The sequence below is a fragment of the Felis catus genome, chromosome F2, assembly GCF_018350175.1.
Source record: "Felis catus isolate Fca126 chromosome F2, F.catus_Fca126_mat1.0, whole genome shotgun sequence".
Lineage (NCBI taxonomy): Eukaryota > Metazoa > Chordata > Mammalia > Carnivora > Felidae > Felis > Felis catus.
This window is the reverse complement of record NC_058385.1, coordinates 8,505,827-8,562,702: the sequence shown is the minus strand read 5'-3', so window position 1 is coordinate 8,562,702 and position 56,876 is coordinate 8,505,827. Positions and strand designations below refer to the sequence as shown.

General features: G+C 43.0%; 1 protein-coding gene and 1 long non-coding RNA gene across 2 annotated transcripts; one reads left to right on the top strand and one right to left on the bottom strand.

Annotated features, from left to right (window-relative positions):
- Positions 1-32,094: 32,094 nt before the first annotated feature.
- Positions 32,095-49,123, bottom strand: LOC109495982. The gene is made up of 2 exons (XR_002739430.2): positions 48,792-49,123; positions 32,095-33,885 (listed from the first exon to the last, which is right to left on the bottom strand). It is a non-coding gene; the product is annotated as an uncharacterized LOC109495982 (long non-coding RNA).
- Positions 35,252-45,300, top strand: PLAG1 (PLAG1 zinc finger). Its single transcript, XM_006943223.5, is given in 4 exon segments — positions 35,252-35,558; positions 38,181-38,539; positions 39,060-40,186; positions 40,189-45,300. Coding segments are annotated over 3 exon segments (1,497 nt in total). The 5' UTR covers positions 35,252-35,558; positions 38,181-38,297; the 3' UTR covers positions 40,317-45,300.
- Positions 49,124-56,876: the final 7,753 nt, after the last annotated feature.

Below are 56,876 nucleotides of genomic sequence, written 5' to 3'. Positions count from 1 at the left end.
TTTATGTCAGTGCCCAAATTTTGTGAAATGCCTGAACCTGACATCTACTGTATTACCACTTTTCGTTTGTAGCAGGACAGCTTTTCTATTTCATTAGCAGCTTTCACTTCCAAGCATAATTTGAGAAATTAAATGAAAATGTTTAGATCATAATATTTTATGAAAGCATTGGTGTGTAGTTGTTCACGTTCGATGTTACAAGAACTATATGAAGTACAAAAGCCTCCTAGAAGTTATGACACAGACATAATTTGATTTTTGCTTTTAACTCGCTTGGCCTGCTGTCCAGGGGTGTGCATTCTCCTCAGTAGGTACACCTGCCCCTGCCTCCCCTCTCCACAGTGGTATGGGCAAGGACAGGACTGTGGGGCACCACCGAGGGCGCTTTGGCATTGTTGTTTTCTGTACGTTTGGTATTTTTGTTTTGTGTGTGTATTGTTGTTTGTGGTCATTAGGGTGTCAAGGCTTTTGCTTTTTTTTTTTAAATTTGTAATGCTTATCAGAAACCAGAAATCCATTTTTGTAAAACAAATAATTTCTCATCTTCAAAAAGGGAGGTGGTGTGCATTAAAATTGTTAGTGTTTAAAAGTCCCTGGATGTCTTGTAAACAGAGTTACTGCAGGATCATGGCGTTAAAACTAACCACAGTGTGCGTTGGGAATTGGAGATGACTACCTAAGAAATGTGTGTGCCTATGTAAAATGAGTGAATTTAGGCAATTATGTCCTAGGTTAATAGGATAAGCAATTTGCTTGAAATGTTTCCTTGCAGTTTTTTTTTTTTTAAGTGAAATTTTTTTCCTAATCTAAAAACCCAGAAAACCTAGAACTGTAAAGGTGCTAGAAAGTCTTTTAGGTGCCTTTTAAAAATAGGAGTTTAAGTAGTGAAAGTATATAACAGGAACATAAGAATGGACTAAAATGCCCAAAATTGTTGGGAAAGAAGTAAGTAGATGAGAATTTCAGAATAAAATAAAAATCATGGTAAATTTAAAAATTGACTTATGTGAATAAAGAATAACTAATTACAGAGCAAAAATAATAAATTTACCCCCCCAAAAGAGAGAGGTAATTGGGGGAATCTATAAGAGTGTTTTTAAAACAAATTGATGACTTTATGATCACCTTTTAAAAATAGGTTCCTCCAAAGCCTTTCCTCTGTGTCTTCTTAGATTTGAATCAAACTAAATTAAATTCTAAGAATAGTTTGTAGTGGTTTTTTTCAATTCTTTAAATTCAAGTAAGGAAAAATGATTTTCTTGCTATTTTTAAAAAATGTTAAAAGATTGTTTTAAGTGTGTACCTAAGTGAAGTGTTCTAAAAAACCTTAGAAAATATTGAAAATTATTTTCTCCATTCTTCATCAGAAATTTTAAAGCTTTCTGTTAGGTTAATGAAATAGATTTTTAAAACGTAGGCTAAGAACCAGGTACTTTGTAGACTTTTTTTTAGGGCAATTTAAATCATTTCCTACAGACTTAATAACATTTAAAAAGCTTTTCACAAGGTAAAGATAAGAACATTCAACAAAGTTCTTAATTTCTGGAATGTTTTTGAGTGTCTGCTGACAGTTAAAGGAAAATTTTCTTTCCTATTTATGAAGTAGCAATTGATTTTCTGAAGGAGAATCTAGACTTACTATAGTGTTATGTTCCCATGTCCAAGTTTCCTTTAGCGTGAGAAGGTATTTTGAGGGTAGAGGAGGCATCTTCTCCTAAAGGGCGACCGAATCCTCTGCAGATTGTGAACGTTGATCTGTCCTTGCACAGTCTTGAACTCTACCTTTTTTGAGAATGAGAGACTCGTGTTAGACTTTCAGTTAACAAATACTTGAATTATTGTCTCAAGCCAATATCGAAACTGTACATGTGCCTGTTGATTCCTTATGATATCCTAGCTTCTAAAAAGTTTCTGAATATGGGACTATGAATTCTCAGATGAAATGCTACAGTTAAAGGACTGCCATCAGTTTTTTTGTTGTTTTTTAATTTCTGTCTTTTTGATCAATATTTAGGCAATAGAGCCTTTCATTTTGAGATATATTTTTGGAGACTGTTAAACTAGAAATCAGTCGGAGAATGAGGGACTTAGCTCCTTTGGCTAAAAGGCAAGCTGAGAAAATGTTTTCATCAGTTTTGTTCACTAAAATATATTAGTAAAAAGTTGACTGAATCGTTCTTGATCAGAAGAATTTTAAGAAACGGAACCTGGAAACTTAAGGTAGTTCAGACACTCAGGTTAAAAATAACACCAGTTGAATTTTAGTCTGCTACATTTTCTCAGTAATTTGATTTTATTTTCTTGAATTGTCTCAAAGCTGGAATTACATAGTGCCCATATCCCTATCCACCATACCCTAAAAGGATGAGAATAATAGGGTTTTTTTTTTATCAACTTTAGCCAATAAAATGAAAATACAGTTTTATTTAAGGGTAATGTTATCTTTCTTAAGCTTTTTGTATTTCCTAAGTATAATTTCTGTAACTGTTCCATTCCAAAGAAGAGAAATTAGCTCCTTTACTTTGAAATTGAATTTGTTCTAAATTTGCAGCTTATGAGAGTTGGTTCTTTATATAGCTGAATAAGATCTATTATAACCTTAAAAAGAAATATTCATGTGACCAGTATATGTTATTATAAACTACACCTCAAATATGAATTCACTTTCTTTGTATTTCTAACCTTATTTTCTGAGTAAATCTGAGAAAATATTTTTTATGTGTTTTTCTAATTTGTTATTGTCTGAGGTCATTTCATCGGGTAAAATTTCAACCTTGGTTATGTTACGCTTCTAATAGTGGTATTTTATTTGCAGATCACTATTCAGATGCTTAGGGTTTCAGCTCTAAACAGAATTAGCCATCTAAGAAAATAGGTAGGTTTATTATACCAAGCGGCGTAGAAGATCCCTGCTAGGTCTTATTTGGAAGAATTTAAGACGTTTCTGAGAAGGAAAATGCCTCAAAGATAGGGTGCTCTTCCAACAACAGTGGGTGATATTTTATGCCTTTCTTGTTCTGCTTCATAAACCTTGAGCATCCTTGGAGCTACTGTCATCCAAACAAATAACTGAGTTAACTATGCCCTGGGCAAAGCACATGTACCAGGCTCAGCTTTTAAGGTAATTTGCTTTACTTTACTTTTAAGAGAAATGTGTAAGGCAAATGAATATTCCTTAGCAATAATTTTTCACACATTACCTTTTAAGAGGTTATACATGCACAGTATATTATCCTAAATCCAAATGAATCTGATTATCAAGGAATCGATGTAATTCGACACAAAACGAGGGTTTTAAATATTGGGATAACTTGATGCACTGCTGAAATTTGGGAATTTTCATTGAAAGTTGTTTCTGTACCTGAATTTATTTTTATATGCCTAGGATTTTGTAAACAAAGTGAAGACCTATAAATCTGACGCTTTGTAGAAGTTCATAAACGTCTGTTTTTTTACACAATGTGTATATATTTTTCAAATACAGGCACGCAGTTACTTAGAAAATTATAATATTTGATTATTGCAGTTATTTTTGAAGGAAAAATGGTGACAAATGGGTTAGAAGTAACTTTATGCCAGTTGAATATCACTGCATTTGAAATTTTTAATCATTAAGCATTTAAGACTCTTGGGGATATTTCAGTTCTTTTTAAGTAGTGTTACAGATGTTTTCCTGAAAAGTCTCCCTTTTTGGACATTATAACATAATTAAGGCAAGTGTTTTAAAACTTTAACTGCCTTTACCTAATCACAGCATTTTTGCTCCCAAGATCCTATCATTCTTAAAAGAAGTTTCTATCTTGAAGCACTTTTAATCATAGCTCGGGTCATCTTTTTTAAATATGCACTAGGCTTCTCTTGTTTCTTCAGGTAGGCTTTTATCGCTATGAACTTCCCTCTTAGAACTGCTTTTGCTGCATCCCATACATTTGGTAGGTTACGTTTCCATTTTCATTTGTCTCTTTTATTTCTCTTTTGATTTCACCTTTGACCAGCAAGTTGCTGGTCGTTCAGTAGCATGTTGCTTATTAATCTTGTGTGAATTTTCCAGTTTTCCTCATGTAATTAATTTCTAATTTCATACCATTGTGGTTAGAAAAGATGATGCCTGATACGATTTTAATCTTCTTAAGACTTTTTGGGGGTCTAATATATGATCTCTCTTGGAAAATGTTCCGTGTGCACTTAAGAATGTTGCTTTTGATGGAATGTTCTGTGAATATCTGTTAAATCTGTCTAGTCTAATGTGTCATTTAAGGCCAGTGTTTCCTTATTGATTTTCTGTCTGGATGATCTATCCATTGATGTAAGTTAGGTAGTAAAGCCCCTTACTATTGTATTGTAGTTTATTTCTTCCTTTATGTCTGTTACCATTTGCTTTATTTTTTTAGGTACTTCTATTTGGGGTACATAAATGTTTACAAATGTTACATCTTCTTGTTCAAATGAACAATCTAACTTCACACCTCAGGGAACTAGAAAAGGAACAAATGAAACCCAGTAGAAGAAAGGAAATAACATCTATTAGAGGAGAAGTAAATGAAAGAGACTAAAAGGACCATAGGAAAGATCAGTGAAACTAAGCTGATTCCTTGAAAAGATAAAATTGACAAACCATTAGCTAGACTCACCAAGACAAAAAGAGAAGACTCAAATCAGAAGTGGAAAAAGGAGATACAGAAATACACAGAAATACAAAAGATTATGAGTACCATGAACAATTATATGGCAACAAATTGGATGACTGAGAAAAACAGATAAATTCCTAGAGGCATACAACCTACCCAAACTGATTCATGGTGAAATAGAAAATCTGAACAGACCAATCAGTAGTAAGGGGATTGAGTCACTAAACAAAAATTTTTCAAGAAACAAAAGTCCAGAACCAGATGGTTTCACTAGTGAATTCTACCAAACATTCAAAGAAGAATTAATACTAATCTTTCTCAAACTGTGCCCAAAAATAGAAGAGGAGGGTACTCTTCCAAACTCATTTTATGCAGCCAGCATTACCTTGATACCCAAAGTAAACAGAATGCCACAAGAAAAAAATTACAGATTAATATCCTTGTTGAACATAATATAAAAATCCCCAACAAAATGGTAGCAAACTGAATTTAACAATACGTTAAAAGAATCCTATTACCATGATCAAGTGGGATTTATTCCAGGGATACAAGGATGGCTCAACAGTCACAGATCAGTCAGAATGATAACCACGTTAATAAGAATGAAGGATAAAAGTCATGTGACCATCTCAGTAGATGCAAAAAAAAAAAAACATTTGAAAAAATGCAGCATCTATTTATGATAAAAACTGTCAACAAAGTGGGTGTAGAGTAATGTGTCTCAACATAATAAAAGCCATATAGGACGAGCCCACAGCTAGCATCATATTCAGTGGTGAAAAGCTGAAAACTTTTCCTCTAAGATCAGGAACAAGGCAAGGATGCCTAGTCTTGCCTCTTGTATGCAACATGGTATTAGAAGTTTTAGCCAGAGAAATTAGGCAAGAAAAAGAAATAAAAGACAGGCATTTAAATTGGAAAGAAAGAAATAAAACTGTCCACTATTTGCAGATGGTGTGATATTATATATATGGAAACTCCATCAAAAAGCTATTAAATTTAATAATCAAATTCAGTGAAGTTTCAGGATACAAACTCAATATATAAAAATCTATAATGTATCTATACGCTAATAATGAACTATCAAAAAGAAATTGAGAAAACATCACCTTTTGCAATTGCATCAAAAAGAAAACCTAGGCATAAATTTAACCAAGGAACTGAGAGACCTATATATTGAAAACTAGAAAACACGAGAGAAATTGAGGAAGATACAAATAAATGGAAAGCTATTCCATGCTCATGGATGAGAAAATATTGGTCAGACGTCCATACTGCCCAAAGCAATCTACACATTCAGTGCAATCCCTGTTAAAATTCCAAGGGCATTTCTCACAGAAACAGAACAGATAATCCCAAAATTTGTATGGAACCACAAGATACCAGATAGCTGTGAAATAATCTTGAGAACAACAAAGCTGGAGGCATCAAATTTCCTGATTTCAAACTATATTACAAATCTGTAGTAAAGCAGTATGAAAAAAAAAAACAGTATGGTATTGGCATAAAACACACGCATGTATCAATGGAACAGAATCGAGGGCCCAGAAATAAACCCACACACATATAGCCAATTAATTTATGACAGAGGAGCCAAAAATACGAGGAAAGATCACTCTCTTCAATAAACGGTACTGGGAAAACTGGGCAGCCACATACAATAGAATGAAACTGGACCACTACCTTATACCGTACACGAAGATTAACTAAAAATAGATTAAAGACTTGAATGTGAGACCTGAAACCGGGACATCTGGGTGGCTCAGTTGGTTAAGTGTCCAGCTCTTGATTTTAGCTCAGGTCACAATCTCATGGTTCCTGAGTTCGAGCCCCGCATTGGGCTCTGCGCTAGCAGCGGGGGGAGCCTGCTTGGGATTCTCTCTCTCTCCCTCTCTTATTGTTCTTCCCCCCACTGGTGCTCTCTTTCTCTCAAAATAAATAAATAAACTTTAATTTTTTTTTAAAAAAAGAAGACCTGAGACCTTAAAACTTCTAGAAAAAAAAAAGGCAATAAGCTCCTTGGCATAGGTCTTTGGTGATGATTTTTAAAAATCTGACACCAAAAGCAAGAGCAACAAGAGAAAAAAATAAACAAGTGGAACTACATCAAACTGAAAAGCTTGTAGGCACCAAGAAAACCAACAAAATGAAAAAACAACCTACTAAATGGGAGAAAATATTTGCAAATCATTTATCTGATAAAATCATTTATCTGCTGATGCCCAAAATATATATGAACTTACACAGCCCAGTTGCAAAATAAACCAAACAATTTAGTTAAAAAATGGACAGAGGATCTGAATGGACATTTTTCCAGTGAAGACGTGCACATCACCAACAGGTACATGAAAAGATACTCAACATCACTAATTATCACAGAAATGCAGATCGAAACTACGATGAAATATCACTTCATACCTGTTAGGGTGGCTGTTTCAGAAAGACTAGAAATTACAAGTGTTGGCAAGGATGTGGAGAAAAGGGAACCCTGTTCGCTGTTGGTGCGAATGTAAATTGGTACAACCTCTATGGAAAATAGTGTGGAGGCTCCTCAAAAAAGTAAAAATAGAACTACCACATGATCCTGCAATTCCACTTCTGGGTATTTATCCAAAGAAAATGAAAGCACTAACTTGAAAGGATATGTACATCCCCATTTACAATGGTCAGGGTACAGGAACAACACACACACACACACACACACACACACACACACACACACTGGAATATTATTCAACCATTAAAAAAAATGAAACCTCACCACTTGTGACAGTATGGATGAACCTTGAGGGTATTAAGCTAAGTGAAGACAGAAGAAGACACGTTCTTCATAATCTTTCTTATATGTGAGAAATTAAAATAAATAAAACCAACCTCATACATACGGGGAACAGATTCGTAGTTGCCAGAGGCAGAGGGTGGGGCAGGGGTGGGAGAAATAGATGAACTAACTTTTTGTTTTTAATTTAAATAAATTGGAAAGAAACACACACAACAACAGAAGAGTGTGTGTGTGTGTGTGTGTGTGTGTGTGTGTGTGTGTGTACACACACACTTGAGATACAGCTGCTCTACTTAAGCACTGGGTATAATGGGTACAATGTCTTAAATGTAATGGTACTCAGTTTACCTTTTATCAGTGCAGGAAGAGGAAGAGAAGGTTTGTTGTGAGAAAAGTGCAATTGATCCCATTCAGAGCCTGACTCATAAGAGCTTTTCTAAAATGCATGGTACCTCTGCCAGAATTAAAAGGAATTTCTTAATTAAAACCGAAATCGCCGTGAGTCTCAGAAGTGTTTTCATAATCAGGTTGCGGGCACACTTGTGTGTGGCCGCCTGGGCCATTCGGGTGTTCTGCCGTTTGCCTGTGTTTTGTTCTCAGTGCTGCCACCCTGTGTATGGCAGTGCCTGTGTACCGCATGCACTAATTTTCTGTGCTTTTTATCAAGCGATAACGTCCAAAACCACTTCTGAAAAAGAAGCAGACGTATTATAGTAAATTTTAAAGGCATTTTAGGACACTGTGCTTCTGTATCTAAGGCTGTACTAAATCTAGAGTTTTGAAGTTACACAGTTCAGAAGTATGGTATTCAGCTGCCAAAAAAGGAACTTTGGGAATTTTTAAAGGTAAACGCCTTTATCTGTTTCATCGATCACTTCACTAACATAAGGTGGAGTTGTACAGGTGTTTTTAAGATAGCTTGAAATTGATCAAATAAGAAAGCAGAGGGTTTGATCCTTTAAAGATGAGAGCTATTATCAGATGTTTTATTTTAGCCAAGTTTTAGTTAAAAGTTCTTCCTAGTAAAAAGCAAAACCAAAATGAGCACAAAAAAGAGACTGTTTCTGTTTAAAAGAAAAAGAAACTTAACTTGATTGGTTAAATTATTCCCCGAATCATTAGCCAACATGACTTTTAAATTATATCGCCCAAAATATTTTGAGTATTAATGCCATGCGTCCGTTATAAAGGACTTTGGCTGGAGAGCAATATTTTCCTTTACCTATATTCTCTCATTGTATTTCCACCTCGGTCTTGTGGGATAGGAAGTGCAGGCATTATGTAAATGCAAGGGGCAGTCGTGATTTCCGAAACTGGCATTCTGTTACTTTGTGTAAGTAAGTCCTTAGAATGCACTGGCCGTGTAAGCTAGTTATGGTACATTAATTTGCTCATGTAAACCTAAATTATATCCAGATTGGAATTTATATATTTATTTTTTAAAAGCTGTAAAAATGAAATTTTCAGTCATAAGGTTGATGCTAACGCAAGTTAGAAAGTGCTACATGTCTACTTATTTTTAAGCCATCCACTGGGAATTGGGAGGAAATTCTAAGTTTGCTGAGTTAAAGGAGATTTTTAAAAATATAAACCTAAACTTTGTTTTATAGGATTTCATGATCTCACAAGGTGTAGTCTTGATCAGTTTTTGCTTTAAAACACATTTATAACAATGCCATCCAGCTTCAGGATAATGAGGGTCTGTTTTTGAATTTTTGAATTGAGCTCCATAAACAATGTAATTCTTTATTACGACCATTGAAAATAGTGTTTAGTTAATTTCAGGTATTAGGCTTCCGAGATAGAAGGTGTCACTGATGATCTTACCACTCAGGAGAATTGAAAGAATTTAATGCTGTGTGCAGCAGCATCCCAAGTCCTCCAAGATTCCAAGTTAAGTTCCAGATCCCTATTTTGTTATTCATGTACTTACCTCTGCAGATTTAGGGAATTCAGAGACACACCCCACATTTCAGTGTGCCCAAGTTTTGTTTTGTTTTGTTTTGTTTTTTTACTTTGGCCAGTCCCTGCAATGTTTTCCTCACACACCTGTCCACATCTTCCCTGTCCCATGAGTCCCATCTCAAACCATCTTCTTTTTGAAGTTTCTTTATTCTCCAAATGGGAGCCAGAAGTAGGAAGAGTACTTCCTGCCCCTCTTAGGGAACTTGTATTTGCCTTCTGCCTTTCCTTTGTTTTTCTTTTATGCCTGTGGATGATAGGTTGATGGATGAAAGGGAAACAGGCAGTATATCTTAAAGTGCAAAACGAGGGGTGCCTGGGTGACTCAGTTAAGCATCCAACTCTTGATTTCAGCTCAGGTCATGATTTCATGGTTTGTGAGTTCGAGCCCCACAGCAGGCTCTTCACTGGCAGCACAGAGCCTACTTGGGGTTCTTTCTCCCTCTCTGCCTCTCTCTTTCTCTCTCTCAAAAATAAATAAATAAACTTTTTTTAAAAATGTAAAACAAGGGGTGCCTGGGTGGCGCAGTCGGTTAAGCGTCCGACTTCAGCCAGGTCACGATCTCGCGGTCCGGGAGTTCGAGCCCCGCGTCGGGCTCTGGGCTGATGGCTCGGAGCCTGGAGCCTGTTTCCTATTCTGTGCCTCCCTCTCTCTCTGCTCCTCCCCCGTTCATGCTCTGTCTCTCTCTGTCCCAAAAATAAATAAACATTGAAAAAAAATTTTTAAAAAAAATGCAAAATGAATGGTATAAGCGGTAAAAATTATAGGTATTCCGAGGAGGGAGAGGTGTACTCGAGGTGGGCTTTCAACAGGCGTGAGTTAAGAATGGGCAGAAAGAATGGAGGGCCTTCAGGTTGAAAGGAATGATTTCAGCAGAAGTGAGGAGGCAGAAATGTGCTTATTGTCCGTGGCCTCCAGGAATACCAGTCTGACTGGAAAGGATGGTTTGTTGGGGGGCAGCACCAGGTGAGACTGGAAAGGTGTGCTGATGCCTGAATGTGAACAACCTTGATTCCCAGCCCAACGAGTTTGCACTCTGTGCTGTGGAAGGCGCTGTAGCTTTTTGAGGAGGGGAGGATATGAGTTAGGAAAGTAAAGTCGGCTCAGAATCCAAAAGCAATTGAGCCCATGGGTGTGAGAAGGGAGATACAGAAATGTTACTATAATCCAGATTGGAAGCAGTCGTCCGCTGCTGTGCACATGACTCAGATCCTTATCACTAGTCCCTTCCTCACTGGCAAGTTCTAGATCCACATTTTCAAAGGCCTTTTTGACATAGTTGCCTGGATGGAAGGCTGGCTTCTCAACTCTCAACATCCTAAAGCCAGCAGTTCAGACTTGAGTAGTTTTATTTGTGGCCCGACCATTCCTTCCGACCCCTGGTCACAAAGCCATCTTTTCTACCCTTCAGTTGGAACTTGTGATGTGGGTCTAGTACTTCCTTTGTAGAAACATAAAACATACACGGGCATACAGAGGAAGAAGTGGTTCAATGGCAGGAGATGATTCGATCCACAGAGGAGGTGGTCCTAGAGCAGCCAATGGGAGGGGAAAACTAAGAACAAGGGAGGGGTGACCGTTCTGGGCCCATGGCACACGCCGGGCGCTCCCCCGTAACTGGAGTACAGATGGCAGAGGTGAACAGAATGCGGGTTGATGAGGCTGGAAAGGGAGACGGGGGCCAGGATGTACCAGACCTTGAATGCCACACTGAGGGATCTTTATGCTTTGAGAAGCAGACCCCCTGAGATTCACGGTTGCGTCTTTAGTGATCCAGAGAGCCAGTCTTCTAGCTGTGTCTCTGTTCTCGGCCCCTTGGCTGCATCTTCTCCTCACGGATCCTCAGCCCTCACACCCTCGTTCCCCCACCCTCGCGCCTGATACCCTGCCCGGTCCACAGGGAAGACTGGGCCAGCCACGCGGCTCCCCGCCTACCTCCTCCTTACCTCTCGCTCTTCCAGAATACTCCTGTGGGTGGGACGTGCTTTAGCAGAGCCTCAGGGAGTCTGTCTAGGGGGGGGCTGGGCCTCATGACCTGGGGAGGCACGTATCAGTTGGCCGGAGCCAACCGGGTTACCACACACCCCTCCCGTCCTGGTATTTCCCATCTGCCCCCGTTCACCTGCGAAGTCTGCTTCCACCTTCCCCCGTCAGAAACAAAGTGTCGTGGAAGACCTTTGCCTCTGCCCCCCGCCCCGCCCCCAACTGTGTATCTCTTCTCCCTTCCCATTAGTGCCACACTCCCTGACAGCATGGTCTCAGCCCGGTCTCTGTTTCCTTCGTCTTCTCTACCTGACCCTGCCCCCCTATTTTGAGTCTGTGTTCCAGGAGAACATCCATCAATAGCCCAACCAACAGTAGCATCTTTCCATTTTATGGCCACTTGGCTTTTCTGCAGGACTTGACGTGCTCCTGAAAACCCCCTCCTCTCCTGCTCTTCTGGCCCCGCTCTTCCTGCTCAGACACCTCCTGTGCGTTCCCCTCTGGCGGTGCCCATTCTCCCAACATCTGGGCGTCTCCTCGGGCTCCTGGGACCCCGTGTCTCTGCTCGCCCCCTTCCTGAGCACAGGCTCGCACTCCTGCCGTACCTGTGCCTGGCAGCTTCATGCTGAGAAAGCTTCAGTCGCTACCCCCTCGGGGGCCTCCATGGCTGTTAATCTGTGTACGCAAACATCTCCACGTCTGCGTACAGGACGCTGTCCTCACATCTCAGCGGACTCTACAGAGGGCCTGCCACGGGCTAGGTACCTTGCCAGACACGAAGCCAGACTGCACGGAGACAGACGGTAGAGAGTTCGCTCGGCTCGTGGCAGGTGTCTGGAAGGCAGTAAGGAACACAAGGATGAAGAGTTGGGGGGCTGGGAGAGAGGGACCCTTACAGACCGTGTGTAGTGGCCTAAAGGAGAAGGAGCAAACCAGGAACACCCTGCGAGGGGCGCTTCCCGAGAAGACCCTGACAGAGGAGGAGCCCAGCCCGGCACAGGGAGCCCGGTAGGGGGTGAGGCCAGAGAGCCACCCCGCGGGACTGTCTCGTGCCCCTTTGGGGACAGCCGGTCCAGACTGTGGTTCGAACTCCTTAGCGCCACATCGGTTGCCCTCCGCCAGCTGGCCCGCACCTCGGGCCTCGTCCTCATTCACGACTGCCCCTTCCGTGGGGCCAGAGGGCCCGGGGTGCAGTGGAGTCATCCCCTCCCTGGTGTCCTTGAGAGTGTAGCTGCCTGGGACTCGTGACCTCGCAGCCTGCACCTTCCTCACAGCTCCCTCCCCTGCTCCTCTGAGCTTGGTCGCCTGCCCATGTCTCGCCCATGTCTCGTCCGGGTGACACCTGTGCCTGCCCAGCCAGCTCCCTTCCCTGCTCTCATCCTGTGCATGCCCAGCCTCCTCACTAGACGGAGCCCCTACCTCCTCCCTCTTTCTGTCTCTGGAACCGGGCTCACCCACAGCGGCAATATCTGGGGAGGGGCGCTCTGCCCTCGGGGCCATACCAGAGGGTCAGCTGCTGTGGAGGGGAGCTGGAGGAGGCTTGGAGCGGCGGCTAGGGTGTGTTGTCAGAGTCCTGCAAGAGGGTGTCCCGGGACAGCGTCCCTGAGAGGAATGGCAGCGGCACTGGGCCCGTAGAAAGGCCGGCGAGAAGACGCCTGGGTTTGCCCGCAGGCGTGGCAGCCGGTCGCTTGTTGACCATGAAGTGCAGGGTGGCAAGGATGGGAGACAGGGAGGTGGCTTGTTCCATCTCTTCTGTCCCCCACCCTACCCAATGGGCTCCTCCCTTCGCAGCCTGAGCCATCCCTGAGACACACAGAAGCCCCTCCTCGCCCTCGCCTTGCGGTGAGGCTGTGGAGACAAGTACACCCCAAAAAAGACAGCCTGCCACGCATACGGGGGAGAGGATGTACACATGCCCAGAGTCCTGGAGAAACTCACACACACACACACACACACAGACTAAACACACAGTGGGGACGGGAGACCTGTGCACCTGGGGATACTAGGTCTTTCCATAGATGTATGCGTGAATTAATGTCTGTGCTTCAGGGGAGGGAGAGAGAAAGCAGCATGCCCAGCTCGTGCCCAGAGAGGGGAGAGATACAGAAACTCCGTCTCACCCCTGCCTGGGGGACACCGACGTCTGGATGAGGGGGGAGAGAGTGGCACTCATCCGGGAGGTGGAAGGAGGTGGAAGGACGGGGAGATCCATTCCAGGATGGGGAGGAGGAGACGTACATCATGCAGAAAGGTGGGGGGCAGTAGACATACTTACAGCAGGCTGGTGGAGAGACACTCACCTTGGGGGCACCCCAAGAAGGGAGGAGAGAGAGAGTCCCACTTATGCCACGACGTGAGAGGAGACCCCGCACACACACACACACACACACACACACACACGCGCGCGCACACACACACACAAACCCAGAAGGTCGTGAGAGGCACGATCGCACTCAGCATACTAGATGGGAGGGAGAGTCACCCTCGTGCCCAGAAGGAGCTAGACACAAACACAGGTTCCAGAGGGTGGGAGAGACACCCCCCCCCCCCCAGAGCTAGAGGTAAGACACCAGGTACACACGCCTTCGGTAGGAGAGACAGACTCCCAGAGGGAAGGGAAGGACACGCACACCCCTAGGGGTGCACAAACACACAAACCAGGAGAGGGGAGAGAGAAGTATACCTCCACCTGGGAAAGCAGGACCACAGAGAAACGCAGAGAGCTTTGGCACGCTTGTGCACCCACACGCAGGTGTGCTCACACACAGAGGAAGCTACACACACATCACACAGCCCAGGAGGGCCAGGAGGCAGACGGTGCGGGAGGGAGGGGGGGTCCACACACAGGAGATGGCACCCAGGGCAGTGAGAGGAGATGTGACGGGGGAGCGTCCCCCGCGCCTGAGCTTCCCCCCACCGTTGGTGTTTGCACTACCACAGCCGCCTCTCGGTCCAGGGGAGTGATGCGTTCTGACGCCCGCACTGGCTTTTCCCAGAGGGACAATCGGCACATGGACATTATCACTTGACCGCTGAGGGTACCCTGAGCTCCAGTGTATCCCCTTGAGGTCACACATCTCCGGAAAGGTCACACCTTGTGCCTTTTACCCCCAAATAAAATACTAGAATTGCTGGACATTTGCACAGTTCTGACTGTAACATACATGTTCATCGCAGCCATCCTGAGAGCGTTTCGGTCAAGTTCAGCCATCTTCAGTAGACTTCGGAAGCCTTTGGCTCGGCCCGCACCGTCGGCCGTTACCTGAAGCACTCACCCCGACCCGCCCTGCCCTTGGCGCCCTCGAGTCCTTCAGCTTGGGATTCCCTTTTCCTGCTTCTGGCCTGACTCCGTGGTTCTTCTGTGCCCCCAGAGTCCTGTGCCCCTGGCCTACAGCTTGCTCTGACTTGCACTCGGGGATGTCCCCCTGCCCTGCTCAGGGACCTGAGTCTTCCCTATCCTCATAGCTTCGCACAGCAAGCACGCGGCACGCTTCGCGAGGCTTGAGCTCTAAGAGTTGGAAGTGGAGTCTCGGGTGGGTCCCGTGGCCTCACTTACCCAGAGTTCCTTGGGGGTTTTCTCCCCCCTCTCCAGTCCCAGCTTGCGCCGCCCCCTGTCCTCCCCACAGGAAGCCAGGCCCTCCAGGCTTCAGGACTCCTTGCCTCCTTGGAGCTGCAGGCAGGGGGCCTGTACAGGCTCTGCCCGGCTTCCTCGTGGCTGTCACCCCCTTCAGCCATCCCTAGAGGCCGAAGCCGGACTTCCTCGTGGCTCCGCCACCACCCCACTGCCAGCCCCATCCCTCCCCCCGCCGCTCCCCGCACCTCTCTCCCTGCCCATGCTCACTCCTGTGCTGCCCTGGCCTCGTGGCAGGCGGCCTGGGGGGGGGGGGGCTGGTTAGCTGCGGCGGAGTGACGTGGTAGCTACAGAAGTGGTGGATGGGGAAGTTGGCTCACTTCTTGAGCAACGGCGCCCCGACGCTACGAAGTGCTTACCGTGTGCTCACTGTCCAGCACACTTACACACAGGGACCCTTTTAATGCTCGCGACGACTCCGTAAAGAGAGGTACTGTGCTTATCCCCCCGTCACAGAGGAAGACACTGAGGCTCAGAGAAGTTAAGTAAGTGCTAAATGAGATGATGCGTGAATACAGTCCTCAGCAAAATACCTGGTTCGTGTAAGTGCTTACATGGCTTTTGTTTTCTAAGCAGCCCTGTCCACTCTGTTCTATGAAATTCTAGCTAATATAACGACACTGATAATAGTTGTCATAGAACTAGGATCTCTAATAATCGAATAGTAGATATATATTATAATTATAATATATAAGATAATTATATATAATATAGTAGACTAGTATTAATCTATTACATAACTAATATTTCCCTTTTATTTGCATTCTAGTATTTAATAAAATAGAAATACCTAATATTTTATGATCTGGTGATTAATACTAGTCTATTAATAGTTAATAGGGATTCTAATTAGAATTTGTAATAGACATTACATAAGTGCCCCAAGTTCACTGAGGAAATTGAGTCTATCAGATATGCCCTATCTGCAGTCCGTCCTCTGACCACAAACCTTATTTGCACCCTAACCCCTTCTTCTCTTGCCTGCTGGGAAGCTCTGCTCTCCTGCCCGGGGCTCACCATCTCTTTTCCTGTCCCATCGAATATGGAAATGCGTACCCCACACTGGCTGTGTTTCTTCAGCCGGTGGACAGACCAGACCAGAACAGCTTGAAGCCCTCACTGGACTCTGCCACGTCCGTCCGGCCTTCCTCTTTTTTGCCGCAGACCTTGCACGCGCACATACCCCTACCCCCGTTGCCAAGTCCAGCAGATGCTTTCCCCCAGTGTCTGGTCGTCTGCTCCGTGACACAGGGCCCTTCTACCGCCGTTGCCTCCACAAGCCACCGAATTCATCCCAGCCTGACACAGTTCTCTGATCCCGCTGGACCAATTTATTTTCCACCCTTAGTAGAGTTAAAAAAAATTACCCCGTCACAGTCCACTAAGTGATTATTTGAAAGCCTAAATGTTAAAAACCCTCTCCCACACGATTTGTTTCTAAAAAACAATCTATAGAATCGAAAGGCCACGAGTCCTAAAGCTGTTTGTCATGGTGTCACTTTTACGCACAAGTACAAAGGACTACTGGGCTTCAGTTGGGTAGTATACATCGGTTGATTGGCCTGTGACCTTTGTGGCAGGGCCAGGCTTTCAGAAATGATCATGCGCATTCCTTAGCTCACAGAAGTTGTGAGTGTCATAAACTACACGCAATTTCTTTGTCACCGTCCACCGGTTCGTATTAAGCACTCATACGGTTTGTGATACATCACATATGGTTTTTACCACGTAGATTATGTGTGGTGCTGCCTTTAGAGAATTTCTTAAACTTTTGATTATAGAATATTTCAGATACACAAAAGCATAGAGGACAGTAGAATGATCCTCATATTCCCAAAACCTGATTCAACAGTTCCGTTTCAACCTCAGTAGGCAGTCATGTGTTGTCTGTCCCCTACCCATGCGTATCTCTTCTGGGGAGTCTTCTGATGCAAAATTATTTCATATCATTGCATTTTTCTGGTGTATTTCCAAAACGTACAAACTCTTTCTAGATATATCACAATACGATGATCACAACTCAAAAGAACAATGTCTTAACGTCGTCAATTATTTAGAAATGTTCAAATCTTTACCATCGTCTCAATATTTTTTAAGTTTGCGTAACCCATAGGGTCTGTATCTACACGTAGTTGATAACATCTCTAAATCTTTTCTGACCTACTGGTTACCCCTTCCCTATGTTCACCCTTAAAATCTGCTTGTTGAAGGAGTGGGGTCTTTTTGGTTTGCTTTGGTTTAGTCCTGTAGAGTTTCCTGCACGTCTGTTTCTTGGTAACCGCATCCCTGTAGGACTGTCCGACATGCTTCTGTGGCCCCTCACTTTATGTAAGATTCAGGTTCTCCTCTTACCTCCAAACATGTTAGAGTCACCTAGAAAGAAAAATGGGAAGGATTGAATTTGTGGAAGAAGTAAATACTAAGCTAAGTGCCAGAAACAAGAATAACATCGATATACATCAAATAAATACAGGCACATGGTACTGTGTTTCCAACGTAATATCAAAGTTCACATCATTGAAACGTTAAATACAAACAGGTAATTTTTTTTCATTAAACCACATACCTTTGTAAACCAAAGTCAGATCTTCTTTGCTCTATATCCTACTTTGTGAAAGTGTGACATCACGTAAAGGTTATCTCCTGTGCGCTTGGATGTTACTTCTGCGTGTTCCTCACAAGCTAGCTACGTGTGAGTCAGCGCCACGATTTATCTCACCTTCTCCTGGTGTTGGCTGTGCACCTTATTTCCAGCCTTTAAAGAAGCATTGATGAATGGCCTTGCACATAAACCTTTGTGTGCACCTCAGGTTATTTTCTTCAGCTAAGTTCTTAGGTGGGAAATGGGTGGGGGAAATGATAAATGCTTTCCTTGGCTTGGCAACTGCACGGCCATTTTGACCTCCGGGAGGACATCTTCAGTCATCGTTAGCACAGGGGAGTGCCCGCTTCCTTAACTCGCCCCCACGTGGGCCTTGACCACTTAAGGAAATCTTGCTGCCATCTATGCTTTTTGATTTTTCTTGTGCATATTTGTCTTTCGTATGTTTTCCCCTCCGAGCTGCCACCGCTTGCTGCCATCGTTACAGTTGCCTTTGACAGCTGAGGCCACTCATATTCCCTGTGCCAGAAATCCCAGGAACCCGACTTGTTATCATTTTGCCTGAGAGATTGGCACCTGGTGAGGGAGGGCGCACGGCACTACCTCCATCGTCAAGTGCATGGAGCGTGTGGCTTTGTAACATCTACTTTGGCCATTCACGGCCTGTTCCTCCTCTCTGTTTTTTTCTTCCTGTTCTAGATCATTGACATTGCATTATAAGTGAGAAGGAGATTCCTACTACAACTGCAGTTACAGTGAGGGGGAAAAACTCACCTGCCAAATTCTGAATTAATCCGAATTCTCAACGCAAATTAAGGAAGTGATTATTCACATTACCTAATTCCTTTCTTAAAAAAAAAAAGGATTCAAATTGGCACTTCTTTTGGTAGCTTTAAGTATTAACTGGGGGGATATCAGCTAAGAAATCTAGATACTAAGAAGGTGCAAACCTCGTAATCAAGATTCTCTGACGCTATCATACGTACTAAAACTACGTCACATTTGCATTCCTCCTTCCAGAGTGCTGTCGTCACTTCGTGCTGCTCACCTCTGTGAATGAGCCCTAGCGTGAGCCTTGTGGGGACAGCTTGTGTCCCCTCCCCTCCACTTACTGCCTTCCCTGCGGGACCTGGGCTTCTTGCTCTGTGGACGCTCTCCGCCTCTCCTCTCCTCTTGGTCCGTGTTCACTTGCTCTCTGCCGCCCCGGCTTGCTCTCGCTAGTGCTCCAGAACATTGCACTGCATCGCCTGCCCGCTTCCCACCTTGGTACTCCCAGCCCTGGAAGGATCCTCCCCCCTGGCTGCTGCTTTTCCTGGGCTTCCAGATGGACGGTCATATCACCGGGTGATTTAGAACGAGCATGTGTAAAGTGGTCCTGAAATGACGGCTCGAGTCCAAGGCCCGTCAGGATGGGGTCCCAGGTTCCTCTCTGGCTCTCGTTCCCTCTCCTCCCCCCACAGCACCAAACCGCAGGTCCTCCCTCGGGCTCGTCAGTGCCGTCTCATATGCCCGCCCTCATGCCATTTGCACTGCTGGGATGTTCTCACCTCCCTGCGTCCACTTGGCCAGCGCCTGTTCATCGCCGAAAATCGTGCCCAGCCGTCCCCTCCTCTGTGAGGCAGTGCTCGCTTGTCTTCTCTGCCCTCCGCCCGTGTGTTGTGGGGTCTCAGATCGGCGTCTGCACACAGCCTCTCCTCCTGGACCTGCTCCTCTGCTCTGGGTCCCATCCCGCTAACCCTTCATCCTTTCTCTCCCTGGTCCTATCAGTACGTAAACGTGCCAAGCCTCTGCCAGCTTCGGAGCAAACGCGGTGACACAAAGCTCACTCCTTTCTGTACCTTCCCCTTCAGCCGACACCATTCCTCTGAAGAGCTTCGAGCCTCAGATTGCTCGCTTTGCACCCCTTCCTCAGCCTCAGCGTTCCATGCGGCCTCCTCCGTCCCCCTGAATCTTTCCAAGATTACTAAAAACCTACCCATCTCCACAGCAAAAGGGAGTAGGATTTAGTTCTTATCTCGACTACTGTCTCTCTTATCTTGACTACTTCCTTCCTTTTGCTGTTCGGACTGTCCGGCTCCCTGGTCTGTCCTCCCGTTCGGTGGCATTCCCCCACCCCTGCGCTGGCCAGCCTCTTCTGTCCATTGCGTAAGCAGAAGGTTCCTCCTTCGGCCCCTCTCCACGCCCCTTCCCCTGAACACCTGCGTGTCGTGAGCGGACTCGCCCCTGTGTCTCTGTCACAAGCCGTCTTCAGCCCTCATCCTTCCCCTGCTCTTCGAAGCCTGTGTTGGTTCTCCCTTGTCTGTTAAACACACCGCCAGGGTGCTTTGCGTGTGATGCCCGCTCCCATCTATCCCTCGTAGCAACCTACCGGGTTTAAGTATCTCACCTTCCAGCTGCAAAAGGTAGGTCCCTTTTTACCCACGGCATCACAGCTGGTGCACTTGACGCCTGTCACCACCAGTCAGGATTGCTTCCGCAGACGCCACGGAGGCTGACCTCGCCCGCAGAAGTGCCCTTTGCCCTCCGTGCTCGGCTTCCTCCAGCCCTTTCACAGCCTCCTGGTCCCTTTCAGCCCGCCTTTCTACAGCCTCATTCCCCACTCCCTCGCTTAGGCCACCATCAGCTCCAGTCAAGGAAGAAGTAACTGCCCCTGCCATAGTCCACGCGCTCTGCAGGCCCCGCCGTTGTCCCTGCCCTGTCCCTACGCCTCCTGTGGGAGCCGCACCCCACCGCCAAGCCCCCCTTGACAAGTCGACGTCTTCTCTCCGCTCACTTGGCTCTTCCTCCCCACATTTTCCCCTCCAAGCTCGAATGAGTCTTTTATCTTTGTGAATTCCCATTATTCTTAATCTATACTTACTTCGGGGCATTTTCTACCTTCTGTTTTGTGTTATCGGTAACTATAAATACTCTTTCTGAGACATCTCCCCTTCTAGATTACACGCTTCTTGATAATAGAACTGGTGACTAATTACATTTTTTGTTTTCCGTGACAGTTGAATTAAATGATGGCGATTTATTTATCCAAAACTTTACTCTTACAGCTCATTCCCAGAGACTCTGTGCAGGTAGGGAGACTCTAATGGTATATTGAGGAAGACGAACTTGCGAGACATGACCACAAGATGGCACAGTGACTGCAGTGTCCTGGTATCTGTTGAGGGTGGGCCAAGAGAGGAGAGAGAACAAGGTTTTCTCGATTGCCGGATACTCCAGGGAAATCCGAGAGAATTTCCAAGTTTAAAGTATCCAGTCAATTCTTAATCCTTCACAAAGGTCATCAAGTAGGTTGGGCAGCTGTCTTCTTCCACACTGGCCAGTAGAAGGGAAGCCTTCCCTCCCCCCCCTCTTTTCTCTTCCTCCTGCTACTCATTCAGTAAATATTGCAGTACCTCCTCGGGCATCCACTGTTCTAGATATTAGGGACCCGGAAAGGGTCGGTAAAAAGCAAGCTCTCTGCTGTGGTGGAACTTGTTCCGTGGCCCTCGCCGGTACCCAGCGGAAGCTGTTGGAGACAGACCCAAGAGTTTCTTTGCTATTTTTTTGTTACTCCTGAAGTCGCTTCTTCCCCCTCTGGCCCAGCACGGATTGATCTGTAGCTTTAAATTACCCAAATGAAATTTAGTTTAAAAAGCAAAAGGACAACAAGTCAGCGTATCGTTGTGATCAATTTTGTCTTAGCCATGATTGTCTGTGACCTTCTACCTTACTTTCCGGCTATTCTGCTTAATCAAGAATCGACCATGTTCACTTTGCAGTTAAAGGTATTGAGGTTCAGAAAGGCCAAAACGTGCATACTGCATAGGCAAATACATGGAAAAATACATACACAGGTCTGTATATCATTCATTACCTTATGGTCAAGATCATTGCCAGTAAAACTCTTAAAAATGGGGGCACCTGGGTGGCTCAGTGGGTTAAGTGTTTGACTCTTGATTTCGGCTCAGGTCATGATCTCATGGTCGTGAGATGGAGCCCTTCGTCAGGCTCTGCTCGGAGTGTGGAGCCTGCTTGGGATTCTCTGTCTCTCCCCCTCTCTCTGCCCCTCTCCCGCTCATGTGCACTCTCTCTCAAAATAAATAAACATTTTTTTAAAATTCTAAAAAAAACAAGCAAGTCCAGTATTGTGGCAGGTACCTACAGATCTATTTGACATTAACTGCGTTGTTGCCAAAGGTACTGTTTGCCAAGGTGGACCTCAATAAATTTATTTCGTTCAAACTGCATCTTGTGTTTAGAAACATTTCTTCTGCCAAGGGATGAGCAAGAGTGTAAAAGTAATACGGGTACGACCGTTCGGAAATCTCAAAAAACACACACGGCTTGTTTTAAAACTGGGAGAAGTTACCTTCCGCTGGAGCAACCTCCTTTGTGGTGTGTCACAGTTGAGCACTCATTTTTTGCCCCAGGATTGGATCCCTGTCTCCTCCCTGTGCCTCCCCTCCATACCTGATCCCTCCACCGGCCTGGCTCTGCAAGATGGGATTCATTTTCACACTCCTCTTGCCAACCCTTGCTTCAGATTCGGGAGGATGATTGCAGGGGATTAATCTGAGATGCTATGCGAAAGAGACATTCCCACGTTCGAGAAGTCACAGTGTGGAATTTCGGTTTACTGCGGGCGTACTTCGACGCAGTACCTTTTTCCCCCTAACATGTAGCTATTTTCTCTGATTTGGGGTGATCTTTATATTTTCGGGGGCGCGATGCAATCTTTCACCACAGTTAAGCCGCAGGCAAGGGTCAGTCTATCCCTGGATGGTCACGATCACGTATCACCAAATCGACGTTCAGTTCAACGTGCAGAATGGCCCTTGGCTCCCCGTGGATTGGTTTTGTCGTAGCTGTGATTTGGGGTTATCTGTGACTGTGACCGCCATCAAAGTTAAGGTACACACCACCTGTGTCGCAGAGATGAGACGATTAAGAGTATACCACTTACCAAATGTCACTTTAGTACTCATCTCGGTCACATCTGTGTGCGTGGTCGTCTTTTCACGGAGCGCCGCCACTGTTTGTCCATCAGGGATAGTGTGGGCTGTGATTCTGTGGGAGCCGGGGCCAGAACAAGAACAAACCAGAACAAAACCCCCTATTTTTAAGTGCACTTCAGGCCATCTGGGGGCGGCACTTACTTCTGAACAACACACTGAGTATAACGGCTTTGCGTTTTGAGCCCTCAGAACTAAGCCAGAACTTTCCAACTGTGACCCCGCTGACCTTGCGCCGCAAGGTAAGTATTTATTCCCACCTTGCAGAGGACAATGCCGAAGAGCCATCCAGTCGTCCGAAGTTACAGTAGGGCCGAGGCGGGATTCGGACACCGCTGTGGTTCCCGGAGGGCGAGTCCCTTGCGTCCAGGCACCGTCCCCTGTGCTGCCCTGGGCTCTGTGACCGGGTGGAGGCGCTCAGGTTGCGAGGCCCTCTCCGCAGCAGAGGAGCCGAGGAGCAGTGAGACGGAGATTGCCAGAAGCGTGCCGTTCGGGTCACGGGTCACGGGTCACGGGAGGGCGGCTTTCTGTAACCCAGGGGCCCTTCGGAGTGGGGCACAGGGAGCAAGGCGGGCGTGTCCTGCAGGGGAGAAGGGGCGGCCGGGTCCCGGGTGGGGGCCTCCCTTTGAAGGCTTTCCACCCCTTTTTGTTAATTACATGTTGACAAACGCTGCAGAGGCCTAAGAAATGAGTTTATAACTCGGGAAGGTCAGATTTCTCTGGAAAAAGGTTAAGCTAAATAAAACCCGAAAGGAGAGCCCATACTCCATTCCGTTTCGGAAAGCAACAAAAGCACACGAAGGCTGGTCGTCTTCTGAATTACCTAGAAACGTGGCCGGGGATGGGAGTGGGGGGCAGCAAATCGTACAGGTGCCCACATTTAGGGTAATTTGTAAATCATCAGAATAATTTAAAAATGCTCAGCCTTCGGTAACATGACTCGCAAGGCCCCTCTACCCGCTGCCGGTCTCTTAGCTCCAGCGCCTGCCTCTGGCTGTGGCTCCAAAAATAACAAATTGCCTCAAGTTACCCAGACGCACCGCGCAGTTTCTGACTCCCTCTACCTGCAGTACCTGCCCAAGCATGGCTGATACCTGTTCTTTTGTATCTTGGCCCCAGGGTTACTTACTTTTAATTAATCAAAGGCAAGCCCGCCAGTTAGCCTGGCACTTCTTTCTTTCAAGGCTTCCACGAATTAACATATTTAAAAGGTACGTACAGAGGCTGCAGGGAATCGCTTCAGTGGGTAGTTCCTTTGGTATTTGATAAAGGGAACTTATCCCAGAACTATTTATTATTTGTAGGTCTCAGTTCCAACCAGAGTGTATTCCTGGAGCCTCTAAATCACATAGCACGATGTGCCAGTCTCTAAAGCAACAGGTGAAATGCACTGGCTTCCTCCACGGGCAACAGCTGAGAATGTGGCTCTCAAGCCGCCTAGACATACCCTTTCTAGTAAGGACTGAATGTGGCTCTTCCATTTAAGCCAATATTCCTCTTTTTCTTTTTTCCCCCTCTGAATGGGAAGGGAAGATTCTAGTCATTTTGAGTCATTGCCCTTACAAAGGATTTTAGTTTATCAGTTCACAGAAAGTGGTGTGCTTTGGGTTTTTTGGTTTTTGGTTTTTGGTTTTTGCTGTTGTTTTTTGTTTGTTTGTTTGTTTGTTTGTTTGTTTGTTTTTGCAAACTTCAGTGAATTCACATGAAGATTTGTTGGTCATCCTCAGTAATTTGTTTTTTCTCAACATGAAAACTTGGGCTTTTTTTCTGGCTCGTTGAGGTATGACTGATATCTTCATAAACTGCACACATTTAAAGTGTATAATTTGCCAAGTTGTGACCTACGTCCACATCCCTGATACCCTCACCACAACCAACATAGCGAACATAACCATCATTCCGAGAAGTTTACTCGTGTCCTTTGGTGAGCTGTCCCTCCCAAGCCCCCCTCCTGTCCCCGGATAACCACCGAACTGCTTCCTGTCACTACAGATTAGCTTGCATTTCCTAGACTTTTATATAAATGGAATCATTTCATATATACTCTTTTTTCTGTCTGACTTCTTTCATTCGGCATAATTATTTCCAGGTTCCTCCTTGTTACTGTGTGTATTAATAGTTCCTTCCCGTCTATTGCTGATTAGTAGTCCATTGCAGGAATCTGCTACAGCTTGCTTATCCACTCACCATATTGATGGCCATTTGGGTCGTATCTGGTTTTTTTCTTTTTTTTACTATTACAAATAAAGCTGGTACGAATATCCATGTACGAGTCTTTGTATAGATACAGGTGTTCGTATCTCCTGGGTAAATACATAGGTGGTGACATGGCTGTGTCATATGGTAGACACGTGCGTAACATTTTAAGAAACTGCCAGACTTTGAAAAAGATTTCATTATTTTTTCCTTCTTGCTAGTGGCACGAGTTCCGTTTGCTTTACATCCTCACCAGTACCCGATGCGGTCAGACGGTCAGTGTTTTTCATCGCAGTCCTCCTAGTGGGGTAGATGGCGCTGTCTCACTGTGATATTAACTTGCGTTTCTGTAAGGACCAATGATGTGGAGCATCTCTTCATGTGCTTACCGGCCATCTTCATTGGTGAAATGTCTATTCGGATATTTTCCCATCTTTCAATTTGTTTGTTTTCTTATTGTTGAGTTTTGGAAGTTCTTAGTGTATTCCAGGTACAAGGTCTTTATCAGATCCAGGCTTTGCAAGGATTTTCTTCTAGTGGCTCGTCCTCTCATTTTTTGAACGTTCTCTTTTGAATAGCAGTTTTAAATTTTGATGAAATCCAGTTTATCAATGTTATTTTATAGGTTGAGGTTTCAATGTTGTAGCCAGGGAATTTCTGAGTAACTGAATGTCACAAGATTTTTGTCTGTTTTGCTCCAAAATTTTTATAGTTTTAGGTTTTACATTGGTGTCTATGATCCACTTGGAGTTAAGATTACGTATAGTGTGAGGTATGGATTCAAGTTGTTGTTGTTGTTGTTGTTGTTGTTGTTGTTGTTGTTAATGGACAACAAACTTTTCCAGCACCGTTATTTGGAAAACCATTCTTTTTGGTAAAATATTTTTTTAATATAAAAGTAGGACATTTGTAAAATACAGAAGAATATAAAGTGTATATCTTGATCATTTTTAAAAATAACCTAGATACATTTAAGGGTATTACGGGGGAATAGTTCTAAGTGTTTAAGTGTAGACTTCACAAAATTGCAATCATAGTATATTCTCTGTCTTACTTTTTAAATGCATCATATCAGTGTTTTCCCCATGTGATTTAATACTCTTCAGATGCACGGTTTTTAATGGCTACATTGTTATTCTGTCACACAGACATATACCTTGCCCCTTTTATTACACATTATCAATTTTTATTCTTAAAATATACTTCGAACATGCTTACACTTAAATCTTTGTCACCTTTCTCGTTGTTGTTGTTGTTGTTGTTGTTGTTGTTTGCTTACATTTTTAGAAATGATTCATGAGGTCAGCATATATGAACATTTAAAAGGCTTTGATGACATATTTCCACAACGTAGTCCAGAAAATTTTAACAGTCTACACTCCCACCAGCAGCTACTAAGAAACTTAGTTCTTACGTCAAACTTTAAAAAAAAAAAACAAAACTTTTTTTATACGTTTTTTTTAAAAGCATCAGGGATGCGGGGCGCCTGGGTGGCTCAGTCAGTTAAGCGTCCGACTTGGGCTCAGGTCATGATCTCGTGGTTCATGAGTTCGAGCCCCGCATCAGGCTCTGTGCTGACAGCTCAGAGCCTGGAGCCTGCTTTGGGTTCTGTGTCTCCCTCCCTCTCTGCCCCTCCCTTGCTCACACTCTGTCTCTCTCTCAAAAATAAACATTAAAAAAAAGCAGCAGCAGCAGCAGCTCCTCTTGTCATCTCAGATGAAAACCTCTCCCTTTTCTCAGGCTCCCATCTGCTCCATGTTCTTCCCTGCCTCTTCATGCTCACTCAGCACAGAAGCTGTCCCAGGTCTGTCCCACCTGGCATCCTGAGTCCCCCCTTAGGTACCAGCCCTTTTCTTCTCCTCCAGTGCAAAGCTCTCTGGAAGAGAGCCTCCCTTTGCTGGAAGTCATTTCCTTGCCCAACTGGCAATCCACCTGGGGGTGCTTCTGCCTCCTCCTCCTGCCCCACTTGTCCCCTCCCTCCCACTCCACCCCCACGGTCTTTCTTGCTGTGGGGTGGTGTCTTAATGCGGGAGCGGCACTCTACATTCTGAGTAGCTTTGTCTTTTCGTGGGGGTTGCCAGCTTGTCCTTCCTTCTATCTGAAGCTCTGCCTCTGCCCATCACGTCTTTAAATTACCTAGTTTTGTCTTAAAAGCGGTGGCCTCTGGGCACCAACACGAGTTAATCAGTAACTCGGTTTGAATCCGTCTCTACAAGAGTCAGCTACACAACTAGGTCTGCCTTCTTCTTACCTCCTTTGTTACTGTGGTCAGGCACTCAAGGGCTTGTCTGCGTTCTTCTAGGAGATGCCTGTTTTTGCTGGTTTTCAGCTCTCTGCTTTAGACTATTCCAGCACCCAGCTGCTGTGTCTCATTTGCACAAGCACGCCCTATACTTTCTTCTCTCCCTTCTTTTTCCTCTCCTCTCCCCCCACCCCACCTCCCCAAGTACTTGTTCTCAGCATCTCATCACCACCCCACTTGCCGTCCTTGGTACGTGAGCGTACGATGTCCCAGCCATTTGGGTTTAGTGCTCTTCTGTCATTAGAATCTGTAAACCAGTGTCTGTAAACCATACTACACTCCGGCCGGAGCACCGCCTCAGAATATGTAATAAGCCAGGCTTCCAGTCTCGGAATTCTCCTGGCTAACTGACATGCCCCCCCTCCCCCCCCCCCGCACACCCTTCCCTCCCCCCTCCCTCTCCTGATTGTGCCTTCTGGAAGGTCACAGTCACCAAAACTCAGTTGTATTCTTTCCCTTTTCTGACCCTCTGGTACTTGTTTATACCATATACACTGCTGATTCGTCCCTGTGATACTGCCTTATGGCAGCTTTTGTTTTAATGAACAGTCCTGTCGCCTCACTTGACATCAGGCATCTGTCCCGTGGCCGCAGCTCTCTTGCGAACAGGGGCCGCGCCTGTTTGCATCCCCAGGAATTTCAGATCGATGCCGCATGTAATAGTTGTTGGCAATATTTATTGCATCAGTGTCAGCTGTTTGTCTTAATCAGCGGCAGCCACGTGTGACTGAGCGCCGACTCTCTGGTCTGGAGAAACGAAGCCGAGGATTTCTGCAAGAGACTCCTGGCATCCCTTTCCTGCCTCGGTTAGCGCCTTTGGGGGTAGGCCTTCGTCACCTGTACCCACAGAACGAAGCTGTGGCTCATCCAGATCCCCGAGTACTTCGGAATGCGTCTTGCTGCCTCTTCGTGTGTTCTTGAAGACACACTTGCCAGCTGCGAATTCGCTTTCAGACAAATAATAGTCTCATCATAAGGACACAGGCAGGAGCTGAGCAGTTCTCTGTCTCCTTACTCTGTCTCTATTGGGGGCGTTTCTGGTTTGCACCCTGGCCTGTGAGCACATGGCCTCAGGGAAACACTCCTGGGCAGCGTTTCTCCATTAGCTGGTGTTTAGAAAAACCCCAAACAGTTTTTCTGAAAATTTTATAGAGAAAATAGTGGATGTGTTTGAAATACAAATGAGGGAAATCAGTGGCAATTTTGAGAAATGGCAGTGAACTGGGAATATTTGAGTAAAAATATGAACAATCTAGAGAACTTGGGATTTGGGGGGAAATCTATAAATCCAGGCATTTTGAGTTACTTACTTTTCGCTTTTCAATGTACTATAAATTGTTTCGTATTTGTTTCTAACAGGAATTGAGCTAGCTTTTCCGATAAAGTATAAAAATATGATAATGCATAAAAGCCAGTTTGGTTCATATGCCATTAACCAGATTGGTTCTGACTTTTGGAATTTCAAACTAACTCTTCTTTTCTTTTTAGGTTGCCTCTTGGTGCTGCCTTGGCCGTATTTGGCACCCAGAATGCTCCATTCTGTGATGATCTATTAATAAGGTTACCTTGTAGAGTTTGGAGCAGGGCCTCAGGTAGGTGGCTTTTATCATTATATGGCATGGCTTTCAAAGTGATCCATTATTTCAGTTTTTAAATAATTTAAGACGTCACATTAAAAGCTTTGAAAAGCATGCCACATAATAAGCATGCCACTTACTATTTTAAGGTCTATCAATACGTATTGTGTTCAGCAGGACTTTATTAATAGTTATAGTCTGATGGAAGGATTGGAATCCTGGCAGTGAGCAGTCTCCCTTTGTGCACAAATTGCATCGCTGCTGTAAAAGCTTACTTGTTCATCTTCCCCAAATAGCCTGCAGATGAACTCTTAAGCTCCTCTTTCTCTGAATCTTGCTCGGAGTGATAGACTGTCCCATGTTACCAGTCTATCTCCTTTCTGTCTACGGGGAGGGATCTGATTAACTACGGGCAGGTGGGGAGGGCTGCTGTCTCTGCTTGCCGGGATGGGGCAGATGCTAGGATAAGGGACCCAGGGGGACAAGAGCAGTTTGCTAGCCTTGCTGGAAAGGGGACACACCCAGGCATCTAGATCTCCCGGCCCCTAGGTGCAGCTCAGTGGCACAGCGTCGAGGTGTAGAGATACTTGGACATCCAGGCACCCGTGGATGTGGTACCAGGTAAGTCTGTCAGCAGGACTTCTGATGCAGGATTGAGGTTTAGAGGCCAGGACCCTCGGCCCTAGGAGAGGTAGAATGATAAGAACAAAGAGGGCCGTGCCAAGTGCCAGACGATGGGCCCAATGGGGTCATGAGCTCCACCGAGGGCAGGCAGGGACCCGGCTCTGGGGGGAAGAAGGATGCAGGCTGGGAGCCGGCGAGGTCCCACAGTATACGTGAACAGAGCTTTGTCGTCAAGTAAAAGGTACATAAATTAATCTGGCTGAAATTCCTAATCACAGTATCTGTGAAGAGTAAGCATTAAAAATCTAGTTAGCATACTGTTTTGAGTCATTTGTATATTTGTACAGTCCATTTTTAAGATCTATGAGAAGATGTTCCTAGTTTTTTAGTGTTACAGGTTGTGGATTTTTTTGTCCACTAGGTTTTGTTGCAACTGTTTTAGCGGCTAGAAAAAAAGAAAACTGTTTCCCATTACTTTTCCTTAGCCAACGACATTTATGTAGATTTTCCCGTTTTGATTTCTCTTGTGTCGGTAATCCCGCAGACGTTTTCTCTGACATTTTCAACGTCATTTCAACGTCACATTTTAATTTCACGTGAAGAACATCCTCTTTAAAGAATTTGAGTTCCACTCTGTTCCTTTTTCTTTCCTATAAAACTTCATGGGCTGTTGGCACACGGTAAATCGTAATCGACACGGTTGCACGCGCTCAAGGAGGTATGGAACAGAACATTTGAAAGCAGAGATGTTCTGAAAATGCAGGCCGACTGAGCACCACCCAGGCATGTCTCTGCAGTGCCTGACGGGTCACCCGCAGGCCTCTGAGTAGCACATGCCCACGTGTCCCTGACTTTCAGCGCCCCCTGACCGAAACAGGAGGGACCCCCAGGGGGTTGTGATGGTCCCCTGGGTTCCCTTCCACTCCTCTGCCAGAACAAACTAACAGCTTCGTTCTACAAGCCGCCTTCTGAGCTTGCTTTACGCTGATCTGAAATTTCAGAAACATCAAAACACGTTTGTTTACCTGCTGGTTTTGATTCCTGAAATTCCTTATCAGGACTACGGTTATGGTCAACAGATACTTATCGAACATCTACTACATGCCAGAACACTGACCAGGTGCTGGGGGTGTAAGGATAAGTAACAGTCTCCCTGCAGATGAATTTAGGATCCCCGGGGGAGAGGCAAGTAATTCCAAGAAGGAATTACTGGGCACAGGCTTAAACTCCGAGAGGTAAAGTTGTGAAGTTCGTTCTCGCTCAAGTAAAATCGGCCAAGGAATGTAATTATCAAGTCTCTTCTCATTGCCATGGCCGGGGCGGTGCACCTGCCCTCTGGAGGTGGAGGAGGGAGTGGCCACCCTGACCTGACCATTCTGCCTAGACCTGATACTATTTACTCAACTATACAGGAATACATAGAAGCGGCTGTTTCCAGACTGGTTGTGTCCTGTCTGGACGGCCACGTGGGCATAACTTAGGACGTCATGACACACATAGAGCCTTACCTGGATGTGGGCTATCTTCCTGAGACAGTTTAGTGCGGCTCAAGATTTTGCACAGACACTTAACGCTTATACCTCTTTGTATCCCATAGCACAAGCCTGTCTTTAAAGTGCACTTTACTTTGAGATGGCCTCAAACTAATTCTCTGCATGAGCTTTTGTAACTACAAAAAACTTTTCCTTTCTCATCACATGTGTTTTCATGTGTACTGTCTCTGCCTTCCCGTTGGCCTTTTAGGCATATGCAGTACGAGTGCTTGGAGAGTTCAGACCCAAAACCCGGAGGATGCTGTTTGTCATTGAGTAGTGTCAGACAGGCAGCCATAAATGAATGGAGGCATGTTCTCCAAAGGTCGGGGACCCATCAGTGTCAACATTTTTAGAGTTGATATCAAGCATTTTTGTTGTAGCCCCGGGAACGTAAGAATGAAAACAACAACCCCTCACAGGTTGGGCGATAGGCAGTTTTCCAAAGGAGCGGACCTGTGAGTTACCTACCTTCTTTATACCTAGCCAGAGCACCGATATTCTGGAAATGTTTCATGCCAAAAAAAACAAAGCCAGGAAAACCTCTAAGAGCAGTTAAAGTTTTGATTAAGCAATCTTTGCATTCAGATGCAATTGCGATTCTTCGCTCTTTCTCAGGCACCATTGATTCCCTTGTGCACAACTGCCCTCTCATTTCCTGTTTGCAAATACTGACTAAAATTGCCCTTTGTGAAGAAAATGGAAATACCTGGTATCCCACCCATGTGTATTTTTTTATTTGCCTTTTTTAAAGCAGGTTCTTTTTTTTTTTTTTAATGTGTATTTACATTTGAGAGAGAAAGGGACAATGAGAGAAAGAGGGGGGAGGCAGAGACAGGGAGACACAGAATCCAAAGCAGGCTCCAGGCTCCGAGCTGTCAGCACAGAGCCCGATGCGGGGCTCGAACCCACGAGCCGTGAGATCATGACCTGAGCCAAAGTCGTGTACAAAATAAGTACACTAATTTTAAGTATTTTGAGTATGAGGCTTGTTATTTGAGTGCTCACCACTCGGGCGGGTCAGGTGCCATCCCAGCTCTTGGCCGTGTCTCCCTTTCTAGTGGCTTATTTCGTTTATTGGACCAAATTGTAATTGTACTATATAATTTTTTACTTGAACATAGATAACGTATATTCTGTCCTATGTCTGTTCCGGTGATCGAGCAAGCCTGTAAGTCCGTTTTGACGCTGGAAGGCACGTGCCCTGCTTTAATTATTTTCATTCATTCAAAAAAACGTTTACTTTTATGAGAAACAGCAATGAATAACACTGACACAGCTCCTGCCCCACCATCTATTTTTAATAGGCTTAGGTCTTTGTAGTTGCAAGATAATATTTTTCCTTTTATTATTCATTAATAAGAGATTTTACAGACTTACAGAAATTGAATGCCGTAAAAATTTCCACATTACATTCACAATCAAAAAAGCGTTCTGAGTATGCCATCGCCCTTACTTCAAAATTGGTCCTCGGTTATGTGATCTTGTTAATTTCTTCCACATTATTCAAAGTTCTGTTGTGTTTTGTACTTGTCAGTTAAAGTATTAACTATTGGTAAGTTTCCTTTTGCAAGCTACCTATCTATATGAAAAACATGTTTGAAGCAAATGGTGACGTTTTCTGCATTGTTTACTAATGGTGTTTTATGATTAACACATGGGAGAATAAACACAGCTTTGATTATCGATGGCATTTGCCCTTAACTATCAAAGTACATGTTTGACCTTTAACTTAAATACGAAAGAAGTATTGATGCAGGTAAGTGTTGCAAAAATTCACAGCTGTTAGACAAATGACAATCAGAACTGTGGAATTTAAAAGCACAGAAAGTTTCAGTACAGGGCTGTTCTTAGGCCGGTGTCCCCAGAGGAATTTGTTTTAGTAGACCCTCTGATGTATGATTCATTTTTGCTTGTTATGTTTCCGTGTGAGTCACTGTTTTAGAATGTAAAACATACATTCTAAAATACATTCATCTAAATACATTCATAAAATACAAACATCTAAATACATTCATAAAAACATACATTATTTTTATGTGTGCAAGTTGCCCTAGAAAAAAAACGTGCGTTCTTAACACCAGCAAACACTGGAAGGGCATTCTGAGGTGTTAGTTTCTATTTGAAACGGGTAGATGTACATTTTCTACCTGGCTTCCCAATTCTTAGATCAAGGCAAAGGAGAATTGTAATCCTCTGAAGAACATGGTAACCGCTCTTTGACGCACAAAGAAGAAAGATAGGAGCACACATTTTGTTGCAGACTTTTCAGAACGGTAGTTACGATACTTCTTAAAAGTTGTTCCTGTTCCCGTAAAAAAGAACCCAGAAGTAACTTGAGTTGACGTTTTTGTTAGGGTTACATAAATGCGAACTGTATATTTTTTAATGCTTAGTTTATCAAGCTCAATAATAATGAAGTCTAACCAGCTGCTGGTTTGCTTTGTTTGAGGAAATAATTAGCAGCCCTTTGAAATTATTTGGTCATTCATAAGAGCCCAAAATAGACTGAATTTAAGGAAATTAACTGTGACTTTAGAATTATGTTTTGTGATAAAATGAATGAAAATGATGGCTTTATGATTTTATTTCAGACTGTAAAATACGTAATATTTTGAAATAGTAACATTTCACATCAAGATTCAGATTTTAAACTATTGAAATACTTCAACTCTAAAGGATTTTTATTATAAATGACATTGAAGAGTAAGCATCCGTGAAATTTTTATGCATCTACTTGAAATGCAGCGAAATTTCTCCCGGTCAGGAAAACTGCATGAATGTATTGTTTACCGGGCCACTTTGGTTTTTACACTTTTTTCCTGCCCAAACCACCATCCACCCAGATAGGTATGCTGTTGTTATTCTAACCGTTGCTGCAATTACTTAAAATTTACTTCGCAAACTGCCTTTATTAAAAGAAGCAAAGTCTTGTATTTGTTGCCTTGGGGGGGATCGTACCGGCAGCTCCGATCGGGGGAACGGCACTGTTCCCTGGTCTTGTCTTTTAAGTGGCACCACAGGATTTATCCACTTGCAAACTCGTTTGCCGACCCGACTCCTAGAACGCAGGCCTGTGAGAGCGAAAAAGGAATGTTAGGGCTTCTGCCACCTCTTGACCACATAGGTGCTGTCAGGATATTCAGCTTCTTTGGGCCTCTCCCCCTAAAATGGCAGTGATGATAAATCCACCTCTCAGGTCCACTGAGCCCCAGGGAGATCATAGAGATGAAAACACTCTGCACTTGTAAGGTATTTATATTATTGAAATAACATAATATACAGAACAGGCTTTCATGTGCTTAACTACCCTACCCAAACCTCAGTATGTGCCCTGGGCAAGTAAGTATTTACAAAGTTAATTTTATTATTTTGCAATTTTGATGTGCAGAATTCAGTTCTTCCATTTATGCATGTCCTGTGCTTTCCAAAAGAATGGAGCTTTCGCTTTAACTTTTTAAATATCTTTTATTAGTCACAGTTTTTATTTTTCTTATTTTTTAAACTATGAGAATAATGCTGCTTTCAAATGTACTTTTAGTAGTCTTGTAATGATGCTGGAATGTCCTCTAGTAAATATTTTATTTACACAACAAATTTTTAAAAGTACAACAATTTGATTTCAGGGGAAATTAATTAGATTTGTGTTTGGAACGTTAAGTAAAATTATTTTCACTTAACTTGTCATTAGGGAATCCTTTCACTACTATATTTTAACTACTTGATTTCTGTTACCCCTCTCGTGTTCTTACAGTCACGATTTCTGAACATTCGCCTTTAAAATATTCAGAGTTTATTAATCTCTCCGTGCCCTGTAGTCGCTCCAGTAGAGAATCCTAGTTTTTTCTCCGCCTCTTGACCATTCTTTTCGCATTTACTTGTACCATCGAGAATTATTAACAGATTTGTTTCCTGCGCATGTCCTCAGTTTACTGAAGATCATGCTAATAGGCATTTTGTAAAGATACTTTGAAGATCTTTCGACAGTGACCTTTTAAAACCCAGCGACGCTCCGTTCCTGATGCCTCCGCAGCACACCTGTGTATCACTTCCCTTGCATGCTTTTGAAATCCAAAGAACACAGAGTTATCGCTACATTTCAGCCATCCTGCGCAGCATTCCGAGAAATAAACTGGCAGGTGTTGCAGGTGACCGAAGCGTAGCTCCGAGAAGCCCATAAGTGTGTGCACTGTGGGCACACGAGGTGCTGGCTTCAGGAGTCTGCTGTCCTGTGGTGAGGTTCCAGACGCACTGAGTTCGTCTCTTCCGTACTATTACTAAGCTCAACGAAATGCTGATCGGTTTGGTTTACAAAGAGCGACTCTAACATCCATTTCTCTCAGTAGGCAAGTTAGACTTAAAAAATTAAATTGAATTTGGGAAAGAAGTGGGGAGTCATTCAGCATCACACAATGCCATTTATGTAGGTAATACTACCTTACTTTTTGTTTCTGCATTTATTTGGTCATGTAAACGTGCTTAGAACTAATACAAATTTGCAACTGGTGAAAATTAATGCATGACTTACCAGCAGAGTATGGAATGTAAGCATGTGCCATGAAATTGCAATTCTCTCATTCTTTATTTTCTATCACTTACGTGCCGGTCCCATTTAGAGTGTAGTCCACTCTTATTTTTTGTTTCATAGATTGGCCAAAATGGGAAGGACTGGATTCCGCTCTCTTCCACGAAGAGTCAATGGAACTGGCTGAGATCAAGGTCTGAGGCTCTTTCCACCTGTCACCAGGTAGGCACTGAACAAGAATCACTGCCATTCTGTGCATGTCTCTTTAAAGCATTAGATTGATATGCGTATTATGAAGGTGGGCTTTGATTCCATGTTGAACCCACAACCTTGTATTATCCTATCGTTTTAAATGCACCTGTAAGTAATTTGACTTTTGTAATATGTTGAGATGAAAAGATATTATTAGCCATGAAAAAACTTCAGCTGGTCTTAGAAACGTGTAATATTTGAAATCTCCAGTTCTTCATTGCTCAGTATGTACATCCAAAGATGATGAAATTCACTTGTTATTCCATATTGAGTATCACCAACTTGAATATAATCCATGTCTGTATAGTGTTTCATGGTTTACTTCTAATACTCTTTTTTTTTTTTTTTTTTTTTTTATTATTAGAAGCTGCCATTTTTTTCTCAACTGAAATTCTCTGCCCCTTATGCTTGGACCTCTAAACACAACAGTGACAAATATGACCAGTCTTTGAAATATTTTCAGATATTAGTTATAAACAGGGCCTCAGATACTTAGCATTCCGTGTTGATTTTACAGTCGAAACATTTATCAGCTTGTTTCCCACAGTGCTCTAAATAAGTGCGTGGAAGCATGATGTTAGGAAATGAGGTGGTCAGAATTGCTGTCTTGTCCTGCATTGGCACAGTGCTTTCTACCAATTTACAGTGTCATTGCTGGTCACAGCAAAACAGCTGTGTAGATATTGCTGAGAGACAGAAAGAGAGAGAGAGGGGGAGAAGGAGAGAGAGGGAGAGAGAGAGAGTGAGAGAGAGAGAGAGAGAGAGAGAGAGAGAGAGAGAGAGAGAGAGAGAAGCTGTCTCTTGAATGAGGATATAACCAGAAAAGAACAAGTCCCTGAGATTAGGAAACTCTAAAACGGGGAGAGCATATTGTGGTAGCATCAGTAATGTCACCTGTGTTGACTGTGTTAACGTCACTTTTAAACAGAAGGCATGCAGACAGTTTGCACAGCTTGAAGGAAGGCCTTGCTTGTGTCTTCCTGCTGACGAAGAAAGTATACGTGAAGCACACACTGGTTAACTTACCCACAGGCTTTACTTTTTAGCCAATGAGTGAATAATTGCCCTGTTTTGCCTGTTTAGGGACAGCCTCCCCCTTCAAATACAGTGGGATCTAGTCCAATATGCACTTCGTTTCACAGAAATTAGATTCAGTCTAGAGCCCCTGCCCAAATATAACTGGACTCTGCAGGAGTCCGTATGCTACATCCAGCCCGTAAGGGCAAATGAGTCTGATGGCAAAACCCAAGGGGTATAAAGAAACGGGCTTTCGTTGTTTTTTGAAATACATCATAGCATGAGAAGTCCAAGTGAGCAGTACTTGTTAACACTCATTTAGCGACGTTCAGTTTTCACTTTAAAAAGCAGGTATTTTTTAAAAGAGGTTGTAGGTCTCATCATTTCTGTGCCCCTTAGAAGTGAGTTGTTAGACTGGCACTCAGGAACCTGGAGGAATCCTTTAACTCTTTTTATATCAGGTGGATCTTTGGGGACTCGGTTCCTTACTCTGAGAAATACAGTTGGTAATACTCACTGTGTCTTGTCCCTGAATTTTCAAAGCTTTCAATCAGTTTTAAAAAGTTTTTTAAGTAGACCTACTCTTTGCCATGCAATACGTACACTTCATCCTTCCTCACAGCACCCATAACGAACCGAAGCTCTGACACACCTTTTACCCGAAACACCTCCACAATGATGCGTCCTCGCACGGGTATTGTGCTCCAAGCCAAAAGTCTCACTGGTGTGCCACCCACGGGTCACAGGTGTGCCAAAGACTGATGCCCTCAACTCTTGGAGGGGCCTGATGACTCGGGCTCATCCACTAACCTCAGGGTGCCCGATGAACAGAATCCTTTTCTGTGATGTGCAAGAAGGCGAGGAAGAAGTACCTCAACCCAATCTTTCTTCCCCCCGAATGATCAGGAGCCGTGATCCTCACTCGCCTCAGTATAACTTCATCAGATACTCTGATTTCAAGAAGAGAAGTCATTTCTCCTCTTGACTCAGAAATCCTTCTGTGTGTGATAATAGAGAGCAAATCTCCACCCTGGGTGGTGCCTTCAACTCTCTCAGGCCTCCTGTGTCTGCATTAAGCACTTCCTCCATGAACTAAATGGCTCACAGGGTGCCTATAAGAGTTTCCCGTTGCTTATCTGTGTTTTTCTGTAACACGGAGTCTGCCCAGAGTTGGCTTGCCCAGGCTAAAGGGGTTTTTTCCACGGTAAAAATATTTGCAGAAACCTTTTTATGCTCTTAGATTTCTGTTGTCTAATCCCTTGTCAAAATTGAGGCTTAATAATGCCACTTTTAGTGTCATGTTTTGACGCTTCCTGAGAGTTCCTGGAATCACTACTGCTTTCCCTACGTATGATCATTTGTCAGGTAGAATTTCAGGGGGGTGCGTGAACTGTTCATTCTGAGCAATGCGTTAAGATGTGTTTTGCGAATATAAAGAAACCTACAGATATTACATTAGACCAGCTGAATCCATTTTATGGTTCCTTTTTGAATTCAAAAGCATCACATAGCAAGTAAAATTTTTAAAAATTAAATTTAGTTACAAACTAGTTGTTTCTTATTTTTTTTTTCCAGTCCCTTTTTGCTTTCTTTTACGACCACATGAAACTTGAGAAGCCACCTAAAGCTAAATCATTTAGTGGAGTTGGGCAGTTCCCAAGTGTCCAACAAGAAGGCCTGCTTTAGGCTGCGATGGCCACTGTCATTCCTGGTGATTTGTCAGAAGTAAGAGATACCCAGAAAGTCCCTTCAGGGAAACGTAAGCGTGGTGAAACCAAACCAAGAAAAAACTTCCCTTGCCAACTGTGTGACAAGGCCTTTAACAGTGTTGAGAAATTAAAGGTTCACTCCTACTCTCACACAGGAGAGAGGCCCTACAAGTGCATACAACAAGACTGCACCAAGGCCTTTGTTTCTAAGTACAAATTACAAAGGTATTAAACTCTATTTGTCTTTCAGATTATATTTTCTATTATGTTGGCCATTTGAAGCCGTTGTAAACGTATATATCTGTATACACATTCTTTAGCCGCTTTGCAGAGAGGAAATGTTACGTAGATTAGACGTGGGCTAGTTTTAGCGTTCTGAGCCACATACTTTTACGTGTTAGTGTCTTTGGATTTTTTTGTAAATGCAATGCTTAATGAGAGTAGAATTTCCGTGCGTACAAAGAAATTGCCAGAAAAGGGTACGGACGTTTTACGTGAGTATGTTCAGGCTCGCTCATTGGCTTTCGTAGTCGTAGCTAGAGGCCGGCAGAAACTAACGTGGCAACTTAAACGGCTCGGGTCCTGCAGAGCCGAGGGGTAGTGACTGTCCTTGTGGCGCATGCTAAGTTAAGACGCGTCCGTAATCAGGGAGTTTCTGGCGTAGCGTAGTCGCGTAGCTTCCGTTTGAAAAGTGAATCCGTAGCGCTTGTGTCGTGGTACTTACAGAATATGTCTGTGTTCAAAGGCACATGGCCACTCATTCTCCTGAGAAAACCCACAAGTGTAATTATTGTGAGAAAATGTTCCACCGGAAAGACCACCTGAAGAACCACCTGCACACGCACGACCCTAACAAAGAGACGTTTAAGTGTGAAGAGTGTGGCAAGAACTACAACACCAAGCTCGGCTTCAAACGTCACCTGGCCCTGCACGCCGCCACCAGCGGTGACCTCACCTGCAAGGTCTGCCTGCAGACGTTCGAAAGCACAGGAGTGCTGCTTGAGCACCTCAAGTCTCACGCGGGCAAGTCGTCCGGCGGGGTCAAGGAGAAGAAGCACCAGTGTGAGCACTGCGACCGCCGCTTCTACACCCGGAAGGACGTCCGGAGACACATGGTGGTGCACACTGGAAGAAAGGACTTCCTCTGTCAGTACTGTGCACAGAGATTTGGGCGGAAGGATCACCTGACTCGCCACATGAAGAAGAGTCACAACCAAGAACTTCTGAAGGTCAAGACGGAACCGGTGGACTTTCTCGATCCATTCACCTGCAACGTTTCCGTGCCTATCAAAGACGAGCTCCTTCCGGTGATGTCCTTACCTTCCAGTGAACTGTTGTCAAAGCCATTCACAAACACTTTGCAGTTAAACCTCTACAACACTCCGTTTCAGTCCATGCAGAGCTCGGGACCCGCCCACCAGATGATCACAACTTTACCTTTGGGAATGACGTGCCCGATAGATATGGACGCTGTCCACCCTTCTCACCACCTTTCTTTCAAATACCCCTTCGGTTCTACCTCATACGCGATTTCGATTCCTGAAAAAGAACAGCCACTAAAGGGGGAAATTGAGAGTTACGTGATGGAGCTGCAAGGCGGCGTGCCCGCCTCATCCCAGGAGTCCCAGGCATCATCATCTAAACTGGGGCTGGATCCTCAGATCGGCTCCCTAGATGATGGCGCAGGGGACCTGTCCCTGTCAAAAAGCTCGATTTCCATCAGCGACCCCCTAAACACACCAGCCTTGGATTTTTCCCAGCTGTTTAATTTCATACCCTTAAACGGCCCTCCCTATAATCCTCTGTCGGTGGGGAGCCTCGGAATGAGCTATTCCCAAGAGGAAGCGCATTCTTCTGTGTCTCAGCTGCCCCCCAGACCCAGGATCTTCAGGATCCCGCAAACACTATAGGTCTCGGCTCCCTGCACTCACTGTCCGCAGCGTTCACGAGCAGCTTTAGCACGAGCACCACGCTCCCGCGTTTCCATCAGGCTTTCCAGTAGGAGTCCACGACGTGGACCGAACACAGAAATCTGTGTGTGGCCCTGCCTTAGGCGACCGTTTGTATTTTAGTGCCTACGTTAAAACAGCATAAACGTTTCTGCTTTTGTACAGTACCGATTTTCATTAAGCCAGTATGACATAGAAACAAGCTTTTATAAGCGAGCTTCGGAGCCGTTTGCGTTCAGTTCTGTTTACCTGGGTATTTTGTCCACGCTCACTGCCAATCGTCCTGTTTTAAGACGGTTTTTCCTCTAGGGAAGCCATTATTATCAGTAGCGGTAAAGTCTTACGAGTCCCACGTTCAAATTACTTTTAGGTCTCAAAATGTCCAGTTCTGTCCGATAACCATGGCTCTGCCTTTTGACATTTGGCTCGTTAAAGAGTTTTGCAATAGGATGTAAATTTTCTAAAATGTATGTGAATAACCTGAGAGTTTTTAAATTCTTACTAGTCTCTAAATGGATTCATAAGCAAATGTTTCAAATGAATTAAGAATCCAGTTTGGGGAGATGATAGATGTTTCTTTAGCTATACCATAATTTCAGGTCAGTATATTTTGAAGACTTTGCTATTGTCTGGCTCAGATATTTTGCTGTCTTTATTATGCACACGTAAGGAAAACGAAACCTAAACACAAAGCACCAGTATTTATAGCAAAAAAAGACTCCTGGGAAGGTGACACAGCATTCCATGTTACTCAGTAGTTGGCCTTAAATCAGTGCACAGGATATTTTTTGCCACGTTTCAAAGTTGCTCTCTTTCCGATTGAATAGTGCTAGTCACGTTACGGCATGGGACTCTTCAGAGTCAGTGTATGGATCGATCTCTGGGCTCCTTAATCCTTTCCGCCTTTCGTGGCCAAAGGGTGGGGTCAAGTGCAGTCAGCAGTTCTATTTTAAAATGTCGGTCCACAGTTAGCCCAGAATCGAGAGCCATTGTGGAACACAGGTGTTAGGTGTGTTTATCCCAGAGCGGACCGTCTCTTCTTGGATGGCGTGATAGATAGACTGCTAAGAAGGCAGATGTGTGATGTAAAGCACTTGGTTCGGCTCGGGAACCTGTCTAGGGATCATGTCCCTCGTTGCCAGGGTTGGAAACTAGCCTCTTGAGGCGTAAAGTCAAAGCATATCGCTTACGTCACTCTTACTTAACGTGAAAGCGACGATCGAGAAGAGTGTGTTCCCTGGACGCAGCAGTTCTTATGGGCTTTCCTCCTAGTAGACAACCACCAGCATCCTTCTGAAGGTCACATTATATTCTTCTAAGTGTTAGCTGGGACATCCGCCTAAGAAACATATCTATTAAGCACTTGCTAACACCTTATTTGGGGACCCTGTCTGTTGGGGTGGGTAGGAGGGGGAAGGTTTATAGAAGAGTGTATATCTCTTGAAAAAAAAAAAAAAGAAAGAAAAAGAGAAGAAAAATATTTCTGAGTACTCATTAGCCCTGTACGGAAGCTTCTTTTTTTCATTCACAGGGCCGATTATCACTGCAGATTGCGATGTTTACCCAGAATTTCTAAAAATGAGTGCAGATTACGGAATATAATACGTTATTTAAAATATTTGGGAGTAGTATAATTTGTGGAAAAATGTAAATTGTAATAATGTAAAGGGGGGGTTTCACTATATATATTATACACACACACGTATATCGCACTTCATAGAACCAGAGTTGCTCTCTTAAGGGAGCTTTGGCTCCTGATACTTTATCATGCTCCTATTTTTTTTTTAAATTCTAGGAGCAGTAGTTTTTATACTTATGTATTTAAATTTTATTATTAAAAAATTACATTTTATAAAAAGTGTGTTCCAAAGGCATTAAAATTATATATGTTAATAAGGAAATACATTTAAAATTTTTTTCAAACTGCTCCTAAGCTTTTGATTAGGAGACTATTTGCTCTGAAAGTAGGCTTTTAGCTCTGCTTTATTACTGCTTCCTTTAGTTTCTATGAAACAGATTGCTTACTTAAATCATTAGTTGAATGATTAGTGTTCAATATTGCTTTAATCACCATTAAAAAAAAAAGGAAAAAGAAATTGGTGACAGAGCACAAATAAATAGAAAACCTATTTTTAAGTAAACGTCACAAATACAAGTGTGGAAGCACTACTTTGTCTAAAATTTGCTTCAGGAGAAGTCAAATTAATGACCTGAGACGCTGGCCTTGGTAGGCTGTATTTCACTGCTCATAAACGATTAAAAAGGGAGTACCAGGATTTATGCAGCAAAGCATTTTGGAAATGGGGAGTGGCACCATATGCGTGTATATCTTTTTAGCCTAATTCTCGCCCTGCACGGAATTCAGATACACGGAGGCATTTCTTTCAGGGCACCTGGGTTAGAATGGTAGAGTCTTAATATTCACGTGAACACCCCTCTCTGCCTGTCGCTGCCTCACAGACTTGAAATAACGCTTCCGAGGAAGAGGGACTTTGAGCTCTTTTGTTTCTCACATTGACTCTACTGGTCACCAGAGCCTTTTGGAGAGAATTTCTGTTAAACACGAGGCAGCCTCATTTACTTTAATTGCACAAGGGTCTAACAAGGATGCGACACAGAACTGGCTCTTTTTTCCTAGAAAAAGAAAAGTGGACATGTGTTTTTCCATCACCTGGATGTGTTAAAAATAATGATTGCCAATGCTGTTTTTCACTCTCCCCGTGGCCAGAAGCCTCACCCTTGAAATTTCGAGTAGTGCCTTTGCTTGGTTTAAAAAAAGAAAAAACAAAAAAAGGGATTAAGTCAAAACGTAAAAATAATTCAGTTTCTTAGAATTTGGACCTCAGACAAGATATTGAACCTCATTCAGTTTGAACTTCCACGCGTGTGTACAGATTCGATCCGCAGACACAAAAGCACGAGTGCGGAAGGGTCTTGGCACCGTAAGCAATATTATCCACTGATGTATGCAAATATCATCTTCATAGTAAAGTGGTCACTGTTACAATTCACATTTTAAACTCCTATTACCGAGTGCAGTTTGCAAAACTCCGGTCGTCCTGGCTGATCACACATCACTCTTTGTGCAACTTTTTCATTTCATTTCGTGTTTCTTCCAAGCTGTGTATTTCCGCCTATTTGTTGCTTGTGCTTTATTAGTCATTTGTGGAATATAGTGATATATTGTGTTAATTGGGACAGTAGCGGTTTTTAAAAACCATATACTGACTGAAACATGAGCCAGAGCTGACTGCTTTATTAAGCTAATAATGAATGTTAAAAGAGTACATAATTCAGGATCGTTCATCTAGTAAGCAATACACGTATATAGGCCAATATTTTTTTTTTAAAAAAAATAGAGCTTGGTCAACCTCTATACTACACATATTACAAGATATAGCACTTTCAAAACGAATCTAAACCTTTACAGAAACTTTCTTATAGGTTATGCCTTTTATTTTAAGACTTATTATAATTTGTTTCAAGTGCCATTAGATGATATATATGTAGGCCTTTGATATATAATGCTTTGTGTTCAAAAATGGTAGATGGTATTTTAAACAGGTACATTTTTACAGTGTTTTCTTATCAATTTGCTATATTGCACAGAATCAGTGTGTGTCTTTTCATAAGGTTTTACAATGGTTTATTTTTTTACAAGGTTTACGTGTCTCAAAACACACTGTCTTCCCAGTATGTAAATTAAAGAATACCAGTTCACCCAAGTTGCTTCTAGCCTACTGAGATCCACGTGACATTGGAGGAGATCTTCTAAATGGCGAGCATTCGTCATTAGCAATGGCAGACTGTTGTCTCTGACGAGTAGTGCCTCAGTTGACTCTGTCTTCTTTTTCTCGCAGGGTGTCAGCAGCCATGCCTACACCACAGATAGTCTTGCTGTGATCACCTAGATCCACGCGAGTCGTGTTGTGTAGTTTTGTGCTAAGAACCCTCCAGGGCGCCCTTTCGATCACGTAGAGCAGACCGATGCCACCAGCATTGGTAAAGGCACACGTAGGCCCTCATCCCCCTTAGGCCCTTCTACATTATCAGCCCTCTGAGGATGGAAAGGCAGTGTCTTTTGATAAGTGCTCTAGCTCTAGAAATGACAAGAACCATTGCTAATGTATGAAACACTTCCTTGTATAAGCTTCAGTGGTACAGACGAACCAGAATGAATGTTTATCTTCTCAGAAACACTCCTTCGGTATTACGTTGGGTCATGCTGCTAATGGAACTTGGGATACAACTCTTCATGGTGCTACAAACTTCTCTGTCTCGTTCAGTCATATTTTTGTATCCATAGGGAAACAAGAGGACTCCATTAGGCGTAAAGGTGTACAATATATTTTTATACTGTGACTCAATTTGTCATGAACAGACTTTTACAGCACCCACCACAATGTATTCGCGTGCACTTGCAAAAGGAAATCTGGGACGTGCAAATGTTACCGGAACAAACCCAGCTTTTGTCTGCGAGGTGACTATTACTCAAAGTGAAAAGTGGGCTTCGTAATACGGTGTGGAGTGAAGAACATGCTGTAGGTTACTAACAGCCCTTTGAATTTAACAAAAACTGGGAATCCACTAGGAAATGGATTGCATCATGCCTGAGCATAAGCTGGACTGCTGACATTGTACTTTTAGCTGACGAGAAAGTGTTTGGACTAGTACTCTCAAGATGTTCTAATGATAAAGGTGTGAGTCAGAATAGACCAGAAGAATCTGCATTCCAGGCTGAATTTTTGTATATTTTTCTTGCATTTAAAAATCGCTCTTCTGTGATATGGGGAAATCAAGTGGCTTATCATGTATATCGTGTACTTAAAATGTATTCACAAACTACTGTTGTATTTGTATAAAATATAGACAAAGATCGTATTTTTTGTGTGTGTATAAGCTCTGTAAAATAGCAATCACATTATGAAGCTGCACTGATACATTTTAAACATCCACATCCAAAGAAGCAGGCTATTTATTGTCCAGTTACCCAGATATAAAATATTACTTTGCTGCTAATTAAACAATAGTACTGCAGCTTTTTGTGGCCTACAGTGTGATGTTTGCTGTAAGAAAAAGATATGTGAACTCCACAGAATATATGAATAAAATTCTAGAATGGCTTTAGATAATGTAGCCCTTCCTGAAGTTTTAATAGAGGATCAACTTCTATTGGGTAAAACTCCTTTTCTTCACTTTGAATTTTAAAGATTTTCTCCTGGGCTTAACATAAGGTTCTAGTAGCTGGCTGGAGGACAATGCTTGGTTGTTGAAAGGAAAGGTAAAGTTCCAGGGGTTCTTTTGTTTTGTTGGGAAACTTTTGTACCTTTCAAGGAAGGATAGAAACTGTAAATAAAAAACAGTCGAAATATCATGCATCAAAACTTTAATCCAGGTGAGAGTCCAGAAAAAAGAATTCCCAAAAGGCCATTAGAATGTATCAACCCATAATGGTTCTTGTTCCCGTGACATAAGATTGGCCTTAAGCATTCCTTTCACACGAAGTGCAAGTGTCGGCCGGTTCCGGTAAATTATCCTTTTGGAGGTTCCCTGGGGGCTCTTCGTCTAAAATTTTGCTGAAAACCCTCCCGGGACGGTTAACTGGACCAAAACGCACACACCGCTTCATCTAAAACTCATCGGTTAAACAGCAATGCAGCTTCAGAAAGAGAGAAATGGTCGGAAGATTCAGTGAGTAATCTGAGCAGAACCGATTGTAGAAATAATTTGTCACGGATTCCCCCAGCACCTCTTTCAGTGTGAGAGGAAAAGTCCCTCTTTATACCTTTGGCTCTCCCGATTTAAGGCTCACCTCCTCCTTTCCCGTACTTCATTCCGGAAGATCTAAAAGCGTTTCTTTGTTAACTCTTAACGTTAACGCTCGAGACATTCTTATTTAAATTCGTGCATATGAAATATTTCAAGGACTGTCGATCAAAACAATGCTTTCCTTAGTTACAAAGGCTTAGAAAAACTATGTTTGGGATTAATTCACTCAAGGTATTATCTCCCTAATGGAAAAGTCATTAGAAACGCAGTTTGTTCATTGCTTCCTAGACCCAATGGGGTTAAAAGACTTTTTCATTTGCGTTATCGTTAAATGCAAAAGTTCCTACCAAGGATTTACCATCCAGGGGAGGCAGAGGTTCAGTCTGGCTGTAGACAGCTTGAGGTCTGCTGTCACTTTTCCTTAATCAGACATCTCTTCAGCAAAAGGCACCACTTTGTGCTAAGTCCTAGGGGTATTCCAAGGAAATCAGCTTTATAAAAAGAAGGTGATTTCCTGATCAAGCCTCCGACTGATGATGGCAGCATCACTGCAGTTGGGGAAAGCCTAAAGACTGTATTGAGCCATACCCAGTTACCCTTTTTTGCAGATCAAAAGTCAAAAATTGGCAATTTCAGCCTAAAACGAAAAACAAACAAAAAATCCGGGATGTCTTGACTTCACTGCGTTCTTTGAACACAGAGGTCAATAATACATTTTTCTACTCAGAAGGTGTTTGACTCTTGGCCAGTGTGATGGTTAATTCTATGCACCAACATGGCCGGGCCGTGGTACTCAGACAAGATGTTGTTGTGGGGGTATTTTTTAGATGTCATTAGCATCTATAATCAGCTCACTTTAAGACAGACTACCCTCCATAAGGTGGGTGGGCCTCATCCAATCAGTTGAAGGCCTTCAGGAGAAAAGACTTGAGGTTCCCCAGCAAGAGGGAATTCTGCCCCCCGACTGCCTTCAGACTCGGGCTGCAACAGCAACACTTCTCTGGGTCTCCAGCCTGCTGCCCTGCCCTGCACATTTCGGGCTTGTCAATTCCGTGATCACGTGAGCCAATTTCTTTTATATTTATATGTTTATGTTTATATTTATATTATTTATATTTATATTTACGTTTATGTTTATATTATATTTATATTTATATTTATATTTATATTTATATTTATATTTATATTTATATTTATATTTATATACACGTCCAATTGGTTTCTCTGGAGAACCCTGGCTAATACAACTAGCGTCAGCTGTCATTCTTTAGAGGTGCTAGTTTTACCTGGAAAGAAGTAGAAGTCTTTCGATCTCTGATGACAGTGCTCTGCCAGAGAACGTAAATTCCCAGGTTCTGAATGCTTTAGAGAAGAATCACACACCCAGAAGAACACGGTGCATAGTGGAGATCGTACACCTAAAGGAGTTGTCAGAATCTCCTTTTCTGTGCTGTTGTTGGCTCCCGTTATTGCCAATGAAAAGGGTTTTCTCCTAATGAGCAAGTTTTCACAAAACATCAACGGGCTAACTCTGCTTTCCTCCGTAGAAGCATGCTTGAAATGTAGACCAATATTTATTATACATGCACGAGTGGAAATACTTGTGAGTTGAATCTTTTCTGAAAGCAGGCAAGAGCCCATTTATAATACCACCTCAGTCAAGGGGTTCAGAGGGGACGAGAGTCACAACTCCCATAAGCTATGGAGTTTCCTATTTCCTGTTAGAATTTTTGCAGAGGTTTAACTTTTGGTTTACTCTATTTGTAACTGGAGAACTTTAATCTTGGGGGTGGCGGGGGGGCTTTCAAAGTATTGCCAGTGCATTCAGTAGTCTTACTGGAATGATGTTTCTAAAAATACATAATTGATCTGATATTAACATTGACACACCCCTGATGACATTTCTAGGAAGGCTCCTAGAACCAGACTTTCATGCCCTAGGAATGTTCATTGTGTAAGTGGGTTAATGGCCTAAGCCTTGCCCTATTTAAGATTTCAAGGTATGTCAACTTTTCCCACCCCAGAATTAGTGGCCTCAGTGGCTGTAACAGATACACACCCTTTTAAACATCTCAAAGACCTTATTGTTTCAAGCCTCCAGGCAGATTAGTTCAACTCATCCCCGGTTTTCTAAATTAAATTACCTACTGCAGGAGTAAAGGGCTACATATTGTATTTTCTGTTGTAAATTCTTTCATACGATATTTCCGTATTTGCTTTTAAATTGTACCTTTACTAACAGAGCATCAGGCTAGTACCAGTGGACCCTGGAAATTCTCATCCATTCTTTTTTTTTTTTTTTAATATTTATTTTTAAAAGAGAGGGAGACAGAGTGTGAGCAGGGGAGGGGCAGAGAGAGCCAGAGACACAGAATTGGATGCAGGCTCCAGGCTCTGAGCTATCAGCACAAAGCCCGATGCGGGGCTTGAACTCACAAACCATGAGATCATGACTTGAGCCGAAGTCAGACACTCAACCAACTGACCACCCAGGCGCCCCAATTCTCATCCATTCTTAGCAGTGTCTGCCCATTGCCTCCCCTCCGCCTTCTCTCCTTGTCAAGTGAAGTGACTCACTGTTCCCTGTGCTCCTCCAACCCTTTGCCTTCACCTGTCCTCTTCTCCGTCCCCGGAATGCCTCCTTCTGCTGCTGCTCAGGAATCCCACATGCCAAAATCTCAGCCATGCTGCACCCCCATTCCACACCTTCCCTGGTCTCACCCACTGAAAGGTAACTTATTTTCCCTATGAACACTTACTACAGCAATGAGGTCTTGCATTGAGGTCAAGCAATGAGGTCTTCTCAGCAATGAGGTCTTACTACAGCAATGAGGTCTTCTCATGTTTTAACTCTCCTGAGCACTTGAGGGCGAAACTCTGTTCACACATTTCCCTGCACGTAGCAAATAATTAACACATTTGTTGGTGTTGGCTGCGGGGCCATCAACCATCTTAATAATTAGGACATGTTTTTTAAAAGAAATACTCTTTCGGGGCTCCTGGGTGGCTCAGGCAGTTGAGCGCCTGACTCTTGATTTCGGCTCAGGTCGTGATCCCAAGGTCTCAGACTCTGCGCTGAATACGGAGCCTGCTTGGGATTCTCTCTCTCCCTCTCCCCCTCCCCCACATGCTGGTGTGTGTGTCCTCTCTCTCTTAGAGAAATAAATATTTTAAAAATAAAAAAGATGGTGTGATCATATTTAAAACGTCCATTTTGTTCTGCCCTTTTGCATCAAAACGAGCAAATTCCACAACAATGTACTGTTTCCCAGAAGTGAACCACCTGACATGACTTCACTACAATGGCCCACGACTGGAGAGCCTCTGAGAAATCTAATTCTTGTAAATTTGTACTGCATAAGCTCGTAGCAAGGAGTCGTTAGCTCTGTTTAAAATTTCTGGAAGGTGGGTGACTAGATAATAGGCATCAGTAAGTAAGGTTCTCTCTCTTTTTTTTTTTTTTTGAGTTTATTTATTGGGAGAGAGAGTGGGGGGAGAGAGAGCGCGCACAAGTGGGGGAGGGGCAGAGAGAAGGAGAGACAGAATCCCAAGTAGGCTCCGCACCATCAGCACGTGTAGCCCGACGCAGGGCTCGAACCCACAAACTTCGAGATCATGACCTGAGCCGAGATCAAGAGTTGGATGCTCAACCGACTGACCCACCCATGTGCCCCAATAGGCAAGTTTCTTGAGATTTTTATTTCATCAAGTAAAGTTCTCGTAACAGAAACTATCTCTTCGAAATCCCCTTAGATCTTACTTACATTTTAACTTGCCCCATCTTTACAGTTAGACCACTGAATAAAAAGCCACTGAAGGGGAACCTTTTTGTTCACTTATCCTACACGGACAGTGCAAATGCATTCGTTCTTAAAAAAAAAAAAAAAAAAAAAAAAAATCAAAACCAAACTTTAAAACAAGCAGACGTTGGAAGTTCTCCCCTCACCTTGGCAGACTAGCCCAGGGCGTGAAGGCTCCTTCCCCAGGGCCACCAGCTACCCGAGGCTGGGCACCGGTCTCCCGACACTGCGCCAGCTCCTTCTGTCTCAGGCTGCCGAATTTCCCCACCGGAACCCGCCCCACAGGCCTCTTACGGGGAGAGGCATCGCTTATCACATGCAAGGCTACAAGCAGAAATCTCTTAAAAAGTCTCATGCTTTACCTTCAATTTTCAAATTCTGGGAAGATAACAAAAATCGTGTGTCTCTGCCTCCCTTGTCAGCACTTACTACTATCTTCATTCTACAGGAAGGAACTAAGGCTCGGAGAGATTACGAGTTGGAAGCAGCAGGTTTTAAACCAGGTCATTTGACTCTGGGGTCCACGCCAACTGACCGCTATGGTTTCAGGGAAGGCAATATCCAGGCATCCAAAAGGAGAGAAGAAAGTGGGGGTTGAGCATTGGGGGACAGTGCCCCCAAAATACGATGAGAATTTTTCCCTGAGCTGAAGGAAGATCCAAGACCTGAGATCAACAACGAGTGGAAGAGGATTACCAAAAAAGGTCTGTTCCACCAAGACAAAGTATAACGAACATGTTCACACAATACAACCTAGCAGCAAAATACATAGAACAGTATCTTAGGAGAAATTCTAGGAGGATTTGGTGAAGCCACAATCCCAGTTAAGAAAATATGGGAATTTTTTTTTTTTTAATTTGAGAAAGAGAGAGAGCATGTGTGGGGGCTAGGCGAGCAGAGGGAAAGAGAGAATCTTAAGCAGGCTCCACACTCAGCACAGAGCCCAGTGCGGGGCTCAATCCCACAACTCAGGGAGAGGACATCTACATTACAGCAGGATTTATCTTTCTTTATACTTTTTTTTAAGTTTATTTATCTTGAGAGAGACAAAGACAGCCTGATCAGGGGAGGGGCAGAGAGAGGGACAGAGAGGGCATCCCTAGCAGGCTCCGCACTGCTAACGTAGAGCCAGACGTGGGGCTCGAACTCATGAAACTGTGAGATCACGACCTGAGCTGAAACCAAGAGTTGGTCACTCAACCATGACCTGAGCCAAAATCAAGAGTTGGACGCTCAACCAACTGAGCTACCCAGGCGCCCCCCCCCCCCCAAAAATGTGGGGAATTATGAGAATAAATGAAAAGCAAAAATAAAAAAATTTAGGTCCCAGATGCTTACAATCTGGAAGAAAATCAGAACTGACATCAGACTTACCTGAAACACTGAATGATAGAAGCCAGTAGGGTCAACTAAGTCGTCAAACAGATGTTCGAGCAAAACATGAGTTCTGACCCGTAGATGTTTAGAAAGTAAATTATTGTCTTTTTATTGAAAAAGATAAAAAAGCTACAAATAATCTACAGAAGAAACAATGGAATCAATGTGGACATCCCAAGAAAGCAGAAGGTAAGTGGTGAACAATAATGCTAATAATTTGATTAAATCTAAAGTATGATCATTTGTTAGTGGAAAGTATTTTTGAAAGATAAATCCTACTGGGGCACCTGGGTGGCTCAGTGTGTTGAGTGACCAACTCTTGGTTTCAGCTCAGGTCGTGATCTCACAGTTTCATGAGTTCGAGCCCCACGTCTGGCTCTACGTTAGCAGTGCGGAGCCTGCTAGGGATGCCCTCTCTGTCCCTCTCTCTGCCCCTCCCCTGATCAGGCTGTCTTTGTCTCTCTCAAGATAAACAAACTTAAAAAAAAAAAGTATAAAGAAAGATAAATCCTGCTGTAATGTAGATGTCCTCAAGGGGGTATGTGGTAATCATAAAAGTAGCTAGGGCTTACATATCAAGGTTTGAACACACATGAAAACAGGAGTAAAATAATTTGGAGACCTCTGCATGAAGCTATATAGCAAGGTACTAGGGAGTGAGATTTGGAAAAATCCAGTTTGGTTGGGAAGCAATTTAGAGCAAAAATAATACTGGAAAAGTTCAACTCAAAAAAACATTTTTTTAAGGTTTATTTTTGAGAGAGAGCAGGGGAAGGGGGGAGGAGCAGAGAGAGACAGAGACACAGAATCCGAAGCAGGCCCCAGGCTCGGAGCTGTCAGCACAGAGCCCGACATGGGGCTTGAACTCGTGAGATCATGACCTGAATTGAGACCTGTATTGAGTCACCAAGAACAAAAAATAAATTCCCCCCGCCACACCAAATAGTGAAATATTTCCACAGGCATGGCAGAATTTTGAATTCTCCCAAACTTCTTAAACCCTGATAAATATTGCCAGACGAAGGTGAGCATTTTTCTCTGTATTTATTCTTCTCTCAGTTGCTATTTATATGTGCTAACTTCTCCAGATGGATGTTACTACCATAATGTCACTTTCTTCATTCTTAGGATCTTGAAGTATCCAAAGGATTTGGGGGGCACAAGAGGAATTTCAAGTGCTGCAAGTTCTCAGCTGACTATAAAATGTGTAAGTATAATTAGCAACATTTTCCAGACACACAGTACTAATGTAACTCATCAAAACTTATTAACTGTATCTAATACATTGACTTTAAGCATTGCTTGCAAATGTATTTAAATAAATTTGCTTAAGCATTTATAAGAATGCCAATGATGGGCATTCCTTTTGTGTCCTGATCTTGGTCACTATGGACCATGCTTTTTTTTTTTTTTTTTTTTAATTGTTCATTCATTGTTGAGAGAGAGAGAGAGAGCATGAGCAGGGGAGGGGCAGAGAGAGAGGGGGACAGAGGATCCAAAGCGGGCCCGATGCGGAGCTGTAACTCCCAAGCCATGAGATCATGACCTAAGCTGAAGCAGGATGCCTAACCCACTGAGCCACCGAGGCGCCCCTATGCCTTAGTAAGCATCCGTGATCATGGGTCCTTATCAATTGATCCATGGGACAAACTCCCAGAAGGGGAACTCCTGGGTTGAACAGTATTTGAAATTTTAATTGTAAGGGATGTTGCCAGACTGCTTTCCAAAAACATTACATTGTTCGGGTGCTATAACACTTAACCATCCTATAGCGATATGTGAAAACAGTACCTCCCACTTGCCCAACCAGAAAGTAATAGGCCTTATGTTTCCTTTTAGTTTTGCCTGTCTGACGGGAGTAAAGAGATGTTTCAATTTTTACTTTACAACATTTTTTTTTTTAATGTTCATTTATTTTTGAGAGAGAGCCAGAGCGTGAGCAGGGGAGGGACAGAGAGAGGGAGACACAGAATCCGAGGCAGGCTCCAGGCTCTGAACTGTCAGCACAGAGCCCGACCTCACAGACTGAGAGATCATGACTTGAGTCAGAAATCGGATGTTTAACCGACTGAGCTACCCAGGTGCCTGCCCCCCCCCCCCGGCCTTTGTGTTTTAATGGGTTGATTCAGTTCATTCATATTTCACATTGTTATATTTTATTATATTCCTTCTATCTTATTCTATGCTTATATTTAATATATAATGTTAAATAATATTACATACACTGTATACCATATTGTTATATCGCAATATTGCAATATTATATGTTATTATTTATATTACGGACTTTTTATTTAAGGTCTTTTACCCTATTTTTGTGAGTTTGATAGAGCTGTTACGAATTTCACTTCTTCCTCTGGTTAATTTTGGTCTTCCTTTGTATGTTTTCATTCCATTAATCATTATTGTCCTGTTTTCCCTGCTTTATTAATCAGTCCCACACAACTCACCTTTTATCTGTAGACAAAAATACGAACTATTTTCCTTCACTGAGACACCCCCCACAACACGCTAATTCTTCCCTGCTCACCTCCTCTACCCTTCTCCTCAAGAAAAGATCCCTTTACCTCCCCACCTACACAACCCTCACCGCACTACCTGGGCGACTCCGGTATTTTGCAACATCGTTTAGCATTTGTTATTTTCTATAACTCTATTGACCATCTGGTGAAATGTGTCATTCCAAAAGTGGATTTTTAAGTTCTATAATTTTCATTCGGTTGTTTTCTATAATTTCTCTTTCTCTGCTGATGTTTCCCATTTGTTTGTTTAGGGAGTGTATTTACTCTTATCCCTTGGAGCATAGGTTGCAAATCCTTTTCTGCTAATTCTAGGCTCTGCTCCCTCTTGCTGTCAAGCCTCCGTCAATTATCCTTTCTCTTGTGTGTGGCTCACATGTTTCTTTTCTTTGTATTTCTAGTAATTTTGTGCATGTGTATTCTAGTAACTTGGGGTATGTTTCTCTAAAGAGTATTTATTGGGTTTGTTTGTTTGTTTGTTTGTAGCCCATCTCCTCCACGGTTAGCTGCAATGGATATAGAGGTTCTTTTTGCTTCCCTGGGGCTATTTGGAGTCTGCCCACTAGATGGCTATCAGTAAGTTAGAAATTTGTGCAAATTCATACACATAATCTGGCTCTTACTCAACGGCTCTCTCTTTTCTGGGATTCTCCCCCCGTCACTTTTTCAGCTGCTGTTTTCCCTTGAAACTTTGGTTTTTCAAGTCAGTAAGACTGCAGAGTTTTATCTGAGTTTTAGTTGCCCTTGGGAATGTAATACACTTGGAAAGTGACTTTTATTGGCCTCGGTTTATAACACTTGTATCTGAAAAAGCTATGAAATCTGTTAAACCTAGAAAAGTTTCCTCGATTTTATGGGTGTGTTTCTTTGGTTCACTGTGTATGGCCTTTGCCTACAATACAAAGGGTTATTCTTTTCTTGTGAGTAATCTGGATAGCAGATATTCTGTGTGGTTACTACATCGTATGATAAGTCTATGATTAACATGATAACAGACTTTTATGCCATTTTCCAAAATGGTTGTACCAAATTTTTCATTTCTGTGAATAATGAATGAGAGGTCCCGTTGCCCCACATCCTCCTAGTGTTTTGATCTTATACGATTTTTGAATTTTAGCTGGTGTCTCGTTGTTTTGATTTGCATTTCCCAATGATAATTGGGAACCTTTTCATATGCTTATTGGCATATGGTTCATATGTTGAGAAGGTTCATATGTTGAGAACCTTTTCATATGCTTATTGGCAACTGTGTATCATTTTTAGTAAAATGCCTGTTCAGATCCTTTGCCCAGTTTTTTTTTAAATTTTTTTTAACGTTTATTTATTTTTGAGACAGAGAGAGACAGAGCATGAACGGGGGAGGGTCAGAGAGAGGGAGACACAGAATCTGAAACAGGCTCCAGGCTCCGAGCTGTCATCACAGAGCCCGACACGGGGCTCGAACTCACGGACTGCAAGATCATGACCTGAGCCGAAGTCGGCCGCTCAACCGACTGAGCCACCCAGGCGCCCCCCTTTGCCCAGCTTTTAAATGGACTTTTTGGTTTTTATTAGGTTATTTTCTTATTGTTAAATGTTGAGAGTTCTTTATATATTTTGGATGTAAATCCAGATAGGTATTTTGCATAGACTTTCTCCCAGTTTGTAACTTGTGTTTTAATTGTTTTAAATGTCTCCTTGAAAGAGAAAGTTTTTAACCTTTGTAAAGTTCAATTTATATATATTTTTTTCCTTCATGGATTGTACTTTTGGGGTAGTACCTAAAAACTCACCACCAAACCTAAGGTCATGCAGACTTTCTCCCAGATTTCTTTTAAAAGTTGTATAGTGTTATGTTTTACATGTAGATCTATAGTCCATTTTTATTTAATTTTTGTAGAAGATGTGAGGTGTGTATCAGGATCCTTTTTTATTTTGTCTTATTTGGCATGTGGACATCCAATTATTCTAGCCCCTCTGGTTTATTTCTGGCCTCCCGATTCTGTTCTGTTGACCTGTGTATCTATCTTTTTCACCAGTGTCGTACTGTTATAATTACTGTAAAAGTTTCAAACCCAGGGAATGTGAGTCTTCCCAGTATATATTCCTTTTTCAGAATTGGCTTGGCTATTCCTTTTGTCTTTGCACACAGTGTGTAGATTGTATTTTCGGATCAGCTTGTGAGTATTTCGCTTGGATTCTGTTTAAGATGATACTGAATGTATAAATCAAATTAGGAAGAACTGACATCTTGCAAATATTGAGCCTTGTAACGTATGAACCAGGGTATAAGCCAAATCATCTAGATCATCTTTGTTTTTGTTTTTGTTTTTGTGCTTGGCAGTTTCCTGCATATAAATCTTGCATGTATTTTGTCAGTACTGTCTTTGTTATTATTGTAAGTGGTATTTTTTAAAATTTCAAATCCCTGTTGGTCACTGGTGGCATATAAGAATACAAGGAACTTTTTTAACATTACCTTTGTGTCCTGTGACCTTGCTAAACTCACTTATTAGTTTCAGGGATTTTGTGTGTGTAGATTTTGGGGGACCTTCTACATAGATAATCATCTATGAATAGAGACAGTTTTATTTCTTCCTTTCCAGTCTCTATGTCTTTTCTTTTTCTTGCACAAACCAGGACTTCCAGTATGATATTAAATAGAAGTAGTAACTGAGAACCTCTTTGCACTGAGTCTCTCACCATTAAATACAATGTTATTTGTAAGGTTTTCACAAATACTTTTTATTAGGTTAAGGAAGTTCTGTCTATTCCTAGGTTGTATGATTTAAAAAAAAAATCATGAATAGATGCTGTGTTGAATGCCAGTATTGCATTTACTGATATGATGATTTTTTTTTTTTTTTTTTACTATTTAGTATACTAATATAGTGAGCTACAGGGATTGATTTTGAATGTTTAAACCAGCCTTGCATTCCTAGGATGAACCATACCTGATTGCAAGGTCGTATCCTTTTTAATGTATTGCTGAATTTGATTTGCTAATATTTTGTCAGGGATTTCTGTGTCTGTGTTCATGAGAGATGTTGGCCTTAAGTTTTCTTTCTGGTGGATATATGAGAAAAAGTGTGTGTGTGTGTGTGTGTGTGTGTGTGTAGATATACAGAGTTATAAAAATAAATGAAAGAAAGAAAAAGAAGGAAAGAGT